The sequence below is a fragment of the Phyllobates terribilis genome, unplaced genomic scaffold (genome assembly GCF_046119375.1).
Source record: "Phyllobates terribilis strain yellow unplaced genomic scaffold, ASM4611937v1 Scaffold_3__8_contigs__length_932513732, whole genome shotgun sequence".
Lineage (NCBI taxonomy): Eukaryota > Metazoa > Chordata > Amphibia > Anura > Dendrobatidae > Phyllobates > Phyllobates terribilis.
Genome location: NW_027362763.1, coordinates 806,560,271 through 806,632,359, shown reverse-complemented (window position 1 = coordinate 806,632,359; position 72,089 = coordinate 806,560,271).

Below are 72,089 nucleotides of genomic sequence, written 5' to 3'. Positions count from 1 at the left end.
ATAGATGGACTAATAGAACAAGTCCCACACACTGCTACAAGCCGAAATATTTTTTCAGAACTAGATGCAGAAAAAAATTATATTGAATTTGCAACCTGGTGGAGGTTAGTATAGATGGACTAATAGAACAAATCTCACACATTGCTACAAGCCGAAAAAATTTTTCAGAACTTGATGCAGAAAAAAATTATATTGAATTTGCAACCTGGTGGAGGTTAGTATAGATGGACTAATAGAACAAGTCCCACACACTGCTACAAGCCGAAATATTTTTTCAGAGCCAGATGCAGAAAAAAATTATATTGAATTTGCAACCTGTTGGAGGTTAGTATAGATGGACTAATAGAACAAGTCCCACACACTGCTACAAGCCGAAATAGTTCTTCAGAGCTTGATGCAGAAAAAAATTATATTGAATTTGCAACCTGGTGGAGGTTAGTATAGATGGACTAATAGAACAAGTCCCACACACTGCTACAAGCCGAAATATTTTTTCAGAACTAGATGCAGAAAAAAATTATATTGAATTTGCAACCTGGTGGAGGTTAGTATAGATGGACTAATAGAACAAATCCCACACACTGCTATAAGCCGAAAAAAATTTTCAGAGCTTGATGCAGAAAAAAATTATATTGAATTTGCAACCTGGTGGAGGTTAGTATAGATGGACTAATAGAACAAGTCCCACACACTGCTACAAGCCGAAATATTTTTTCAGAGCTAGATGCAGATAAAAATTATATTGAATTTGCAACCTGGTGGAGGTTAGTATAGATGGACTAATAGAACAAGTCCCACACACTGCTACAAGGCGAAAAAAAATTTCGGAGCTAGATGCAGATAAAAATTATATTGAATTTGCAACCTGGTGGAGGTTAGTATATATGGACTAATAGAACAAGTCCCACACACTGCTACAAGCCGAAATATTTTTTCAGAGCTAGATGCAGATAAAAATTATATTGAATTTGCAACCAGGTGGAGGTTATTATAGATGGACTAATAGAACAGGTCCCACACACTGCTACAAGCCGAAATATTTTTTCAGAGCTAGATGCAGCAAAAAATTATATTGAATTTGCAACCTGGTGGAGGTTAGTATAGATGGACTAATAGAACAAGTCCCACACACTGTTACACGCCGAAATATTTTTTCAGAGCTAGATGCAGTAAAAAATTATATTGAATTTGCAACCTGGTGGAGGTTAGTATAGATGGACTAATAGAACAAGTCCCACACACTGCTACAAGCCGAAATATTTTTTCAGAGCTAGATGCAGATACAAATTATATTGAATTTGCAACCTGTTGGAGTTTAGTATAGATGGACTAATAGAACAAGTCTGTAAAGCACACGCCCTGACTGACTGGCGTGTGTGTGATTAGTGATTCCACTGTGCCATGAACCGGAGAGTGCCTGGAGGGGCGTAACTAAGAATCTGCCCGATCCGACCAAGGTCGCTCGAGGGCATACGACGCCAGTGCACCAGGGAGGAACCGGTCAGAGGGACCAGGTTCTACTCCAGGTGAGACCCCGGACACGGCTGTTGACCCACACCAGGGAATACAGAAACAGGCAGGCTAGAGCGCAGGCTGGGTAGGGTCCAGTACAGACTGGGAGACGGGTTCAGAGCCGCAGATGCGGTAATCAAGCAGAGCAAAGCGAAACCGCAGGTGCAGTAGACAAGGCCGAGCAAAGCAAAACCGCAGACGCGGTAGACAAGGCTGAGCAGAGCGAAACCGCAGACGCGGTAGACAAGGCTGAGCAGATCAAAACCGCAGACGTGGTAGACAAGGCTGAGCACAGCGAAACCGCAGACACGGTAGACAAGGCTGAGCAGATCGAAACTGCAGACGCGGTAGACAAGGCTGAGCAGAGCGAAACCGCAGACGCGGTAGACAAGGCTGAGCAGAGCAAAATCGCAGACTCGGTGGACAAGGCTGAGCATAGCAAAACCGCAGACGCGGTGGACAGGGCTGAGCAGAGCAAAACCGCAGACGCGGTAGACAAGGCTGAACAGAGCAAAACCGCAGACGCGGTGGACAGGGCTGAGCAGAGCAAAACCGCAGACGCGGTAGAGAAGGCTGAGCAGAGCGAAACCGCAAGTGCGGTAGACAAAGCTGAGTGGGCAGGAACCGCCAGAGCGGTAAGTAAGACAGGACAGAGATAAATCGCCGAAGCGGTAAACAAAGACAAAGCAAAGGGGAAAGGGCTCTGTTCACACGGAACAGACTGGAAAAGAAAGTCAGAACCAGATACACACAAGGTACTTGCAAAGAAGTAGCGAAAGGACTCCAACTCACAAACGGAAATAAAAAGACAATGAGTAGAAGTTAGATGCAGGTTCAGACTCTACAGAAAAAGGGAGCAAATGGACATAAAGAGAAAACAGGTAAGAAGCTAGGAGACAGTTCAGACAAGAACAGTTACTGCAACAAAATGCAGAAACGAGCCTAGTTAAAGCCAAGTGCTGGTTCAGACACTGCAGAAAAAGGGAGCAAATGGACATAAAGACAAAACAGATAAGAAGCTAGAAGACAGTTCAGATCAGAACAGTTACTGAAGCGAGATACAGGAGCGAGTCTGGGTGAGCGGCCCCCAGAGGCAGAAACGAACAGGCAAGGAGCGTGTTCACACGGGCATGGAAATACAGCCTCCAGGAAAGGAAGAAAGACAGCTGGCTAGAGTGCACAGACAGGACACAGTTCAGACACGGGAACTGATACCGCAAGGCAGGAAACATAAACAGGACCTGGCACATCAGTGACAAGAAGCCAACTGACAGAACGAGATGCTCAGGCATGGATTCCAAGGAGGAGCTGGTTTAAATACCAGGTGACAGACAGCAATAGGCTGAGGATGCATTAGGGGTGTGTCTGCAGCAGCTACAAGAAACAGGAAGTTTGGCGGGCGTCGCCCTAATCAGCTAAAGCAGAGCAAAGCAGACAGAATGGAAAGAAGCCGGAGTGGCAGTCTGGACTGGAAATCAATTGAGCGCTCTTACACAGTGGGATATGGACCTGTAGCACCCCGAGGGCTCGGCTGCTACAGGGTTATTGCACCTCAAACCAGAGGTGTGATATTCCACTTCCGGGTAAGGATGGAATGTGGACTAGGGCTCAGTAAGCTGCATGCACCACACACACCCCATTTCCGAGGGACAGCTCAACGGTGCTCCCACTAGACAGAAGTGCAGGCACGACAGCATCTGTCCTTGGCTGGAGTGGGGCGGGGGGAGGAAAACCCAGTGGTGTAGGAGCAGATAGGGGTGGGTCTCTGGGCATAGGTAGGAGCCCATTGGTTGCTAGTCACCTGGGCTCGGGTGTTAGAAGGAGGTATAAAAGGTGGGCACCATCTTAGAGTCAGTGTTAAGAGTCAGAGGAGAAGACAGGAAGCAGAGCCTCTGCATGGGCTCTGCTCCGCAGGCAGGCCTTGTCAGAAGGCTGGAGCCTGGGAGAGAGAGAAAAGAGAAGGAACAGAAAGGACAGTAGGAAAGGAAGCAAGTAACAGGAACACAGAGAAAGGCCCAGAGACACGAGTGAAGAAGGAACCCTTAGAACCCACGAGATAACAGGTGAAGGGTTGACAGAGCAGGGTACCTGAACCCAAATTGGTGGAGGCGACTAATCCTCAGCCAAAACCGGAGGTTGTGACCACATCTTGGTGCGACCCCTCACTACATCCACCAGGAAAGCATACCGCATAGGGTCAGGGAAACCGGAGATAGGTTTCGCCAACAGAAGGCCCGAGGAAGCTGGACAAAGGTGGGTCACTGGTGGGGACGGCCAGAGAAAGGAAAGGAAGGGAGTCCTGTGCCACGCTCTGGAATTGCCTGAGAGTTGGTCAAGCCCCTTGCCTGGAGGACGCAGCACGGCTTGGGCAGTCACCGCCGGTACCGAGGTGACTAGGACCAGTAAAGAACTGTGAGTAAAGCATTGGAAACTGCAACCACATGTCTCTGTGTTTCATCGCCGCACCAGCACCATTAGTACTGGGACGCTCACACCATCACTCCCATCATCTACTCTAGCTGCCCTGAGGCAATACTTCTCCCGTGGGGAGTTATCCCATTCTTGGCTGCGCATATAACATCAGCCTCAGCGGTCTGCAGTGCAGCGGCGGTCCCCACTGACCGCAATCCACGGGTGGCGTAGTCGGATAATTACAATACAAATAGACTGCCACTGAATTGACCACCCTGGGCACGGACCGGGTCAGCGCCACGGAGACTACAACCCCCAGCATCCCACAAGAGGCCCGGTTCCGGGTTCCCAGCACAGGCTCAGGGGGCGAGTCAGACCTCTATGCAAGGACGCCGCCAGGTATGTTACAAAGTCCCACACACTGCTACAAGCCGAAATATTTTTTCAGAGCTAGATGCAAAAAAAATTATTTTGAATTTGCAACCTGGTGGAGGTTAGTATAGATGGACTAATAGAATGATGCTATGCCCAAAAGGTTTTACTTCACTAGGTGCAGTAAAAAAAATTGTATTCTATACACAGCTGGAGTAGCTTGCAACACAGATAGGCTACTCCACTGACTAACACACACTGCAAGAGGCCAAAAAGGATTTGCTTTGCTAGATTTAGCCAAATGCTGTGAAAAAAACTTGCACAGCACTGGCACAGACCTGCCTGGCAAAAAGTGATAGGAACTGCTGCAACCTAGCCCTCAAAAGGACTGCAATTACAATTAGTTTTTACTCCGAACCTATCTATTTAAGAGCACAGACCTGCCTGATAAAAGTCATAGGAAATGATGTAACCTAGTCCTCAAAAGGACTGCAATCACAACTATTCCCTACTCCCAAGCTATCTGTAGATTTGTGCGAAAATTGGCTTGAAATTAACAAAGTATAGCGCACACAGTAACAGCGGTGCCGTCTAACATGCAGCTGCAGCAGTGAGAAAATGGTGGCGACGGGGAAAATGGCTGGGTCTTATAGGGCAAGGACATGTGACATACACTGCCAATGACACATGCCCTTGCTTGTGTGAAAAAAAGCAGTTTGCTCCGTGTGTGCGCTGCTGATAGGCTGACAGATTGCACCTACCCACTGGGAAAGAGAAAAAAAAATGGAGATCTTCATTATTTCTGCAGAGATCCATCCCCTGCCCCGCCGTACACTCAAACTGCGTATTAACATTAATTTTCAGCATTACTGAGAAAAAATCCAGCTATGATTTTGGTGCACGAACATTTATCGAACATAACCTCGAACAGCCGAATTTTTTTCAAATTGTTCGTGTTCGCCGAACGGCTCGAACACCGCCCAAAACAGCTCGAATTTGAAATTGGCAAACAGATCGAGTCGAACACCGCTCATCTCTAGTCATGGGTACAAATCCACAAGGTGATGTTTTACATTTTCTCACAATAAAGTTTTCTATCCAGCCAATGGAAATTTCCATTAACTTCGGGCTTGAGATAGTGCAATTGTGAGATACAGAATCTGTATTAAATGTTCATAAAGAACAAAATATCATCATACGCTGTATAGATTGGCATTAGGAGTAACATAGTAAAACCAATGGTTTTCTTTTTGAACTTAGCTATTAGCGATTCATCATTCACTACCTTTCTTGGCAATCATTTACACCTGTGATGGTACAGTGGCCTTCTATGTCAATGCACCTGTCTTATAAACAGGAGGTCATCATGAGCTTGAATCCACACAGTAATTTTTTCCATTTTCTCGCAATAAAGTTTTCTATCCAGCCAATGGGAATTTCCATTAACTTCGATATTTAGATAGTGTAATTGTTAGATATAGAATCGGTATTAAATATTCATGAAGAACAAAATGTCATCATACACTGTATAGATTGGCATTAAGAGTGACATAGTAAAACCAATGGATTTATTTTTTAACTTACCTATTAGCGATTCAATGTTCACTGCCTTTCTTGGCAACCATTTTCACCTGTGATGATCCAGTGGCTTGCTAAGTTTATGCACCTGTTTTGTAAACAGGAGGTCATGAGTACGAATCCACAACGTGATGTTTTCTATTTTCTCACAATAAAGCTTACTATCCAGCCAAAGGGAATTTTCATTTTCTTTGGTCTTGAGCTAGTGCAATTGTGAGATATAGAATCTGTAATAAATGTTCAAAAAGAACAAAATGTCAGCATACGCTGTATAGATTGGCATTAATAGTGACATAGTAAAACCAATGGATTTATTTTTGAACTTACCTATTAGCGATTAGAGATGAGCGGTGTTCGACTCGAACTGTTCGCCAATCTCAAATTCGAGCTGTTTTGGGCGGTGTTTGAGCCGTGTGACGAACCCGAACGATTTGCAAAAAATCCGGCTGTTCGAGGTTATGTTCGATAACTGTTCGTGCAGAAAAATCGTAACTGGATTTTTTCGCAGTAATACTGTTAATCAATGTTAATACACTTTTTCAGTGGACAGTGGGTGGGGGGAGGGGCAGGGGATGGATCTCTGCAGAAATAATGCCGATCTCCATTTTTTTTTTCTTTCCCGCATTTACAGTGCAGCGGTGCAGTCTGTCAGCCTATCAGCAGCGCACACACGCAGCTAAGTGCTTTTTTTCACACAAGCAAGGGCATGTGTCATTGGCCGTGTATGTCACATGTAGTTGCCCTATAAGACCCAGCCATTTTCCCCGTCGCCATCATTTTCTCACTGCTGCAGCTGAGTGTTAGACGGCACCTCTGCTGCTGTTAGCGCTATATTGTGTAACTGTGAGTTGCAAGCGAATTTTCTCTTAAATAGACAGATAGGTTTAGGGAATAGGGACTAGTTTGTAATTGCTGCCTTTTTAAGGGCTAGGTTACAGCAGTTCCTAGCACTTTTTGCCAGGCAGGTCTGTGCCAGTGCTGTGCAAGTGTTTTTCACAGCATTTATCTAAATCTAGCTAAGCCAATCCTTTTGGGCCTCTAGCAGTGTGTGTTAGTCAGTCGAGTAGCCTATCTGTGTTGCATGCTACACCACCTGTGTATCTAATACCATTTCTTTACTGCACCTAGACAAGTAAAACCTTTTGGGCATAGTAGCAGTGTCTGTTACTCATAGTAGTAGCCCATCTGTACCAAGCTCCACCACCTTTGAATTTAATAACAATTTTTTACTGCATCTAGCCCAGTAAATAATTTTGGGCATAGTAGCAGTGTCTGTTACTCATTGTAGTAGCCCATTTGTACACCACCTTTGAATTTAATAACAATTTTTTACTGCATCTAGCCCAGTAAATAATTTTGGGCCTGTAGCAGTGTCTGTTACTCATTGTAGTAGCCCATCTGTACCAAGCTCCACCACCTTTGAATTTAATAACATTTTTTTAATGCATCTACCCCAGTAAATAATTTTCGGCCTGTAGCAGTGTCTGTTACTCATTGTAGTAGCCCATCAGTACCAAGCTCCACCACCTTTGAATTTAATAACAATTTTTTACTGCATCTAGCCCAGTAAATAATTTTGGGCATAGTAGCAGTGTCTGTTACTCATTGTAGTAGCCCATCTGTACCAAGCTCCACCACCTTTGAATTTAATAACATTTTTTTACTGCAACTAGCCCAGTAAATAATATTGGGCTTGTAGCAGTGTCTGTTACTCATTGTAGTAGCCCATCTGTACCAAGCTACACCACCTTTGAATTTAATAACAATTTTTTACTGCATCTAGCCCAGTAAATAATTTTGGGCCTGTAGCAGTTTCTGTTACTCATTGTAGTAGGCCATCTGTACCAAGCTACACCACCTGTGTATCTAATAAAATTGTTTACTGCATCTAACCCGCCAATCCTTTTGGGCTAGTACCACAGTTTGGCCACTCAGCTCTGCTCGGTTTCCATCCATCGTTTTTGGTGCAAACAACTACAGAGTTGTCAATTAGTTAACCATGAAAATGAGTGGCAAAAGGCCTGCTGCTGGTGGAAAGGGGAATAGGCGTGTTGTAAAGGGAAAAAAAGGTTGTGTCCGTGGGGTAGGTGTTAAAGCAACAGTAACATCTGCAGAAGAAAGACCATCTTCCAGCCAAACTAAGATGTCTAGTTCTTTTCGTGGACAATGTGATATGATCCCTTTCTTACGAACACGCCCATCGCTACAAATTCCAGATGATGCACAAAAACAGCAGTTGCTTCAACGGATATCAAGTGCTCCTTCAAGTGGGCTCTTCTCCACCTCAACTTCAACATCACAAATACTCCAGTCCTCAGAGGTGTCACCCCAATTGCACTTGCTTCCTCACAGCTCCCAAGTCTCCAGCTGCCCGTCTGATTATGGGGTAACACAAATGGTTGAGTCTGCAGAGCTGTTTACTCATACTATAGCCTGGGAATCGGAGGTCTGCTCCAGAGCTTCTGTGAATCCAGATGAGGAAATGATTTGCACTGATGCCCAGAATCTTTATGAGTCGGATCCAGGACCAGATGAAGAAGGTTCTGACCATAATGTAGACCCTCATTCCCAAACTGTAACTCCTGTTGGTGGAGACAATGATGAAGACGATGATGAGACTCAAATACCTGATTGGAGCGACAACTTGACTTTTCGGTCAGGACAGGAAGAGGTTGGCTCTGAGGACGACGGTGTGAGAACACACAGGGTGATGATGACGAGGTTGGAGATACCACTTATTATCAACCCACAGTCAGCCAGTCGATGAGGTCAGCAGAGGAGGTGGAGGAGGATGCTATTGACGACGAGGTTAGGTTGCGCCTTCCTGGACAGAGACAGAGTACTGGAAGCACGTCAACAACTGCATCCTCAACCACAACTCTGCCTCTGACCACAAGTCGTGGTGGCTCTTCAGGTCGCATGGGCTCAAAGCCTTGCATAGTCTGGGCATTTTTTCAGATTGATAAGGATGACCCAACTCGTGTTATCTGTAATATTTGTCACCAAAAACTAAGTAGAGGCCAAAAAATCCATAGTTTGAGTACTTCATGCATGAACCGTCACATGGATATGAAGCATAAGTTGCAGTGGGAAGCTCACTGTGCTAGAATGCGGCCTAGCGGGCCGGGTCAACCACCGTCTGCCCCATCTTGTGCATCCGCGACCTCTTCATCCTCTGTGACTGGGGGGACAGCAGTCACACATGTTTTTGGATGCAGACCTGCCACCTCTTTACCCGCAACAGCCAGTGTGATTGGCAGGTCATCATTTCATTTGGAAGTGGAAACATCAGCTGGTGTTGAGCGCTCTACGACATCGAGAGCACCACCTTTGGATCAAGGCAACCTAACATGTCCACCTGCATCTTCCTCACAGACCGGCAGTTTGCCGGGGACACCCTACTCAACCCCGTCTAAGCACAACAGCCAGCCCTCGGTCCCTCAGATGTGGACAAGTAAAAGACCATTTCCTCCTTGCCATGACAAAGCTAAGAGGTTGAATTTCACCATCTGCAAGCTGTTGGCTACAGAAATGCTGCCTTTCCGCCTGGTGGACACAGAGGATTTTTGATACCTTATGTCCGTCGCAGTGCCCCAGTACCAGATGCCCAGTCGGCACTACTGCTCAAAGAAAGGTATGACTGCGCTACACCACTATCTCGCACATAACATCACCGCTTCTTTGAGAAACTCTGTGTGTGACAGGGTGCATTTCACCACAGACAGTTGGACGAGTAGGCATGGACAGGGGCGTTACATGTTGCTGACTGGGCACTGGATAACTATGGTGACAGCAGGACAAGGGGCTGCTGTCCAAGTCTTGCGGTCCCCACGAGTTGTGCGTCAATCCTCTTTATCTAGAAGTTCCTCCACTGCTTCTGCCTCCTCAACCTCCTCTTGGTCCTCCACCTGCACCCAAAGCCTGTCTGGTCATGCCACCCACTTTCTATCTGCGCAGAAGGAATCCTGCACACCTCCTTACTATGCTGGCAGCATGGCTCAACAGCATCAGGCAGTTTTTACTTTGAAATGTCTGGGAAATGTGAGTCACACAGCTGAGGAGTTGTCAGCTCTGGAGACCCAGTTTCATAAATGGTTGACTCCACTGGACCTTCAACCAGGGAAGGCCGTGTGCGACAATGCTGCAAACCTGGGTGCGGCCCTTCGCCGGGGCAATGTCACACACGTGCCTTGTATGGCTCACGTGTTGAACCTTGTTGTCCCGCAATTTTTAGCCAACTATCCCAGACTAGATGGCCTTCTGCAGAGGGCACGGTCGCTGTGTGCTCACATCCACCATTCGCATCCCGCAGCTCAACGACTTACATCTCTACAGAAGTCGTTGGGCCTGCCAGTTCACCGGCTGAAATGCGATGTGCCGACACGGTGGAATTCAACTCTGCACATGTTGCAGCGGCTATGGCAGCACCAACAAGCCCTGGTGCAATACGTTCTGATGTATAGCCTGGGCCAACGAGATCCATAGGTGGGGCAAATTACGCTGCAGGAGTGGTCTCAGATCAGGGACCTATGCACCCTTCTGCACAGTTTTGAAATGGCAACGAAGATGTTTAGTGCTGACGATGCCATTATCAGCACAACTATTCCAGTGATTTACTTGCTGGAGCACACGTTAAACAGAATTCGGAGTCAGGTGGTGGAACAAGAGGAGGTGGAGGAAGTAGAGGAGGAGTCATATGAAGGGAAAACATCTCCAAGGTCCAGACGGTGGGCAGCACCAAGGTGGCAGGCATGGGATGGTGGGGGAGAGGGTTAACCAGGGCGCATGGTAGCAGCCAAACTGTTGAGGAAGGTGCAGGAGCCCAGGAAGAACTGGAGGACTAACTGGCAATAGGCATGGAAGACTCATCAGATGAGGGAGACCTTGATAACATTTCTGTTGTGCGAGGTTGGGGGGAGATGCGCAAAACACATGAGTGCCTTCTTGCTGCACTACCTGCAACATGACCCTCGGATTGTCAGAATTCGAAGTAATCCCGACTACTGAGTTGCCACACTCTTAGATCCCCATACAAAAGTAAATTTGCCAAAATAATTCCTGCCATAGAAAGGGATTCACGCATGCAGGAGTATCAGCAGAGGCTGTTGCAGAATCTTACATGTGCTTTTCCACAAAACACCAGTGGTGCACATAGTGAATCTCACAGATCTAACTTGCCAACCATGGAACTGTCGAGTCTTCACTCAAACCGTAACAGTAACACAGTATCTGCTATTAACAACAATTTTTTGGAATCCTTTCACCACTTTTTTAGCCCATCCTTTGCAAGGCCACAGGAGACAAGAAGTCTGACACATAGTCAACACCTAGAGAGGATGGTACAGGAGTATATCCAAGTGAACATCGAATCCATGACTGTGTCACTGGACCCTTGCTAATTTTGGGCTTCCAATCTGGAAAATGGCCTGAGCTCGCCACTCACGCCTTGGAGATCTTGTCATGCCCCGCAGCCAGCATTCTATCTGAACGTGTGCTCAGCGCTGCTGGTGGTGTGCTGACAGATATGCGCACATGGCTGTCCACTGAGAATGTAGACAGACTCACATTCATAAAGTTGAACAAATCATGGATCCGCAAGGACTTTTCGACCCCTGTGTCATCCTGGGGAGAGTAAAAGCTTGAGGATTTGGTAAAATCACTTCACCAACCGTTTTAAGCAACTCTGGGGCAATTGATGCCACTTAAGTGTTGTCTGTGCCACAATTTTTGGAAGAAATGGAGACTCTTTTTGGAGTCCCCTTGCTGTGTTTTACGTAACGTTGGCATCGTCAATTCCAAGTGGGTTGGGTCACTCCCCCCCCTTTTAACCGTAAGAAAATACATACACTATGGCTTGGGGTAACACAGATGGTTGAGTCTCAAGAGTTGTTTACTCAGAGGTCTGCTCCAAAGCTTCAGTGTCTGCTAGTCAGCGTAGTAGCCCAGCTGTGAAGCAAGCTGCACCGCCTGTGTCTCTAATAAGAATTTTTAACTGCATCTAGCCCAGTCAATACTTTGGGCATAGTAGCCCAGCTGCCAAGCAAGCTGCACCGCCTGTTTATCTAATAAGAATTTTTGACTGCATCTAGCCCAGGCAATACTTTGGGCGCAGTAGCCCAGCTGCCAAGCAAGCTGCACCGCCTGTATATCTAATAAGAATTTTTAACTGCATTTAACCCAGGCAATACTTTGGGCATAGTAGCCCAGCTGTGAAGCAAGCTGCACCACCTGTGTATCTAATAAGAATTTTTAACTGCATCTAGCCTAGGCAGACTGTGGGGACAACCAAGCAAACCCAAAAGCTCATCCCCCCTACCGCCCCCCTTTCCTTGACAATACAATAATGTAACTCTTACAACTGGATGGGTGAGGAGCGGTCACAGCTTTATTAACTCTTTATACTCATTCCATTAGAAAGGCATTTTATTTCTAAAATAATTAAGCTTGTTGTAGCATGCCCTGTGTCTCCACACCGGCAAGTTGGCCAACAAGTGTAACTCTCCAACATGTCCTTTCTATTTTCAGGCCACGGAGGATCCTGCGTACTCGTATGCAGGACTCTGACCCCCATCCATCACTCTTAACGCTTGTTCCACTCCGTCCTGGAGTCCTGACAGGAATATGTCCAGTCCAATATGCATTAAGTGAACACCGTCGGGCCGTATGAGGCCTGCTTTATCTCCTTCCAGTTGTCGGTGTCGTATCACTACTGTCTCTTATACATTTTGCCATCCGAATATTTATTACCCGCCTTGTCCGTTCGATGGCCGTGATGTCTCGCGCACCTTGCCATACCGCTATTGGCACAATCTATGACCATACTATAGTTAGTTTTGAGAAAAATTATCTGAAGCGCTCAGTGTCTAGTGTCATTATTGCCATTAGTTCTGCGCTCTTGTGATGACCTAGGTCGTTTCCCAAGGCCTGCATAACTAAGATGACCGGACCTCTTGCTTCTCTCCCTACCTTGATTACCTCCATTAGTACCTGTTGCCATTGCAGGCCTCTAATACCTCTCCAGTTGAAATATGTGTTATAAAACTCTAATTTCCTCCCGCCTGGGCGGACGTTCGCCCTTTTTTCTGCCCAATATATATACGAGTGGCCTATCACCCACACTATTGGCTTAGCGTAACCTGTAAAAGAAACAAACCATGTTAGGATAACAAGTCCGGTCTTATGTATCTCGCCAAACACGTGAATTGCCATCTCCCTATGCTCTGAACTTCTGTTTCTGACAGTCCTGCTCTTGCTGCTTCCGTGGCCGTGCCTATAAGGAATGAGTGTGTCCCATAATCTTTGGGGTGGTTCCCTGCCGATGTTAGGCATTTATTAAATATAGCTTGGAACTGGTATCTTGATGATGACGTTCTATCAATGCGTGATAGGAAGAAATTACTTTGTGATCTGATGGTTATATATGTTTTTACTATTGTTACCCGACTCAGTGTACCATTTGTGGGTTGTAGAAGTACTCAAGTGCCCGTGCCCGCTGGAACCGTTTTCGATTTGCGTATGCGTAGACGTATTGCATTATTGGCTATGACTACGTCCTTGTGTAATAAGACTCCACTGGTGGTAATTTTGGATTGAGGGACTAATTCGCTTATGCATAGCGCCCCGTAGAAGGCAATCGGAAATGCAGTAGACAGTAGTGTTGCTTCAAATTGTGAGTTTCATGTTAATGGTGTTGGGGATATGATGTGAGAAATCAGTTTTAGTGACACGAGACGTCTACACTCCTGACTTGGCTGACCCCTTTTCCACCTTTTTATGTATTGTCTGATGATGAATCTCTTTGTCACATCTCCCTAATTCAGTAGTTGGAAGTGAAATGCTACTCCGGTCAGCCACCGCTGCGCTGACGCCCCTGATATGCCCCTCATCATTAGCTGGTGGAGAAATTCTATGGTGACTTGTAATCTGGCTTGTTAACATTGGTCAACCCGTCTGCCTGCTACTAGTCGTGTCCACTGTTCCCATGCCTTACCGTATGCTTGCCACATCGACGGCGCAACTGACGCTCTGATTAATGGCATCAACTATTCGCCACTAGATCCCATAGGGAGGGTAAGCGCGGACCCATATATTGTGTTTTTGGCACAGGAATGCTAGCTGGCGTAGTAGGCAATGATGCCATCTTATTAATGCAGTGCTCTAGGCTGGTGTTTTTTGTTATGAAGCGTATATTTTTGTTAGCCAGGCACACGCCCCATATTTCTATTGCTACCACTATTGGGAATAGTTCCTGGAGCGTCTGTTTTTTTGTCAGCACTTGTTCTGCCCAATACAGAGGCCATAAGCTTGTGCACCATTGGATATTTAGTATTGCTGCATATCCGCCTGATTCTGCGCCCCGGTGAATAATCTTAGTTCAATGTTGGACTGTTCTGCTGACATAAATAACGTGCGACCGTTGAATGATTATAAGAAGGTTTTCCACACCTCTAAGTCCGCCCGTAGCTGCCTGCTGATTCTGATTCTATGACTCGGTTTTGATGCCCCTTTTGTTGCGGTCGATAAATGACGAGAAAAAACCCTTCTGACTGGCATCACCCGGCTCGCAAACACGAGGAGACCTAGTAATACTTGCATCTGCTGTAGTGTTACTTTCCATACTGTGCAAAAACCCTCGATCAGGTGTAATGTTTTGGTATTTTTTCCCATGGGAGGCGGAACAACCTTGCTGTGGTGTCGATTTCGATGCCTTAGAATGATAGCTTTGTTGTGGGGCCTATGGTTTTTGTTGGGCATAATGGGACTCCAAACCGATGGGAGATGTTTGTGAATTCGTTGAGTAAGGGGCAACAAAAGGGGATGACCAATCGCCACAGCCCGCGGAGGGGCCACCACAGTCAGTGACTCTTTCCTTATTTAGTATAGAGTCTACCAATACTTTGGGCGTAGTAGCCCAGCTGTGAAGCAAGCTACACCGCCTGTGTATCTAATAACTATTTTTTACTGCATCTAATCCAGCCAATCATTTGCTAGTATTGCTAGTAGCAGAGTCGCATGGGCTCTAAACCTTGCATAGCATGGGCATTTTTTGAGATCGCTAAGGATGACCCAACTCATGTTATCTGTAACATTTGTCACCAAAAACTAAGTAGAGGCCCAAAAAACAATAGTTTGAGTACTTTATGCTTGAACCGTCACATGGATATGAAGCATAAGTTGCAGTGCGAAGCTTACTGTGCTACAATGTGGCCTAGCAGGCCAGACCAACCACCATCTGCCCCACCTGTGTCATCCTGTGGAGACTAAAAGCTTAAGGATTTTGGAAAATCACCTCACCAACCATTTTAAACAACAATTGATGCCACTATTTTTGGAAAAAATGGAGACTATTTTTGGAGTCCCCTTGCTGTGTTTTACATGACGTTGACATCATCAATTCGAGGTGGGTCGGGTCTCTCCCCCCCTTTTAACCGTAAGAAACTACATACACTATGGCTTGGGGTAACACAGATGGTTGAGTCTGAAGAGCTGTTTACTCATACTATAGCCTGGGAATCAGAGGTCTGCTTCAAAGTTTCAGTGTCTGCTAGTCAGTGGAGTAGCCATCGCCTGTACATCTAATAACAAATTTTTAACTGCATCTAGCCCAGGCAATACTTTGGGCCTAGTAGCAGTGTCTGCTAGTCAGCGGAGTAGCCCAGCTGTTAAGCATCCTACACCACCTTTGGTTTGGACACTTAATTTTTTCAAAGGAAATGCTTCGGGCCCCCGGGACACTCAGTGAAGAGCATCGGGGAGGCGCCCCAAGGCAAAGGGGCTGGGACTGACGGTAGCACGCCTTGCGGTGTTCCGCCAAGCTCAATCCTTATGAAAGCTTTTTAACTGCAGCAGCTTTAGTGGACGCTACTGGAGCTGAAATTACCGCAGCTGCTGGCATCAGACTTGCCCTCCAATAGATCCTTGTAAAAGGATTTAATGTGTACTCAATCAAATTACAGAGCCAATTTAAATTACAGAGATTAGACCTGCCTCCACCGCGGGGGGTCTCGACCCACCAGCGGACAGGCACCAGTTTTGGGAGAGGGGGGCTGGCCGTCAGGGTCCACCTCGGCTCTGGCACAAACCCGGCGACACGGAGGTTGCACGGGCAGGAACGGACTGGCCGTGTCGGCTTTGCACTCCAGGGTAGTCCCTCTGCCCACTCGTGCCTGTAACCTCTAAGGAATGCGCAAGCAGCTTTTCCTCCAAGGGCTGTTCCCCGTCCAGCAGGAATGTGGGGGAGCTCAGGTCAGCAATCCACCATACTCACTTACCTCCCTCGCCCTCTTTCCTTCTTCCGTTCTCCAGCTAACCCTTCGGCTCTGTGGTGTCCGCTCTCCCTCCAGCTCTCTCCTTCTCACAGGTGGACTACTGCATGTTTTCACACTGTGACGAATCTTTTGGGCCCAGGCATAAGAAGTTGTCGAGGTAATGGATAATCTGTGGCCCCTTAGAAACGTCCATGACAACCCATTCGAGGGAGCAACTAAACGCCTCAAATAATGAGCAGAATCTGGAGCACCCCATGGGCAAACAGCGATCTATATAGCATGCTCCTTCCCAGAAGCAGCCCAATAGGTGCCCCCTCAATATCTGTTTTGGCCATTAGGGTGCCCCTTCCCAACTTCTTGACCCGCCTGATTGCCTTGTCAAAGGATGTACAGTATATACTACTGTACTTGGTTCCACGTCGATGTTGTCGTTTACTGACCTGCCCCTTGGATATGACAAATGGTGGATTAGTCCAAATGTATTGGGTTCCGTTTTTGACACGACTCCCAACGTGGATACCACTACGTCTTGTAAGGAAAGTGTTCTGAGTGGAACCACCATTCTACCTAAAGATATTTCTTTTTTTAATTTTCTTGTCACGACGTCTGGATGTTGGTAGGCTGATTTTAGATTTTTACTCCAGCCTTTCTAGGTTTTAGAAGAGCATGACATGCCTATATCTGTAAAGAAATAAGGTTCCGGCACTCAAGAATAATGTAGATAATCAGATAGTTGCATTTTCAAACATAATTTCCTTTAACGGTTCTTCAGTGAATAATTGCCCAAAGTTTCAACCCCATCGGGGTTATCATCGGGGGCCTGGGTTTGTGTAATTTAGACCATGAAGGATAAATAATCCTCAGGAACAGTATACGGCAGCAAAATCACGTGTTATATGAGTTCCCAAGGAGTAGGGAGATTGTTCCAGGTGTTGTAGCCAAGGAATCTGGAGGAAGAGGAATGTCTGCCAATCTGTGTCCTGTACGAGGTGACCGTACCTGACTATATCTGTGTCTCCCCCTCCTTTTACTCCTCCACCTCATTTTTTTTTTCACATGACTATATGTACTTGTCACTTTTCCATGTGTTAGTTGTGTCTTCTGAGCAGTTTGTCAGCTTTTGGACACCTTTGAAGGTGTTTTCTATGTGTTTCTATGTGTTTTTGTTTGCCTGCCACTGGTTTTAACAATGTTCAATGGTGCTCGACGAACAGTTCGACAAACAGTTCGGCGAATATAAACCCGAACAATACTCTATTAGTGATTCAATGTTCACTGCCTTTCTTGGCAACCTTTGTCACCTGTGATGATCCAGTGGCTTGCTGAGTTTATGTACCTGTCTTGTAAACAGGAGGTCATGAGTACGTATCCACAAGGTTATGTTTTACATTTTCTCACAATAAAGCTTTCTATCCAGCCAATGGAAATTTCCATTAACTTGGGGCTTGAGATAGTGCAATTGTGAGATATAGAATCTGTATTAAATGTTTATAAAGAATAAATGTCATCATACGCTGTATAGATTGCCATTAGGAGTAACATAATAAAACCAATGGATTTATTTTTGTACTTTCCTATTAGTGATTTAATGCTCACTGCCTTTCTTGGCAATCATTTGCACCTGTGATGGTCCTGTGGCTTGCTGTGTTAATGTACCTGTCTTGTAAACAGGAGGTCATGTATACGAATCCACAAGGTGATGTTTTAAATTTTCTCACAATAAAGTTTTCTATCCAGCCAATGGGAATTTCCATTAACTTCGATCTTGAGATAGTTCAATTGTGAGATATACAGTCATGGCCAAAAGTATTGAGAATGAGACAAATAGTAATTTTTCCAAAGTTTACTGCTTCATTTTTTGTAATGGCAATTTGCATCTACTCCTGAATGTCAAAGACTGATCAGCTTAACAGCAATTACTGTACTTGCAAAGTCAATATTTGCCCAGAAAATGAACTTTAACCCCCAAAACACATTTCAACATCATTGCAGTCCTGCCTTAAAAGGAGCAGCTAACATCGTTTTAGTGATTGATCCATTAACACAGGTGTGGGTGTTGATGAGGACAGGGCTGGCGATCAATCAGTCATGATTAAGTAAGAATGACATCACTGGACACTTTAAAAGGAGGCTGGTTCTTGGTATCATTGTTTCTCTTCAGTTAACCATGGTTATCTCTAAAGAAACATGTGCAGCCATCATTGCACTGCACAAAAATGGCCTAACAGGGAAGAGTATCGCAGCTACAAAGATTGCACCTCAGTCAACAATCTATCGCATCATCAAGAACTTCAAGGAGAGAGCTTCCATTGTTGTCAAAAAGGCTCCAGGGCGCCCAAGAAAGACCAGCAAGCGCCAGGACCGTATCTTAAAACTGTTTCAGCTACGGAATCGGACTACCTGCAGTGCCGAGCTTGCTCAGGAATGGCAGCAGGCTGGTGTGAGTGCTTCTGCACGCACTGTGAGGCGGAGACTCTTTGAGCAAGGGCTGGTTTCAAGGAGGGCAGCAAAGAAGCCACTTCTCTCCAGAAAAAACATCAGGGACCGACTGATATTCTGCAAAAGGTACAGGGAGTGGACTGCTGAGGACTGGGGCAAAGTCATTTTCTCTGATGAATCCCCTTTTTGATTGTTTGGGACATCTGGAAAACAGCTTATTCGGAGAAGAAGAGGTGAGCGCTACCACCAGTCTTGTCTCATGCCAACTGTAAAGCATCCTGAAACAATTCATGTATGGGGTTGCTTCTCAGCCAAGGGAATCGGCTCACTCACAGTCTTGCCTAAAAACACAGCCATGAATAAAGAATGGTGCCAGAATGTCCTCCAAGAGCAACTTCTCCCAACCGTCCAAGATCAGTTTGGCGCCCAACAATGCCTTTTCCAGCATGATGGAGCACCTTGCCATAAAGCAAAGGTGATAACTAAATGGCTCATGGAACAAAACCTAGAGATTTTGGGTCCATGGCCTGGAAACTCCCCAGATCTTAATCCCATTGAGAACTTGTGGTCAATCATCAAGAGACGGGTGGACAAACAAAAACCAACAAATTCTGGCAAAATGCAAGCATTGATTATGCAAGAATGGACTGCTATCAGTCAGGATTTGGTCCAAAAGTTGATTGAGAGCATGCCAGGGAGAATTACAGAGGTCTTGAAGAAGAAGGGGCAACACTGCAAATATTGACTTGCTGCATTAACTCATTCTAACTGTCAATATAACCTATTGGTACTCATAATATGATTGCAGTTATATTTCTGTATGTGATATATACATCAGACAAACACTAATAAAAACCAGAGGCCAGCAGATCATGTGAAAATATAATTTTGGTGTCATTCTCAAAACTTTTGGCCATGACTGTAGAATCTGTATTAAATGTTCATAAAGAACAAAATATCATCATACGATGTAGAGATTGGCATTAAGAATGACATAGTAAGACCAATGGATTTATTTTTTAACTTACCTATTAGCGATTCAATGTTCACTGCCTTTCTTGGCAACCATTTTCACCTGTGATGATCCAGTGGCTTGCTGAGTTTATGCAACTGTCTTGTAAACAGGAAGTCTTGAATCCACAAGGTGAAGCTTTACATTTTCTCACAATAAATCTTTATATCCAGCCAATGGAAATTTCCATTAACTTCGGGCTTGAGATAGTACAATTGTGAGTTATAGAATCTGTATTAAATGTTTATAAAGAACAAAATGTCATCATACGCTGTATAGATTGGCATTAAGAGTGACACAGTAAAACCAATGGATTTATTTTTTAACTTACCTATTAGCAATTCAATGTTCACTGCTTTTCTTTGCAATCATTTGCACCTGTGATGGTCCATTGGCTTGCTGTGTTAATGCACCTGTCTTGTAAACAGGAGGTAATGAGTTCGAATCCACACAGTAACTGTTTACATTTTCTCACAATAACGTTTTCTATCCAGCCAAGGGGAATTTCCATTTTCTTCGGTCTTGAGATAGTGCAATTGTGAGATAAAGAATCTGTATTAAATGTTCATAAAGAACAAAATGTCATCATACGCTGTATAGATTGGCATTAAGAGTGACATAGTAAAACCAATGGATTTATTTTTTAACTTGCCCATTAGCGATTCAATGTTCACTGCCTTTCTTGGCAAACATTTTCACATGTGATGATCCAGTGGCTTGCTGAGTTTATGCACCTGTTTTGTAAACAGGAGGTCATGAGTACGAATCCACAAGGTGATGTTTTCCATTTTCTCACAATAAAGCTTTCTATCCAGCCAATGGGAATTTCCATTATCTTCGGTCTTGAGCTAGTGAACTTAACTATTAGTGATTCAATATTCACTGCCTTTGTTGGCAACCAATTGCACCTGTGATAGTCCAGTGGCTTGCTGTGTTAATGCACCTGTCTTGTAAGCAGGAGGTCATGAGCTTGAATCCACACTGTAACTTTTTCCATTTTCTCACAATAAAGTTTTCTATCCAGCCAATGGGAATTTCCATTAACTTCAGTCTTGAGATAGTGCAATTGTGAGATATAGAATCTGTATTAAATGTTCTTAAAGAACAAAATGTCATCATACGCTGTATAGATTGGCATTAAGAATGACTTAGTAAGACCAAGGGATTTATTTTTGAACTTACCTATTAGCGATTCAATGTTCACTGCCTTTCTTGGTAATCTTTTGCACCTCTGATGGTCCTGTGGCTTGTTGTGTTAATGCACCTGTCTACTAAACAGAAGGTCCTGAGTATGAATCCACACTGTAACTTTTTCCATTTTCTTGCAATAAAGTTTTCTGTCCAGCCAATGGGAATTTCCACTAACTTTGATCTTTAGAAGGTGCAATTGTGAGATATAGAATTTGTATTAAATGTTTATAAAGAACAAAATGTCATCATACGCTGTATAGATTGGCATTAAGAGTGACATAGTAAAACCAATGGATTTATTTTTTAACTTAGCTATTAGCGATTCAATGTTCACTGCCTTTCTTGGCAACCATTTTCACCTGTGATGATCTAGTGGCTTGCTGAGTTTATGTACCTATTTTGTAAACAGGAGGTCATGAGTAAAAATCCACAAGGTGATGTTTTACATTTTCTCATAATAAAGCTTTCTATCCAGCAGTGGAAATTTCCATTAACTTCGGGCTTGAGATAGTGCAATTGTGAGATATAGAATCTGTATTAAATGTTTTTAAAGAATAAAATGTCATCATATGCTGTATAGATTAGCATTAAGAGTGACATAGTAAAACCAATGGATTTCTTTTTGAACTTACCTTTTAGCAATTCAATGGTCACTGCTTTTCTTGGCAATTATTTGCACCTGTGATGGTACAGTGGCTTTCTTTGTTAATGCACCTGTCTAATAAACAAGAAGTCATGAGCTCGAATCCATACAGTAACTTTTTCCATTTTCTCACAATAAAGTTTTCTATCCAGCCAATGGGAATTTCCATTAACTTCGGTCTTGCGGTAGTGCAATTGTGAAATATAGAATCTGTATTAAATGTTCATAAAGAACAAAATGTCATCATGCGCTGTATAGATTGGCATTAATAATGACATAGTAAAACCAATGGATTTCTTTTTGAACTTACCTTTTAGCGATTCAATGCTCACTGCCTTTCTTGGCAACCACTTTCACCTGTGATGATCCCTTGGCTTGCTGAGTTTATGCATCTGTTTTGTAAACAGGAGGTCATGAGTGTGAATCCACAAGGTGATGCTTTCCATTTTCTCACAATAAAGCTTTCGATCTAGCCAACGAGAATTTCCATTAACTTCGGTCTTGAGCTAGTGCAATTGTGAGATATAGAATCTGTATTAAATGTTCATAAAGAACACAATGTCATCATACACTGTATAGATTGGCATTAAGAGTGATATAGTAAAACCAATGGATTTATTTTTTAACTTACCTATTAGCGATTCAATGGTCACTGCCTTTCTTAACAGCAATTTTCACCTGTGATGATTAGTGTTGAGTGAGCACTAAAATGCTCGGGTGCTTGAAGCTCGGGCCGAGCTCGCCGTGATACTCAGTTGCTTGACCCGAGCATGGAGCCCAATGTTAGTTTATGGGAGACCCGAGCATTTTTGCAGCGGCACTCCCGGCAGTCTTTTAAAAGCCTAACAAGTGCCTAAAACGATAGTGACAGTGCTCAAATGACATGGGCACAGCATGGGGATCGCCCCAGGAAGCATTTCAGATCCCCAGGTCACTGCTGTCAACAAGGTGGTCAGAGGTATTAAGCCACTTTTGCGGGCTCACAATAAAACGTTCAAAAACGAAACTGAAACTGCTTTCCTGTGAAATATGTTAAGGAAGTTCCTTTCCAGGGAAAAGACTTGTGTATAAGGTAAAATAAATAACCCCCCCAAAAAATACTCCTCCACTCCTTGGCCTATGTTCACAGATAGCATTTCTTATGTGTTTTTGCACTTTTGTATTGCTTTCAACCGTGACAAATGCATTCACCGGGAAATGTCATTTTAACATTTTACAACCTTATCTGGCCATGTGCTGTGTGACACATGCATACGGTGCTGAAAAGACATGGGAACAGCATGGGGAAGACCCCTGGAAGCATCTCTGACACCCAGGTCACTGCCTAAAAGTGTGCCCATCAGAAGTCATCCTTGCCCCATCAGAAGATGCAGACTTGCAACTATCCCCGTGCAAGTTCTTGTCCCAGGGCACTGTTCAATTGTACCTCCCCCATTCCTTGCAATGCAAGCACAAATATGCAGCCAACCACCCACCCCCAGGCTGTAATACCATACTGCTAGCTTGCTTGCACTTGAAATTGGGCCTTTTAGGCATGTGGAGGCGGAATCTGGCCACCACGTCATGGCTGTGTTGGCGGCCTGGAATCCATACTCAGTCCCCTGCCACCCGGCAGCCGCATGTCCACACTGGATCCCCAGCCACCAGGGGGTGGCCGGGTGTCCATACTCGGTCCCCAGCCGCCCCGCGGCTGGGTGTCCACACACGTTCCCCAGCCACCTGGGGGCAGCCGGGTGTCCATAAACGGTCCCCAGCCCACTCTATTTCTCCTGTCAACTTCCCCCCACACACTTTTCTTAGCCCGGCCTGCTTTAGGGCAGCATTGGACGAGTCCACCAGAGAACCAGACTCCTCTGGTGAGCCCTGGCTTCTCCATCAGGGGAGTTGAGAGTGCCAAGGTGAGGACCATGATGATAATGATACAAGTTAGCATCTGCTTTGTTTTCTTGGAATGCAAGCGTAAGTGTGCAGCCTGCCACCCACCCACCCCCAGGCTGCAATGCCATACTGCTAGGTTGCACTTGAAATGGGGCCTTTTAGTTTGGAGGAGGCCGAAGCTGGCCAATACCTCATGGCTGCTTCGGCAGCGAGGTATCCATACTCAGTCCCCACCCGCCCCTTATACATAAGATTAAGCGCGCATACCAAAACATTACCTGTACCCTCCCCAGTGCATTTAGTGGGAAGGACAGCCTATTCCGCTGTAGTGTGTGCATGCCAAACCCCTGTTCATGGTACATGTGAAGATGCCTCCCACCCTGCACCTGTTGTTGCAGACTTGCAACTATCCCCGTTCAAGTCCTTGTCCCAGGGTAGTGTTCAATTGTACCTCTCCCATTCCTTGCAATGCAAGTGCAAATATGCAGCTAACCACCCACCCACCCCCAGGCTGCAATACCATACTGCTTGCTTGCACTTGAAATTGGGCCTTTTAGGCATGTGGAGGCGGAATTTGGCCACCACGTCATGGCTTGGTTGGCGGCGTGGAATCCATACTCAGTCCCCAGCCGTCCGGTGGCCATGTGTCCACACTCGGTCCCCAGCTGCCCCGCGGCCGGGTGTCCACACACGGTCCCCAGCCGCCTGGGGGCAGCAGGGTGTCCATAAACGGTCCCCAACTGCCCCTATTTCTCCTTGGAACATCCCCCCACACACTTTTCTTAGCCTGGCCTGCTTTAGGGCAGCATTGAATGAGCCCACCAGAGAACCAGACTCCTCCGGTGGGCCCTGGCTTCTCCATCAGGGGAGTTGAGAGTGCCAAGGTGAGGAGCATGAAGATGATGATAGAAGCTAGCATCTGCTTTGTTTTCTTGGAATGCAAGCACATTAATGTAGTAACGGCTAGGCCTGAGGTGGTCAGCGTTTTGGCGCATATCCTATCTCCTCCGAGGATTGCTGGATGTTTTCCTGCTACTATCCCAGTTCTATGACTCCCGTTAAAACAAAGCTTCAGGTGATAAATGATGGAAGAGGCAGTTGCAAAGGAGAAAGAGCAGGAGGAACAGGGACCATTCACATCAATATCAGGCCAGTCAACCACATATGTCTTGTAGGATATGTTTCTGTAACAAAAGGAGCGGTTCGGCTACACAGTTATAGGGCATACAGTGAGTGCAATGCCTACCAAAAATTGTGAGGCACTCCAATGCCCCTTGGAAATGACATGGAGGTCAAAGGGCCTTAGCTAAACCGTTTTTTTCCATTTATAGCAACTGGGTCTCCTGTACACTGTTGGCCTAAGCAGTGAATGGAAGACTTTCCAAAAATTATGAGGAAATGCAATGCCCCTTGAAACAGACGTGGATTACAGCGTACTAAAAACCTTCTACCCATTATTGGGGAGTGGGTTTCCCTTAGCTTTCGCCTTTGCATTGAAAAGCAAAAGCTGACTAAAATTAGGAGGAAATGCAATGCCCGTTGGAAGAGTCGTGGAGGTTAGAGGTAATTAAAAACAACATTCCAATACCCCTTGGAAGAGCTGTGGAGTTCAAAGTGGATTAAGAAGACGCTTTTAATGCCCCTTTGAAGAGACGTGGAGGTCACAGTAGCTTAACAAGATGATTTTAATGCCCCTTGGAAAAGTGGAGGGGGTCACAGTAGCTTAACAAGATGGTGTTAATGCCTCTTACAAGAGCCATACAGTACAGCATCTTAAAAACATTATTCCCATTATTGGGGAGTGTGTCTCCCATAGACTTTGCTTAGGCCTTCCAAGCAAAAGCTGCCAAAAATTAGGACGGAGGAATTTGCAATGCCCCTTACAAGAGCCATGCAGCACAGCATATTACAAACATTATTCCCATTATTGGGGAGTGGGTCTCCCATATTATTTGCTTATGCCTTCCAAGCAAAAGCTGCCAAAAATTAGGAAGGAGTAACTTGCAATGCCCCTTACAAGACCCATGCAGTACAGCATATTACAAACATTATTCCCATTATTGGGGAGTGGGTCTCCCATAGTCTTTGCTTATGCCTTCCAAGCAAAAGCTGCCAAAAATTAGGATGGAGGAACTTGCAATGCCCCTTACAAGAGCCATGCAGTACAGCATATTACAAACATTATTCCCATTATTGGGGAGTGTGCCTCCCATAGTCTTTGCTTATGCCTTCCAAGCAAAAGCTGCCAAAAATTAGGACGGTGGAACTTGCAATGCCCCTTACAAGAGCCATGCATTACAGCATATTACAAACATTATTCCCATTATTGGGGAGTGGGTCTCCCATAGTATTTGCTTATGCCTTCCAAGCAAAAGCTGCTAAAAATTAGGAGGAAATGCAATGCCCATTCGAAGAGTCGTGGAGGTTAGAGTTAATTAAAAACAACACTTCAATGGCCCTTGGAAGAGCTGTGCAGTTCAGAGTGGTTTGACAAGACACTTTTAATGCCCCTCGGAAAAGTGGTGGAGGTCCCAGTAGCTTAACAAGATGCTTTTAATGCCCCTCGGAAAAGAGGTGGAGGTCACAGTAGCTTAACAAGACGCTTTTAATGCCCCTCAGAAGAGACATGGAGGTCCCAGTAGCTTAACAAGATGGTTTTAATGCCCCTCGGAAAAGTGGTGGAGGTCCCAGTAGCTTAACAAGATGCTTTTAATGCCCCTCGGAAAAGTGGTGGAAGTCACAATAGCTTAACAAGACGCTTTTAATGCCCCTCTGAAAAGTTGTGGAGGTCGCAGTAGCTTAACGAGATGCTTTTAATGCCCCTTTGAAGAGACGTGGAGTTCAGACTGGTTTAACAAGATGATTTTAATGCCCCTTGGAAGAGACGTGGAGGTCACAGTAGCTTAACAAGACACTTTTAATGCCCCTCAGAAGAGACGTGGAGGTCCCAGTAGCTTAACAAGACACTTTTTATGCCCCTCAGAAAAGTGGTGGAGGTCACAGTAGCTTAACAAGACACTTTTTATGCCCCTCAGAAAAGTGGTGGAGGTCACAGTAGCTTAGCAAGACGCTTTTAATGCCCCTCAGAAAAGTGGTTGAGGTCCCAGTAGCTTAACAAGACGCTTTAATGCCCCACAGAAGAGATGTGGAGGTCCCAGAAGCTTAACAAGACGCTTTTAATGCCCCTCGGAAAAGTGGTGGAGGTCACAGTAGCTTAACAAGACACTTTAAATGCCCCTCGGAAAAGTGGTTGAGGTCGCAGTAGCTTAACAAGATGCTTTTAATGCCCCTTGGAAGAGACGTGGAGTTCAGAGTGGTTTAACAAGACAGTTTTAATGCCCCTTGGAAGAGACGTGGCGGTCACAGTAGCTTAACAAGACACTTTTAATGCCCCTCAGAAGAGACATGGATGTAAATAGCTATCTTGAATTTGACAGTGGCCATCTACCCAGCTGGATTAGAAATATTCCGTACGGTCAATATTGGCGTGTCAGAAAAAATTGTACACATGATTTGGATTTTTTTCTGGAATCTAAGGTTTTACAAAAACGTTTTAGAGCTAATGGATTCCCCCAGAAATTATTAAAGGATGCTTTTTCAAAACTAGATCCCTATCACAGAACTTGTGTATCAACAAATCCAAGAATACCAGCCAAGAGCCAAACAACGATTTCAGTTTAAATCTGATTACTACTTATGGTAAACCTATGCAAGTGTTATCCAGTTTATTAAAAAAATACTGGTTCATTTTAAGTAACGATTCAATATTAACTGGTCATTTACCGGAATTTCCTCATGTCATATATCGGAGGAGTAAAAATCTAGGAAACTATATAGCCCCTAGCAATACAACAATTGGTAGAAGACCGAACCATTTAAATTCAGCTCCTATTAGCAATAATGGATGTTATAAATGTAACATCCCTAAATGCTTATGCTGTCAATCCATTGATAACGGAGCTAAAACATTCGTCTCTGTGGTCACTGGAGAGATATATCCCATTCGTTTTAGACTTACATGTCAGTCCTCATATGTGATATATTTGCTCCAGTGCACCTGTGGCCTGCAATACATTGGCCGCACTATCCAGGAAATGCACTCCAGATTAAATAAACATCGCCAAAATATTAGAAACGGCTTTCCCTTACATAGTGTTTCTAATCATTTCTTAAAAGAACATCAAAAAAATCCTAATAACCTAAAACTATCATTGATCATATAGTTGATACACATCATGATAGACTAAATCGTCTTATTACACGTGAAAATTATTGGATTTTCAAAATGGGAACCTTGTCTCCTGAAGGTTTGAACCTTAATATAGAGAAGACAACTTTTTAAATAATTGTTTTTATATTTTAGCAAATTTATTATATATATCTTCTATATGGGGGAGGAGGGGGGAGGAGAAAGAGAAGGAGGGAAGAGGGGAAAGGAGAGAGGGAAGTGAGGAGGGAGGAGAGAAAGAAAAGAGAAAAATTTATAAATTTTTTTTTGTATTTTTTTTTTTTTTTTTTGGAATTTTTTTTGGGGAATTTTTTTTGGAATTTTTTTTTTCTTCTCTTTCCTTTCTTCGTCTACTATATTTCCCTAATTATAATGATAGAAACTGATTGCAATTTTATAACTTTATATTTATACATTGTTTTATGTTGTATGTAAATTTTTTTTTTTTTATAATATAAAATATAGGGTGGTAGATAACAATATATCCTATTAAGTATTATGATTATAGGATTCGCAAGTTTTTATACTGCGAATCCTTTTTATAAAAACCCTATATGCTTCATTAGGTATTAATTTATAGCAATCCTTTTTACTCTATTGAGCATATATGAACTCAAGGGGTTAATATAGAGGTATTACTCTGTATCTGGCCCCGCCCCTTTTAAGTAATTGTATACCTAGTCAAATGTATATAAGGATCAATTGTTTGCTGCTTGTCACACCTGATGAAGGTGGCTGTGTCCACCGAAACGCATTGTGTGTATTAATAAACCAGTCCTTTTAATATTTTTGCCCTGTTATTGGCGCTCTGGTACCGCTATTCATATTCACTGATTGTCCCTTTCCCCCTGTTGGGGTGCGGTAGAGCTGCCTTTAATTTATTGTTCTTTCACCTGTGGGAGGAATTTAATTAGAATTACTACCCTGGTTTTCCAAGCTGCGTTGCCCTAACCCCTCCGGAACGCTGCCAGGGGTTTGTTGGTGAAGCTGGGCGTCCATCTCGGCGTTACATGCTACTAACCTGACCACGTGATCCACAACCGAGAGATCAGGATCTGTGAACGCCGCTGGAAATAGATGACAGCCACCAACAGAGCGGAGCTTGTGGAGCTTTACACTGGGGTTGTGCAGAGGTGCACAACTTCATAAGGTTAGTAGTCATCCCCACACCCCTCTAACAATTGCAATACTGAGTCACCCATTGCGCCTTGTTCTCTCCTCTCTTTACATATCCAGTAGATTAACAAGACGCTTTTAATGCCCCTCGGAAAAGTGGAGGTCACAGTAGCTTAACAAGACGCTTTTAATTCCCCTCAGAAGAGACGAGGAGGTCCCAGTACCTTAACAAGATGCTTTTAATGCCCCTCAGAAGAGACGTGGAATCCCAGTAGCTTAACAAGGCGGTTTTAATGCCCCTCGGAAAATTGGTGGAGGTCCCAGTAGCTTAACAAGACGCTTTTAATGCCCCTCGGATAAGTGGTGGAGGTCACAGTAGCTTAACAAGACGCTTTTAATGCCCCTCGGAATAGTGGTGGAGGTCCCAGTAGCTTAGCAAGACGCTTTTAATGCCCCTCAGAAGAGACATGGAGGTCCCAGTAGCTTAACAAGATGCATTTAATGCCCCTCGGAAAAGTGGAGGTCACAGTAGCTTAACAAGACGCTTTTAATGCCCCTCAGAAGAGACGTGGAGGTCCCAGTAGCTTAACAAGATGCTTTTAATGCCCCTCAGAAGAGACGTGGAGGTCCCAGTAGCTTAACAAGACGGTTTTAATGCCCCTCGGAAAAGTGGTGGATGTCCCAGTAGCTTTGCAGGACGCTTTTAATGCCCCTGAGAAGAGACGTGGAGGTCCCAGTAGCTTAATAACATGGTTTGAATGCCCCTTGGAAGAGACATGGAGGTCCCAGTAGCTTAACAAGACGGCTTTAATGCCCCTCGGAAAAGTTGGGGAGGTCCAGTAGCTTAACAAGACGCTTTTAATGCCCCTCAGAAGAGACGTGGAGGTCCCAGTAGCTTAACAAGATGCTTTAAATGCCTTTCGGAAAAGTGGTGGAGGTCACAGTAGCTTAGCAAGATGCTTTTAATGCCCCTCAGAAGAGACGTGGAGGTATTAGTAGCTTAACAAGACGGTTTGAATGCTTTTTGAAAGAGACGTGGAGGTCCCAGTAGCTTAGCAAGACAGTTTTAATGCCCCTTGGAAAAGTGGTGGAGGTCCCAGTAGCTTAACAAGATGCTTTTAATGCCCCTCAGAAGAGACGTGGAGGTCTCAGTAGCTGAACAAGACGCTTTTAATGCCCCTTGGAAAAGTGGTGGAGGTCGTAGTAGCTTAACAAGACGCTTTTAATGCCCCTTACAAGAGCCATACAGTACAGCATCTTAAAAACATTATTCCCATTATTGGGGAGTGTGTCTCCCATAGTATTTGCTTATGCCTTCCAAGATAAAGCTGCTAAAAATTAGGACGGAGGAACTTGCAATGCCCCTTACAAGAGCCATGCAGTACAGCATATTACAAACATTATTCCCATGATTGGGGAGTGGGTCTCCCAAAGTATTTGCTTTTGCCTTCCAAGCAAAAGCTGCCAAAAATTAGGATGGAGGAACTTGCAATGCCCCTTACAAGAGCCATACAGTACAGCATCTTAAAAATATTCCCATTATTAGGGAGTGGGTCTCCCACAGTCTTTGCTTATGCCTTCCAAGCAAAAGCTGACAAAAATAAGGACGGAGGAACTTTCAATAATGGCAACATGGACCACGGTCACCCTGGTGGTATAGTGGTGGTGGAGGCTGAGGATAAGGAGAAGAACATAAAACAGCGGAAATGAGGAAGGGTATGTGGGGTGTGAAGAGGTGCATGTGAATACACCTCCCGAAAAAACACAGTGGATTTGACTTTATGTTACTCTGCTGTCATTTGGTGGTGTTGAGAAGTCTGGCCCAATCCAGTCCTTGTTCATTTTGATAAGGGTCAGCTTGTCAGCATTGTCAGTTGACAGACGAGTGCGCTTATCAGTTATAATTCCCTCAGCGGCACTAAAAACATGCTCCGATAACACGCTAGGACCTCCAAGGCGTACAGAGCGAGTTTATTCCAAGTGTCCAGCTTGGATACCCAATAACTAAAAAGCACAGAGGAATCATGGAGGATGCTGGTACGGTTGGCAAGGTACTCCCTCACCATCTTTTGAATCTTTCCACTCCTTGTGAGAGTACCCCGCACCTCAGGGCCTGTAAGCTTGGCAGGTCTCAGAAAACTGTCCCAGAACATTGACAGTGTTCCCCTGCCTCTGCTGGATTGGAGTTGCCTCTCTCTTGCTTGCACGCCTTGGTTGGTCAACAAACTGTGACCTCTGCCGCTAGCGTGTTCAGATGGTAAATTTTTTAACAATTCTGCAGCAAGGGCCTTCTGGTACTGCCCCATTTTTGTAGACCTCTCCACCTCAGAAATAAGAGAGTGAAAGTTCTCCTTGTATCGGGGGTCTAAAAGTGTCACCAACCAGTAATGACTGTCACCCAACATTTTGACAATGCGAGGGTCACGGTTAAGGCAGCGTAACATAAAGTCAGCCATGCGTGCCAGACTGGTAATGGGCAAAACTTCCGTGTCCTCACCAAGATGATAACTGACCATGCTCTCCTCCTCCTCCTCCTCCTCCTCCCCCCTGTCCTCAGGCCACCCATGCTGAACCGATGGTATGACAGTTGTACAGGTACTACCGTCTACAGCGCATGATACCAGCTCCTGTTCTTCCTCCTCTTCCTCTCCCTCATTGTCCCACAATGCACGTTGGGATGAGATGAGGCTGGGCTGTGTGTAATCAACCGCTTTGGCTTCTTGATCGATCTCATCATACTCTGGCTGCAATACCTCCTCTTTAATTCTCTGCAGAGAGCATTGCAAAATACAGACAAGTGGAATGCTGATGCTAATGATGGCGTCATAGCCACTCACCATCTGGGTGGACTCCTCAAAGTTTGTCAAGATGGTACAGATGTCAGACATCCAGGTCCACTCCTGAGGTCTTATGTGTGGAGTCTGACCTGAATATCGATGGCCTTGTTGCAGCTGGTACTCCACAACTGCTCTCTTCTGCTCACAAATCCTTAGCAACATGTGGAGGGTAGAGTTCCAACGTGTGGGGACATCACACACCAGTCGGTGTGATGGAAGCTGCAAATGCTGCTGCAACACAGCAAGGGAGGCGGAAGCTGTAGCCGACTTGCAAAAATGAGCTGACAGGCAGCGTACTTTCACGAGCAGATCTGGCAACTCGGGGTATGAATTAAGAAACCGCTGAACCACGAGGTTAAGCACATGAGCCAGGCATGGTTCGTGTGTGATCTCGCCTCGCCTCAGAGCCGCCACCAGGTTACAGCCATTGTCACACACGACCATACCTGGATGTAGGTTCAGCGGTCTCAGCCACAGGTCTGCCTGCTCTTTCACAGCTGTCCACAACTCACAAGCAGTGTGAGGTTTATCACCTAAGCTTATGAGTTTCAGCTCAGCCTGTTGCTGCTTGGCGGAGGCAGTACTGCAGTGCTTCCAGCTTGTAACTGATGTGGTGATATCTGAGATGGAGGCTGAACATGAGGAGGATGATGCGCAGGAGCTGTACATTGTGGGGGCAACTCTGACTGACATAGGGCCCACAATCCTCGGTGTGGGGAGGATGTGTTCCGTCCCAAGGTCCGACTGGGTCCCGGCTTCCACTATGTTTACCCAGTGTGCCGTCAGGGAGATGTACCGTCCCTGGCCAAAAGCACTTGTCCATGTGTCTGTTGTCAGGTGGACTCTTCCAGTAACTGTGTTGTTAAGGGCACGGCAGATGTTTTGGGACACGTACTTGTGTAGTGCGGGGATGGCACACCAGGCAAAATAGTGTCGGCTGGGGACCGAGTACCGAGAAATGGCTACGGCCATAAGGTTGCAGAGGGATTCCGTCTCCACCAGCCTAAAAGGCAGCATTTCCAACGCAAGCAGTCGTGAATTTAGGACTGTGGCCTGTAGGGGGTTAGCTGCGAATTTCCGCTTTCGTTCAAATGTCTGGGATATGGACAATTGAACACTGCGGTGGGACGTGGACGTTGATGCTGTTTCTTGAGAAACTGCCATAACAAATGAAGACTGAGAGGAGGGGGCATCTTTGCATGCAGTATGGACACGGGATTGCCTTGCACACACAGCAGGGGGTTCTATTGCATGCACAACAGTGGAAGAAGCAGTGGTGACACCCGCTGACACTGGTCGTGGACCCTGGGGTTCGCCCCACAATTCGGGTGCTTTGCTGCCATGTGCCTGAGCATGCTGGTGGTGGTCAGGCTGGTAGTTTTGTCACCCCTGATGATGCTGGCATGGCAGGTGGTACAAATGGCCTTTTTGGGGTTATCAGCAGAGTCTTTAAAAAAATTCCAGACTCTGGAAGACCTAACGGTTGTACTTCCAACGTCCCTCGTGTTGGTGTTGCGGGGAATGGTTGCCCGCCTTCTGTCTGCAGCCACCACACTGCTTCTTCCTGCCTGTTGGGGTACTCTGCCTCCCTCCCCCTGTGTTCTGCTGGCCTCACTCTGCATGTCCTCCTGCCACGTTAGGTCAGTTACTAGATCATCCACCACCTCCTCCTCTTCCACTTGCACACCACGATCCTCCTCCTCCTCACTTCCTGGCAATTGTGTCTCGTCATCGTCCACCTCTTGAGACAAATTGCCAGCGTCGACTTCCTGTGGCCGTGGCTGTTCAAATATTTGGGCATCGCTTCATGGGCTCTCCTCTTCCACCACTTCAAGCGGAGCAGGCGAGGGGCACAAATCTGGAAATGGACCAGTGAACAGCTCTTCAGAGTGTCCAACTGTGGGATCAGTTGCTGTCTGACGACACTCAGCATGGTGGGAGGAAGGAGCATCAGGGTGAGGAGGAGTATGCGGTCGAGACTCACGGCTACTAAGAGTCGACCGTGTGGAAGACAGGCCAGAGGTTGTGGTGCCCAGGTAACTGGAAGTATTATCTGCTCTCCAATTAATAACCTGTTCACACTGATCAGTTCGCAATACTGGTGTTGTTCTGTGCTTCTCTAGTAATTCGGTCAAGAAGTGGGAGCGAGAAGATGTGGCTGTTGGTTGTGGCACATTTTCACCTTGGCCACGGCCCATCCTCTGCACGTACCATCACCAGAACGTCCACTTCCATGTCCCTTGCCACTAGAGATGAACTGTTCGCCTATCTCAAATTCGAGCTGTTTTGGGCGGTGTTCGAGCCGTTCGGCGAACCCGAACGATTTGAAAAAAATTCGCCTGTTCGAGGTTATGTTCGATAACTGTTCGTGCACCAAAATCATAACTGGATTTTTTCTCAGTAATGCTGAAAATTAATGTTAATACGCAGTTTGAGTGTACAGAGAGGCGGGGGGAGGGGCAGAGGATGGATCTCTGCAGAAATAATCAAAATCTCCATTTTTTTTTCTCTTTCCCGCATTTACAGTGGAGAGGTGCAATCTGTCAGCCTATCAGCAGCGCACACACAGAGCGAACTGCTTTTTTTCACACAAGAAAGGGCATGTGTCATTGGCAGTGTATGTCACATGACCTTGCCCTATAAGACCCAGCCATTTTCCCCGTCGCCACCAGTTTCTCACTGCTGCAGCTGCATGTCAGACGGCACCGCTGTTGCTGTGTGCGCTATACTTTGTTAATTTCAAGCCAATTTTCGCACAAATCTACAGATAGCTCGGGAGTAGGGAATAGTTGTGATTGCAGTCCTTTTAAGGACTAGGATAAATCATTTCCTATGACTTTTATAAGGCAGGTCTGTGCTCTTAAATAGATAGGTTGAGAGTAAAGACTAATTGTAATTGCAGTCCTTTTCAGGACTAAGTTACATCAGTTCCTATCACTTTTATCAGGCAGGTCTGTGCTCTTAAATAGATAGGTTGGGAGTAAAGACTAATTGTAATTGCAGTCCTTTTCAGGACTAAGTTACATCATTTCCTATCACGTTTGCCAGGCAGGTCTGTGCCAGTGCTGTGCAAGTTTTTTTCACAGCATTTGGCTAAATCTAAGAAAGCAAATCCTTTTTGGCCTATTGCACAGTGTGTTAGTCAGTGGAGTAGCCTATCTGTGTTGCAAGCTACACAACCTGTGCATAGAATACAATTTTTTTTACTGCACCTAGTGAAGTACAATCTTTTGGGCATAGCATCATTCTATTAGTCCATTTATACTAACCTCCATCAGGTTGCAAATTCAATATAATTTTTTTCTGCATCTAGCTCTGAAAAAATATTTCAGCTTCTAGCAGTGTGTGGGACTTGTTCTATTAGTCCATCTATACTAACCTCCTTCAGGTTGCAAATTCAATATAATTTTTTTCTGCATCTAGCTCTGAAAAAATAGTTTGGCCTTCTAGCAGTGTGTGGGACTTGTTCTATTAGTCCATCTATACTAATCTCCACCAGGTTGCAAATTCAATCTAATTATTTTCTGCATCTAGCTCTGAAAAAATAGTTCGGCTTGTAGCAGTGTGTGGGGCTTGTTCTATTAGTCCATCTATACTAACCTCCACCAGGTTGGAAATTCAATCTAATTTTTTTCTGCATCTAGCTCTGAAAAAATAGTTCAGCTTGTAGCAGTGTGTGGGACTTTTTCTATTAGTCCATCTATACTAACGTCCACCAGGTTGCAAATTCAATCTAATTTTTTTCTACATCTAGCTCTGAAAAAATAGTTCAGCTTGTAGCAATGTGTGGGACTTGTTCTATTAGTACAACTATACTAACCTCCACCAGGTTGCAAATTCAATCTATTTTTTTTCTGCATCTAACCCAGCCAATACTTTTGGGCTAATACCACAGGTTGGCCACTCAGCTCTGCTCGGTTCCCATCCATTGTTTTTTGTGCAAACAACTCCAGAGTTGTCAATTAGTTAACCACCAAAATGAGTGGAAAAAGACCTGCTGCTGGTGGAAAGGGGAATAGGCGTGTTGGGAAGGGAAAAAAAGGTTGTGTACGTGGGGTAGGTGTTAAAGCAACAGTAACATCTGCAAAAGAAAGACCATCTTGCAGCCAAACTAAGATGTGTACTTCTTTTAGCGGACAATGTGATAATATCCCTTTCTTACGGCCAAGCCTATCACTACAAATTCCAGATGAGGCACAAAAACAGCAGGTGCTTCATCGGATATCAAGTGCTCCTTTAAGTGGGCTCTCCTCCACCTCAACTTCAACATCACAAATACTCCAGTCCTCAGAGGTGTCACCTCAATCGCACTTGCTTCCTCACAGCTCCCAAGTCTCTAGCTGCCCGTCTGAGTATGGGGTAGAACAGATGGTTGAGTCTGCCGAGCTGTTTACTCATACTATAGCCTGGGAATCAGAGGTCGGCTCCAGAGCTTCTGTGAATCCAGACGAGGAAATGATCTGCACTGGTGCCCAGAATCTTTATGAGTCGGATCCAGGACCAGACGCAGAAGGTTCTGAACATAATGTAGACCCTCGTTCCCAAACTGTAACTCCTGTTGGTGGAGACAATGAGGAAGACGATGATGAGACTCAAATACCTGATTGGAGCGACAACTTTAGTTTTTTGTCAGGGCAGGAAGAGGTTGGCTCTGAGGACGACGGGTGTGATAACACACAGGGTGATGATGACGATGTTGGAGATCCTACTTACTGTCAACCCACAGTCAGCCAGTCGATGAGGTCAGCAGAGGAGGTGGAGGAGGATGCTAGTGACAACGAGGTCAGGTTGCGCCTTCCTGGACAGAGACGTAGTACTGGAAGCACGTCAACAACTGCATCCTCAAAAACAACTCTGCCTCTGACCACAAGTCGTGGTGGCTCTTCAGGTCGCATGGGTGCTAAGCCTTGCATAGCCTGGGCATTTTTTCAGTTCGATAAGGATGACCCAACTCGTGTTATCTGTAATATTTGTCAGCAAAAGCTAAGTAGAGGCCAAAAAATACATAGTTTGAGTACTTCATGCATGAACCGGCACATGGATATGAAGCATAAGCTGCAGTGGGAAGCTCACTGTGCTACAATGCGGCCTAGCCGGCCGGGCCAACCACTGTCTGCCACATCTTGTGCATCTGTGGCCTCTTCATCCTCTGTGACTGGGGGGACAGCAGTCACACCTGTTTTGGGACGCAGACCTGCCACCTCTTTACCCGCAACAGCCAGCGTGATTGGCAGGTCATCATTTTCTTTGGAGGTGGAAACACCAGCTGGTGTTCAGCGCTGTCCGACATCGATAGCCCCACCTTTGGATCAAGGCAACCTAACATGTCCTCCTGCATGTTCCTCACAGACTGGCAGTTTGCCAGGGACACCCTTCTCAACCCCGTCTAAGCACAACAGCCAGCCCTTGGTCCCTCAGATGTGGACAAGTAAAAGACCATTTTCTCCTAGCCATGAAAAAGCTAAGAGGTTGAATTTCACCATCTGCAAGCTCTTGGCTACAGAAATGCTGCCTTTCTGCCTGGTGGACGCAGAGGATTTTTGAGACCTTATGTCCATCGCAGTGCCCCAGTACCAGATGCGCAGTCGTCACTACTTCTCAAAGAAAGGTGTGCCTGCGCTCCACCAGCATGTCGCACACAACATCACCGCTTCTTTGAGAAACTCTGTGTGTGACAGGGTGCATTTCACCACAGACACTTGGACAAGTAGGCATGGACAGGGGCATTACATGTCGCTGACTGAGCACTGGGTAACTATGGTGACAGCAGGACAAAGGGCTGCTGTCCAAGTCTTGCTGTCCCCACGAGTTGTGCGTCAATCCTCTTTATCTCAAAGTTCCTCCACTGCTTCTGCCTCCTCAACCTCCTCTCAGTCCTCCACCTGCACCTAAAGCCTTTCTGGTCATGCCACAAGCTTTCTAACTGCACAGAAGAGATCCTGCACACCTCCTTACTATGCTGGCAACAGGGCTCAACGTCATCAGGCGTTTTTTACTTTGAAATGTCTGGGAAATGTGAGTGACACAGCTGAGGACTTGTGGTCAGCTCTGGAGAACCAGTTTCATGAATGGTTGTCTCCACTGGACCAGAAACCATGGAAGGCCGTGTGCGACAATGCTGCAAACCTGGGTGCGGCCCTTCGCCGGGGCAATGTCACACACGTGCCTTGTATGGCTCACGTGTTGAACCTGGTTGTCCAGCAATTTTTAGCCCACTATCCCAGACTAGATGGCCTTCTGCAGAGGGCACGGTTGCAGTGTGCTCACTACCGCCATTTTCATCCCGCAGCTCAGCGACTTACATCTCTACAGAAGTCGTTGGTCCTGCCAGTTCACCGGCTAAAATGCGATGTGCCTACCTGGTGGAATTCAACTCTGCACATGTTGCAGCGACTGTGGCAGCACTGACAAGCCCTGGTGCAAAACGTTGTGAAGTTTAGCCTGGGCCAACGAGATCCAGAGGTGGGGCAAATCACGCTGGAGAAGTGGTCTCAGATCAGGGACCTATGCACCCTTCTGCACAGTTTTAAAATGGCGACAAGATGTTTAGTGCTGACGATGCCATTATCAGCATGACTATTCTGGTGATTTACATACTAGAGCACATGTTAAACAGAATTCGGAGTCAGGTGGTGGCACAAGAGGAGGTGGAGGAAGTAGAGGAGGAGGAGTTGTATGCGGAAGGGTTAACATCTGCAAGATCCAGACGGTCGGCAGCACCAAGGCGGCAGGCATGTGAGGGTGGGGGAGATGGTTTTACCAGGGCGCATGGTAGCAGCCAATCTAGTGAGGAAGGTGCAGGAGCCCAGGAAGAAGTGGAGGACGTACTGATGGAAGACTCATCAGATGAGGGAGACCTTGATGACATTTCTGTTGTGCGAGGTTGGGGGGATAGTGCAGAGGAAGGAAGCATGATTGTTACCTCGCCACCAACACAACAGGGACTTGGTGCTCCTGGATGCGCAACACACATGAGTGCCTTCTTGCTGCACTACCTGCAAGATGACTCTCGAATTGTGAGAATTAGAAATAATCCTGACTACTGGGTTGCCACAAAGTAAATTTGCAGAAATTATTCCTGCCATGGAAAGAGATGCACGCATGCAGGAGTATCAGCAAATATTGTTGAAGAATCTTACATATGCTTTTCCCCAAAACACTAGTGGTGCACCTAGTGAATCTCACAGTTCCAACTTGCCAACCGTGGGACCGTCGAGTGTTCAGCACTCAAAACATAACAGAAACACAGTATCTGCTGGTAACATCAATTTTGCGGAATCATTTCACCACTTTTTTAGCCCATCCTTTACAAGGCCACAGGAGACAAGAAGTCTGACACACAGTCAACTCCTAGAGACGATGGTACAGGAGTATCTCCAAGTACACATTGAAGCCATGACTGTCTCACTGGACCCTTGCTCTTTTTGGGCTTCCAATCTGGATAAATGGCCGGAGCTCGCCACTTACGCCTTGGAGATCTTGTCATGCCCCGCAGCCCGCGTTCTGTCTGAACGTGTGTTCAGCCCTGCTGGTGGTGTGCTGACAGATAAGCGCACGCGGCTCTCCACTGTTAATGTAGACAGACTCACGTTCACAAAGATGAACAAATCATGAATCTGAAACGACTTTTCTACCCCTGTGTCATCCTTGGGAGAGTAAAAGCTTCAAGACTTGTTAAAATCACCTCACCAACCATTTTAAGCTTTCAAATTACTAAACATGTTTATCTGTATCTTGGCTGGAAAATAATTTGGGCCTTGTAGCAGTTTGCAGTACTGATTCTATTAGGCCATCTATACTAAGCTCCACCAGATTTAAAATTACTAATCATGTTTATCTGTATCTTGGCTGGAAAATAATTTGGGCCTTGTAGCAGAGTGCAGTACTGATTCTATTAGGCCATCTATACTAAGCTCCACCAGATTTAAAATTACTAATCATGTTTATCTGTATCTTGGCTGGAAAATAATTTGGCCCTTGTAGCAGTGTGCAGTACTGATTCTATTAGGCCATCTATACTAAACTCCACCAGATTTAAAATTACTAATCATGTTTATCTGTATCTTGGCTGGAAAATAATTTGGGCCTTGTAGCAGTTTGCAGTACTGGTTCTATTAGGCCATCTATACTAAGCTACACCAGCTTTCAAATTAATAATAATTTTTAGCTGCATCTAGCCCGGAAAATAATTTTGGGGCTCCTAGATGCGCAAGACACATGAGTGCCTTCTTGCTGCACTACCTGCAACATGACACTCAGATTGTCAGAATTCGAAGTAATCCTGACTACTGGGTTGCCACACTCTTAGATCCCCCACACTCTTCGATCAACCTTTTGATTTTAATATAGAAATAAAAAATGGTCATTTTTGAAATTATAAGCATTAGCAGGTTATTAGAAACTTAAATCAAACAGTTTTCAACTCAAAACTTTATTCTAGGTGATGTTACATTTGCACATAGGACCCCTTGTTCGAAAGGAGCTTCTGAACTCTCTCGTCCATCGAATTTGTCAGGTTTTGGATGGTTTCTGCTTCCAATTGTTTTGCATGAGGACAGAATACCCTCCCAGAGCTGTTGCTTAGATGTGAACTGCCTCCCGCCATCATAGACACTCCTTTTGATGATGCTCCAGAGGTTCTCAATAGGGTTGAGGTCAGGCGAGCATGGGGGTCACACCATAAGTTTGTCTCCTTTTATGCCCATATCAGCCAGAGATGCAGATGTGTTATGTGCAGCATGAGACGGTGCATTATCATGCATGAAAATGATCTTGCTGCAGAATACACGGTTCTTCTTCTTGAACCATGGCAGGAAGTGCTGTTTGAGAAACTCCACATACATTATGGAGTTCATCTTTACCCCTTCAGGGATCCTAAAGGGGCCGACAATCTCTCTCCCCATGATTCCAGCCCAAAACATTACTCCACCTCCTCCTTGTTGGCTCTGTAGCCGTGTTTGCGTGGGGTGTCCATCAACCAGCCATCCTCCACTCCATCCATCTGGACCATCGAGCGTTGCACGGCACTCATCGGTGAACAAAACGGTTTTAAAGTCAGTCTTCATGTATTGTTTGGCCCACTGGAGCCATTTCTGCTTATGTGCAGTGGATAGAGGAGGTCGACAGGATGGCTTACGCACAGCTGCAAACCTCTGAAGGACTCTGCATCTTGTTGTTCGGGGGACGTTGGACGCACCAGCAGCTTCAAAAACTTGTCTGCTGCTATGACAAGGCTTTTTTGCCGCTGCTCTTTTAACCTGACGTAATTTCCTGTAGGAAAGAGTCCTCAATTTTCCCTTATCAGCACGCACACGTGTGTACTGTGAATCAGCTGCATACTTCTTGATTGTGCGATGATCAGGATGAAGTGTGTTGGCAATGTTCATTGTAGTCATGCCTTGACCTAAACACTCCACAATTTGTTACTTCTCAGCAGCCGACACATCCTTTTTCTTTTCCATTTTGGCAGAAAATGTAGGCTGCTTAATAATGTGGGACAGTCTTCTTAAGTAGTCTTGCCTTTCATTGGACACACCTGCCAAACTAATTAGCACAGGTGTCTGCAATTGCTTACAGTGATATAAAGAGCCTTGACACACATCACCATCAATGAGTTTAACTGACAAACAAAAAAATTCTTACCTTATCACTCCTAAATAGAGATGAGCGGTGTTCGACTAGAACTGTTCGCCAATCTTAAATTCGAGCTGTTTTGGGCGGTGTTCGAGTTGTTCGACGAACCCGAACGATTTGCAAAAAATTCGGCTGTTCGAGGTTATGTTCGATAACTGTTCGTGCACCAGAAGCGTGTCCTGCATGTCTGGCGCTATTTAGAGCACCAATCATGCAGGTATTGTCTGCCACTCACTGTAATGCCACAGCCATGGTGGTTGTGGCATTACAGTGATTGCCCAAATCGATGGGAACAGTGCCAGCAGTGAAACATGAAAAGCCGGCAATTCATCAGCGGCATACACCGGTACCCGACAATTTAGAACCGAAAGAATAGAGCTTCACACATAGATTAGATAGATAGAAACATGTCAGTCACATATATATGAAGTACAGTGACAGTGTTGCTTACTGTACTTGTCATTTAGTGTAAAGGATTTATCAAAAAAAATAATAGTGTTTTCATGCACCGTCTCTTTAAAAAAGCCGCCGGCAATTCAGCAGCGGTACCCGACAATTTATAACAGACAGAATAGAGCTTCACACATAGATTAGATAGATAGAAACATGTCAGTCACATATATATGAAGTACAGTGACAGTGTTGATTACTGTACTTGTCATTTAGTGTAAAGCAGGGTTCCCCAACTCCAGTCCTCAAGGCCCACCAACAGGTCATGTTTTCAGGATTTCCTTAGTATTGCACAGGTGATGGAATTATTGCCTGTGCAGGTGATGCAATTATCACCTGTGTAATACTAAGGAAATCCTGAAAACATGACCTGTTGGTGGGCCTTGAGGACTGGAGTTGGGGAACCCTGGTGTAAAGGATTTATTAAAAAAAATAATAGTGTTTTCATGCACCGTCTCTTTAAAAAAGCCGGCCGGCAATTCAGCATCTGTACCCGACAATTTAGAATAGAAAGAATAGAGCTTCACACATAGATTAGATAGATAGAAACATGTCAGTCACATATATATGAAGTACAGTGACAGTGTTGATTACTGTACTTGTCATTAAGTATAAAGGTTTTATTAAAAAAAATAATAGTGTTTTCATGCACTGTCTCTTTAAAAAAGCCGGCCGGCAAATCAGCATCTGTACCCGACAATTTAGAATAGAAGGAATAGAGAATCACACATAGATTAGATAGATAGAAACAGGTCAGTCACATATATATGAAGTACTGTGACAGTGTTGGTTACTGCACTTGTCATTTAGTGTAAAGGATTTATTAAAAAAAAATAATAGTGTTTTCATGCACCGTCTCTTTAAAAAAGCCGGCAGGCAATTCAGCATCTGTACCCGACAATTTAGAATAGAAGGAATAGAGAATCACACATAGATTAGATAGATAGAAACATGTCAGTCACATATATATGAAGTACAGTGACAGTGTTGCTTACTGTACTTGTCATTTAGTGTAAAGGATTTATTTAAAAAAATAATAGTGTTTTCATGCACCGTCTCTTTAAAAAAGCCGGCCGGCAATTCAGCATCTGTACCTGACAATTTAGAATAGAAGGAATAGAGAATCACACATAGATTAGATAGATAGAAACATGTCAGTCACATGTATATGAAGTACAGTGACAGTGTTGATTACTGTACTTGTCATTTAGTGTTAAAATAAAGGATTTATTTTAAAAAAAATTGGCGTGGGGATCCCCATAATTTTAGGCTCTAGCGGAGGTTAACCAGACGGCTGGGGCAGATGTTTGAAGCCTGGGAAGGGGGTAATACCCACGGAGCTTCCCAGGCTACTAATATCAGCCCCCAGCAGAATACCTAGCCTTTACTAGCTATTAAAATGGGGGACCCCCCAAAAAAATGACGTGGGGTCCCCCCTATTTTAATAGCTAGCAAAGGCTAGGCAGACAGCTGGGGGCTGATATTAATAGCCCAGGAAGGGTTCCATGAATATTGGCCCCCTCCCAGGCTAGAAACACCAGCCGTCAGCCGCCCCAGAAATGGCGCATCCTTAGGATGCGCCAATTCTGGCACTTAGCCTCGCTCTTCCCACTGCCCTGTAGCGGTGGCAGTGGGGTAATAGGGTTGGGGTTGATGTCAGCTTATAATGCCAGCTGACATCAAGCCCAGGTTAGTAATGGAGAGGCGTCTATAAGACACCCCCATTACTAACCCCATAGTCAAAGTTAAAAGAAAACACAAACACCCAGAATAAAGTCCTTTAATTGAAATAAAGACACATTCCTTTATTGTTCTAAATTAAACCATACTTACCATCACGCCCATTCCAGCTGAAACCAATGATCTCCTGCAATAAAAGAAAAATAATAAAGCAACCTCATCCTTACCTTTCCATGGTTCCCACGACAGCTTCAGCTCTGCTACATCGAGATGACTGGCTGGACCGCAGCAGAACGCTGCCATCCAGCCTGTCATCCCGCAGACACTGAGAAGCGCAGGCATGCTTGCGCTCTGCAGTGTCTGGCTGTGACGGCATCCAGATGAGCCGAGGTCATGTCCAATGAACTCGGCGCACCTCATGCACGTCACTGACAGCGTGGGAAAATTCTCCTGCACTCAGCGCTTCAGCGTGAGAATTCTCCCACGCTGTCAGTGACATACATGAGGTCAGCTGAGTTCATTGGACATGAATGAGCTCACCTCATGCACGTCACTGACAGCGTGGGAGAATTCTCACGCTGTAGCGCTGAGTGCAGGAGAATTTTCCCACGCTGTCAGTGACGTGCATGAGGTGAGCTGAGATCATTGGACATGAATGAGCTCACCTCATGCACGTCACTGACAGCGTGGGAAAATTCTCCTGCACTCAGCGCTACAGCGTGAGAATTTTCCCACGCTGTCAGTGACGTGCATGAGGTGAGCTCATTCATGTCCAATGAACTCAGCTGACCTCATGTACGTCACTGACAGCGTGGGAGAATTTTCACGCTGAAGTGCTGAGTGCAGGAGAATTCTCCCACGCTGTCAGTGACGTGCATGAGGTGCGCCGAGTTCATTGGACATGAACTTGTCTCATCTTTATGCCGTCACAGAGAGACGCTGAGGAGCGCAAGCATGCCTGCGCTTCTCAGTGTCTGCGGGATGACAGGCTGGATGGCAGCGTTCTGCTGCGGTCCAGCCTGTCATCTCGATGTAGCAGAGCTGAAGCTGTCTTGGGAACCATGGAAAGGTAAGGATGAGGTTGCTTAATTATTTTACTTTTATTGCAGAAGACATTGGCTTCAGCTGGAATGGGCGTGACGGTAAGTATGGTTTAATTTAGAACAATATAGAATTGTGTGTTTATTTCAATTAAAGGACTTTATTCTGGGTGTTGTGTTTTTTTAAATACTTTACTAGAAATTCATGGTGGTCATGTCTAATATTGGCGTGACCCCATGAATTTCGGGCTTAGGGCCAGCTGATAATGCCAAGCTGGCCTTAACCCCTTTATTACCCAGTGAGCCACCGCACCAGGGCCCTGGATGAGTTGGGTACAGCGCCAGAAGATGGCGCTTCTATGAACGCGCCATTTTCTGGGGCGGCTGCGGACTGCAATTTGCAGCGGGTGGGGCCCAGAAAGCTTGGGCCTCCCTGCGCTGCGGATTCCAGCTCCCAGCTGCCTAGTTGTACCTGGCTGGGTACAAAAATAGGGCGAAGCCCCACGCATTTTTTTTTTTAATTATTTCATGAAATTCATGGAATAATTAAGAAAAAAAGGGCTTCCCTATATTGTTGTGTCCAACCAGATACAAATAGGCAGCTGGTGGTTGGGGGCAGCCCGTCAATGCCTGCTGTACCTGGCTGGACACAAATATAGTGCGAAGCCCCACGTCAATTTTTTTTTAATTATTTCATGAAATAATTTTTTTAAAAAAGGGCTTCCCTATATTGTTGTGTCTGGCCAGGTACAAATAGGCAGCTGGTGGTTGGGGGCAGCCCGTTCCTGCCTGCTGTACCTGACTGGACACAAATATAGGGCGAAGCCCCACGTCAATTTTTTTTAAATTATTTCAGGAAATTCATGAAATAATGAAAAAAAAATTGATGTGGGGCTTCGCCCTATATTTGAGTCCAGTCAGGTACAGCAGGCAGGAACGGGCTGCTCCCAACCACCAGCTGCCTATTTGTACCTAGCCGGACACAACAATATAGGGAAGCCCTTTTTTTCTTAATTATTCCATGAATTTCATGAATTTAAAAAAAAAATACGTGGAGCTTCGCCCTATTTTTGTGTCCAGCCAGGTACAACTAGGCAGCTGGGGGCTGAAATCTGCAGCGCAGGGAGGCTCAAGCTTTCTGGGCCCCACCCGCTGCAAATTGCAGTCCGCAGCCGCCCCGGAAAATGGCGCGTTCATAGAAGCGCCATCTTCTGGCGCTGTACCCAACTCATCCAGGGCCCTGGTGCGGTGGCTCACTGGGTAATAAAGGGGTTAAGGCCAGCTTGGCATTATCAGCTGGCCCTAAGCCCGAAATTCATGGGGTCACGCCAATATTAGACATGACCACCATGAATTTCTAGTAAAGTATTTAAAAAAAACACAACACCCAGAAAAAGTCCTTTAATTGAAATAAACACACAATTCTTTATTGTTCTAAATTAAACCATACTTACCATCACGCCCATTCCAGCTGAAGCCAATGATCTCCTGCAATAAAAGTAAAATAATAAAGCAACATCATCCTTACCTTTCCATGGCTCCCACGACAGCTTCAGCTCTGCTACATCGAGATGACAGGCTGGACCGCAGCAGAACGCTGCCATCCAGCCTGTCATCCCACAGACACTGAGAAGCGCAGGCTTGCTTGCGCTACTCAGTGTCTGGCTGTGACGGCATCCAGATGAGCCGAGGTCATGTCCAATGAACTCGGCGCACCTCATGCACGTCACTGACAGCGTGGGAAAATTCTCACGCTGAAGCGCTGAGTGCAGGAGAATTTTCCCACGCTGTCAGTGACGTACATGAGGTGAGCCGAGTTCATTGTCGGCTCATCTGGATGCCGTCACAGTCAGACACTGAGGAGCGCAAGCAAGCCTGCGCTTCTCAGTGTCTGCGGGATGACAGGCTGGATGGCAGCGTTCTGCAGGTCCAGCCTGTCATCTCGATGTAGCAGAGCTGAAGCTGTCCTGGGAACCATGGAAAGGTAAGGATGAGGTTGCTTTATTATTTTTCTTTTATTGCAGGAGATCGTTGGCTTCAGCTGGAATGGGCGTGATGGTAAGTATGGTTTAATTTAGAACAATAAAGAATTGTGTCTTTATTTCAATTAAAGGACTTTATTCTGGGTGTTTGTGTTTTTTTTTTAACTTTGACTATGGGGTTAGTAATGGGGGTGTCTTATAGACGCCTCTCCATTACTAACCTGGGCTTGATGTCAGCTGGCATTATAAGCTGACATCAACCCCAACCCTATTACCCCCTGCCACCGCACCAGGGCAGCGTGGAAGAGCGAGGCTAAGTGCCAGAATTGGCGCATCCTATGGATGCGCCATTTCTGGGGCGGCTGACGGCTGGTGTTTCTAGCCTGGGAGGGGGCCAATATTCATGGCTCCCTTCCTGGGCTATTAATATCAGCCCCCAGCTGTCTGCCTAGCCTTTGCTAGCTATTAAATTAGGGGGGACCCCACGTAATTTTTTTTGGGGGGGTCCTCCATTTTAATAGCTAGTAAAGGCTAGGTATTCAGTTGGGGGCTGATATTAGTAGCCTGGGAAGCTCTGTGGGTATTACCCCCTTCCCAGGCTTCAAACATCTGCCCCAGCCGTCTGCTTAACCTCCGCTAGAGACTAAAATTACGGGGAACCCCACGCCAATTTTTTTTAATAATAAATCCTTTATTTTAATACTAAATGACAAGTACAGTAACCAACACTATCACTGTACTTATTATATATGTGACTGACATGTTTCTATCTATCTAATCTATGTGTGAAGCTCTATTCTGTCTGTTATAAATTGTCGGGTACAGATGCTGAATTGCCGGCCGGCTTTTTTAAAGAGACGGTGCATGAAAACACTATTATTTTTTTTGATAAATCCTTTACACTAAATGACAATTACAGTAAGCAACACTGTCACTGTACTTCATATATATGTGACTGACATGTTTCTATCTATCTAATCTATGTGTGATTCTCTATTCCTTCTATTCTAAATTGTCGGGTACAGATGCTGAATTGCCAGCCGGCTTTTTTAAAGAGACGGTGCATGAAAACACTATTATTTTTTTTAATAAATCCTTTGCAGTAAATGACAAGTACAGTAAGCAACACTGTCACAGTACTTCATATATATGTGACTGACATGTTTCTATCTATCTAATCTATGTGTGAAGCTCTATTCTGTCTGTTATAAATTGTCGGGTACCGCTGCTGAATTGCCGGCCGGCTTTTTTAAAGAGACGGTGCACGAAAACACTATTATATTTTTTAATAAATCCTTTACACTAAATGACAAGTACAGTAAGCAACACTGTCACTGTACTTCATATATATGTGACTGACATGTTTCTATCTATCTAATCTATGTGTGATGCTCTATTCCTTCATGTCTAAATTGTCGGGTACCGGTGTATGCCGCTGCTGAATTGCCGGCCGGCTTTTTTAAAGAAAGCGTCTTCTGAGCAGTTTGTCAGCTTTTGGACACCTTTGAAGGTGTTTTCTATGTGTTCCTATGTGTTTTTGTTTGCCTGCCATTGGTTTTAACGGTGTTCGACGGTGTTCTAAGGTGTTCGACGAACAGTTCGACGAACAGTTCCTCGAACATCCCGGTGTTCGACGAACCGAACCGAACCCGAACACTACGGGGGTGGCTCAACACTACTCCTAAACCCTTTTTGCATAATAATTTGGAATACAGTGTACATGTGCTTTTCCACAAAACACCAGTGGTTCACGTAGTGAATCTTACAGTTCTAACTTGCCAACCGTGGTCTGTATGGAGTTGTTCAATAAAGGGCCAAAAATTAAGATAACATAGACGGGAGAGGTCTCTATGAATACGAATTCCTAAGTATTTGATACATTGTGAGGGCCAGGCAAAGGGAAAGTTGGACTGAATGGAATCCTGTATGGATTTGGGGAGGGAGACATCGAGGGCCTCAGACTTCGCTGCATTGATTTTAAAATTTGACCATGTAACAAAGTGATCTATTTCAGCCATAACAGCAGGGATGGATATATGTGATTGAGTAATATATACTAGGACATCATCAGCAAATGCAGAGCACTTGTACTCGGTGCCTCCCACCTCAATCTAAATAATATTGGGGTTATGGCGAATTGATGAGAGCAGGTGCTCCGTCACTAGGATGTATAAGAGAGGGGACAGAGGACATCCCTGCCTTGTCCCATTGGTGATTATGAAAGGTGATGAAAATGTTCCATTTATCTTCAGCCTTGGTGACGTATTGCGATACAGGGCCGTGATTTTGGCTATAAAAGGGTCCCTTAGACCCCTACCCCAAGCTTTTTAAGAGAATAATATGTGGCGTGCCAGGAGACTCTATGGAATGCTTTCTCAGCATCCAACGAGAGTATATAATTACAAATTTTTAACTGCATCTAGCCCAGGAAATACTTTGTGCCTAGTAGCAGTGTCTGCTAGTTAGCAGATTATCCCAGCTGTTAAGCAAGCTACACCACCTGAGACACTCAGTGAATAGCATTGGGGAGGCACCCCAAGGCATAGGGGCTGGGACTGGCGGTTGGACGCTTTGCGGTGGACCGCCAAGCTCGATCCTTATAAAAGCTTTTTAACTGCAACAGTTTAGTGGACGCTACTGGAGCTGGAATTACCGCGGCTGCTGCCATGAGACTTGCCCTTCAATATATCCTTGTAAAAGGATTTAAAGAGTAATCATTCAAATTAGAGAGACAATTTAAATTAAAAAGATTCGATCTACCTCCACCGCAGGTGGCTCGCTCGACCCAACAGCGGACAGGCACCAGTATTGGGAGAAGGTGGCTGGCCGTCAGGGTCCACCGCGGCTCTGGCACAAACGTGGCGACACGGAGGTCGCACGGGCAGGAATGGACTGGCCGTGTTGGCTTCGCACTTTTTTGCTTTTAGAAGGGCATGATATGCCTATATCCGTGTCTCCCCCTCCTTTTACTCCTCCACCTCTTTTCTTTTCGTATGACTATATGTACTTGTCACTTTTCCATGTGTTAGTTGTGTCTTCTGTGCAGTTTGTCAGCTTTTGGACACCTTTGAAGGTGTTTTCTATGTGTTTCTATGTGTTTTTGTTTGCCTGCCATTGGTTTTAACGGTGTTCGAAGGTGTTTGATGAACAGTTCAACGAACATACGGGTGTTTGACGAACCGAACCGAACTCCAACACTGCGGGGGTGGCTCAACACTACTTGCCACGCGCCTTGCCCATTGTAAAGGAAGTGAAATAGCTTACACTCGCACTATCAATGGAAAAAGTGTAATAAAAAGTAGATTAGAACCGTGGATGAGGAAAACCACAATTTTATTTCTCTGACCTACACCCGACTCTTTTAAACAATCTGAACAATCTCTGAGAAAATATTACTGTTTTTATTTACGGAAAAAAAACCAAAAGCTGAATAATAGAGATTTCTTACCATGGAACAGCAAAACCACAGTTATAATTTACTGGTGTATGTAGACCAGACTTTTTAAATATATATATTTGTTGTTGAACAGTGAGCGACACACTCAAACTGGTTTTTTTAAGATACAAATGGCCCAAAAGTGGATAATACAGAGGTTTGAACCGTGGAACTGCAAAACCACACTTGTATTTCTCGGGCCTACACCTGACTATTTTCAACAGATATATTTGTGTCTGAACAATCAGGAGACAATACTATTTATTTTTTACGGCCAAAAATTGCGAAAAGCAGGATAATACAGAGATTTGACCCGTGGAACTGCAAAACCACACTTGTATTTCTCGGGCCTACACCAGACTATTTTCAACAGATATATTTGTGTCTGAACAATCAGGAGACACTATTTATTTTTATGGCAAAAAATGCTAAAAGCAGGATAATAGAGATTTTTTACCGTGGAACAGCAAAACCACAGTTATAATTTACTGGTGTATACCAGACTTTTTAAAATATATATATATTTGCGGCTGAACAGTGAGCAGCACACTCAAACTGTTTTTTTTAGATACAAATGGCCCAAAAGTGGATAATACAGAGGTTTGAACCGTGGAACTGCAAAACCACACTTGTATTTCTCGGGCTTACACCAGACTATTTTCAACAGATATATTTGTGTCTGAACAATCAGGAGACACTATTATTTATTTTTTGCGGCCAAAAATTGCGAAAAGCAGGATAATACAGAGATTTGACCGGTGGAACTGCAAAACCACAGTTGTATTTCTCGGGCCTACACCAGACTATTTTCAACAGATATTTATGTGTCTAAAAAATCAGGGAGACACTGTTATTTTTTTTTTACGGCAAAAAATGCAAAAAGCAGTATTATAGAGATTTTTTTACCATGGAACAGCAAAAGCACACTTCTGTCTCTCTGGCCTACACCAGACTATTTTCAACAGATATATTTGTGTCTGAAAAATCAGGGAGACACTATTATCTTTTTTTTTTACGGCAAAAAATGCCAAGGGCAGGATAATAGAGATTTTTTACTGTGGAACAGCAAAAGCACACTTCTGTCTCTCTGGCCTACACCAGACTATTTTCAACAGATATATTTGTGTCTGAAAAATCAGGGAGACACAATTTTTTTTTTTTACAGCAAGAAATGCCAAGAGCAGGATAATAGAGATTTTTTACCATGGAACAGCAAAACCACAGTTATAATTTACTGGTGTATACCAGACGTTTTTAAATATATATATTTGCGGCTGAACAGTGAGCGACACACTCAAACTGTTTTTTTTTTAGATACAAATGGCCCATGGAACTGCAAAACCACACTTCTGTTTCTCTGGCCTACACCAAATTATTTTCAACAGATATATTTGTGTCTGAAAAATCAGAGACACACTTCTTTTTTTTTTGGGGCGGGGGGGACACCAAAAGGTTAATAAGATCGGTATTTGTACAGTATGAAGGAGGAAAAAAAAAGAGGATTTAGATGAAAAAAAAGGATTTTTCCTGGCCCCCGAGACCTGGAGCTAAGTCCAGAAATTTCAGCAACAGGAGCACACAGGACTGTAATGCAGCGCTTGCTGGTATAACCACTGCGTCTCCTATACAGCCTGCCTGCCTGCCTGATATCTGGGATGGATATAAGTCCTGAGAAAGACTGTTTGTTTGATATGGCAGCCTTTACAGACCCTACACTAACTATTTCGCAGGATATACAGTACAGACCAAAAGTTTGGACACACCTTCTCATTTAATGATTTTTCTGTTTATTCATGACTATGAAAATTGTACATTCACACTGAAGGCATCAAAACTATGAATTAACACATGTGGAATTATATACTTAACAAAGAAGTGTGAAACAACTGAAAATATGTCTTATAATCTAGGCTCTTCAAAGTAGCCACCTTTTGCTTTGATGACTGCTTTGCACACTCTTGGCATTCTCTTGATGAGCTTAACTTGTGTTAATTCATAGTTTTGATGCCTTCAGTGTGAATGTACAATTTTCAAAGTCATGAAAATACAGAAAAATCTTTAAATGAGAAGGTGTGTCCAAACTTGTGGTCTGTACTGTATCTCTCCCTAAATCAGCAGCGCTGTCCCTACACTGTCTGATCCAGAGCGACTGTGTCCAAGATGGCGGCGTCCGGTTTTAAATACTTGAGGTGACGCTGTACGGCCAGCCAATCACTGTAATGCCCACAAACTACAAGTCTGCGGCATTACAGTGACTGTCTGGCAATCCCTGCATGTTCATTGGCTCTGTAAAGAGTGCCAAACATGCAGGGCGGAGACCCAAGCTACCGCCCGAGTTACCCGGAAATGCTCGGTGCTCGCCGAACATCCCGAGTAGCGTGATGCTCGGGCGAGTACCGAGCAGTGTCGAGCATGCTCGCTCAATGCTAGTGATGATCCAGTGGCTTGCTGACTTTATGCACTTGTCTTGTAAACAGGAGGTCATGAGTACAAATCCACAAGCTGATGTTTTACATTTTCTCACAATAAAGCTTTGTATCCAGCCAATTGAAATTTTCATTTACTTCGGGCTTGAGATAGTGCAATTGTGAGATATAGAATCTGTATTAAATGTTCATAAAGAATAAAATGTCATCATACGCTGAATAGATTGGCAATAAGAGTGACATAGTAAAACCAATGAATTTATTTTTGAATTTACCTATTAGCTATTCAATGTTCACTGCCTTTCTTGGCAAGCATTAACATCTGTGATGGTCCAGTGGCTTGCTGTGTTAATGCACCTGGCATGTACACACAAAGTCATGAGCTCAGATATGCACAGTACATTTCTCCATTTTCTCAAAATAAAGTTTTCTATCCAGCCAATGGTAATTTCCATTAACTTTCGTCTTGAGATAGTGCAATTGTGAGATATAGAAGCTGTATTAAATGTTCATAAAGAAAAAATGTCATCATACGCTGTATAGAATGGCATTAAGAATGACATAGTAAAACCAATGGATTTATTTTTTAACTTACCTTTTAGCAATTCAATGTTCACTGCCTTTCTTGGCAACCATTTTCACCTGTGATGATCTAGTGGCTTACTGAGTTTATGCACCTTTCTTGTAAACAGAAAGTCATGAGTACAAATCCACAATGTGATGTTTTACATTTTCTCACAATAAAGCCTGTCTTGCAAACAGAAGGTCTTGAGTTCAAATCCACACAGTAACTTAATCCATTTCCTCATAATAAAGTTTTCTATCCAGCCAATGGGAATTTCCATTAACTTCGATCTTTGGATAGTGCAATTGTGAGATTAGAATCTGTATTAAATGTTCAAAAAGAACAAAATGTCATCACACGCTGTATAGATTGGCATTAGGAATGACATAGTAAGACCAATGGATTTATTTTTGAGCTTACCTATTAGTGATTCAATGTTCACTGCCTTTCTTGGCAGCTGTTTTCACCTGTGATGATCCAGTGGCTTGCTGAGCTTATGCACCTGCCTAGTAAACAGAAACTCATGAGTACAAATCCACAAGGTGATGTTTTACATTTTCTCACAATAAAGCTTTCTATCCAGCCAATGGAAATTTCCATTAACTTCGGGCTTGAGATAGTACAATTGTGAGATATACTGTAGAATCTGTATTAAATGTTCATAAAGAACAAAATGTCATCATACACTGTATAGATTGGCATTAAGAGTAGTGTTGAGCCACCCCCGTAGTGTTCGAGTTCGGTTTGGTTCGTCGAACACACGTATGTTCGCCGAACTGTTCGTCGAACACCTTCGAACACCGTTAAAACCAATGGCAGGCAAACAAAAACACATAGCAACACATAGAAAACACCTTCAAAGGTGTCCAAAAGCTGACAAACTGCTCAGAAGACACAACTAACACATGGAAAAGTGACAAGTACATATAGTCATGCGAAAAGAAAAGAGGTGGAGGAGTAAAAGGAGAGGGAGACACAGATATAGGCATGTCATGCCCTTCTAAAACCAAAAAAGTGCGAAGCCGACATGGCCAGTCCTTTCCTGCCCATGTGACCTCCGTGTCGCCGGGTTTGTGCCAGAGCCGTGGTGGACCCAGACGGCCAGCCCCCCTCTCCCAATACTGGTGCCTGTCTGCTGGTGGGTCGAGCGAGCCCCCCTGCGGTGGAGGCAGGTCTAAATCTTTTAATTTAAATTGTCTCTCTAATTTGAATGAGTACACTTTAAATCCTTTTACAAGGATCTATTGGAGGGCAAGTCTCATGCCAGCAGCCGCGTAATTCCAGCTCCACTAGCGTCCACTAAACTACTGCAGTTAAAAAGCTTTTATAAGGATCGAGCTTGGCGGTCCACCGCAAGGAGTCCTACCACCAGTCCCAGCCCCTGTGCCTTGGGGTGCCTCCCCGATGCTCTTCACTGAGTGTCCCGGGGGCCCGAAGCATTTCCTTTGATTAAATTAAGTGTCCAAGCTACAGGTGGTGTAGCTTGCTTAACAGCTGGGATAATCCGCTGACTAGCAGACACTGCTGCTAGGCACAAAGTATTTCCTGGGCTAGATGCAGTTAAAAATTTGTAGTTAGATACTGTCGTTGGATGCTGAGAAAGCATTCCATAGAGTCTCCTGGCACGCCATATATTATTGTCTTAAAAAGCTTGGGGTAGGGGTCTAGGAGACCCTTTTATAGGCAAAATCACGACCCTGTATCGCAATACGTCACCTAGGCTGAAGATAAATGGAACATTTTCATCACGGAGCACCTGCTCTCATCAATTCGCTATAACCCCAATATTAGGTGGATTGAGTTGGGAGGCACCGAGTACAAGTGCTCTGCATTTGCTGATGATGTCCTAGTATATATCACTCAATCACATATATACATATGCTGTTATGGCTGAAATAGATCACTTTGTTACATGGTCAAATTTTAAAATCAATGCAGCGAAGTCTGAGGCCCTCGATGTCTCCTTCCCCAAATCCATACAGGATTCCATCCAGCCCAACTTTCCCTTTGCCTGGCCCTCACAGGGTATCAAATACTTAGGAATTTGTATTCATAGAGACCTCTCCCGTCTATGTTATCTTAATTTTGGGCCCTTTATTGAACAACTCCATACAGACCGCTGTTGGCAAGTTAGAACTGTAAGATTCACTACGTGAACCACTGGTGTTTTGTGGAAAAGCACATGTACACTGTGTTCCAGTGCAAAAAGTGTTTAGGAGTGATAAGGTAAGAATTTTTTTGTTTGTCAGTTAAACTCATTGATGGTGATGTTTGTCAGGGCTCTTTATATCACTGTAAGCAATTGCAGACACCTGTGCTAATTAGTTTGGCAGGTGTGTCCAATGAAAGGCAAGACTACTTAAGAAGGCTGTCCCACATTATTAAGCAGCCTACATTTTCTGCCAAAATGGGAAAGAAAAAGGATGTGTCGGCTGCTGAGAAGTAACAAATTGTGGAGTGTTTAGGTCAAGGCATGACTGCAAACAACATTGCCAAGACACTTCATCCTGATCATCGCACAAAAAGTATGCAGCTGATTCACAGTACACACGTGTGCGTGCTGATAAGGGAAAATTGAGGACTCTTTCTTACAGGCAATTACGTCAGGTTAAATGAGCAGCGGCAAAAAAGCCTTGTCATAGCGGCAGACAAGTTTTTGAAGCTGCTGGTGCCTCCAAAGTCTCCCGAACAACAAGATGCAGGGTCCTTCAGAGGTCCTTCAGAGGTTTGCAGCTGTGCGTAAGCCATGCTGTCGACCTCCTCTATCCACTGTACACAAGCAGAAATGGCTCCAGTGGGCCAAACAATACATGAAGACTGACTTCAAAACTGTTTTGTTCACCGATGAGTGCCGTGCAACGCTCAATGGTCCAGATGGATGGAGTGGTGGATGGCTGGTGGATGGACACCCCATGCAAACATGGCTATGGCGCCAACAAGTAGGAGGTGGAGTAATGTTTTGGGCTGGAATCATGGGGAGAGAGATTGTCGGCCCCTTTAGGATCCCTGAAGGGGTAGAGATGAACTCCATAATGTATGTGGAGTTTCTCAAACAGCACTTCCTGCCATGGTTCAAGAAGAAGAACCGTGTATTCCGCAGCAAGATCATTTTCATGCATAATAATGCACCGTCTCATGCTGCACATAACACATCTGCATCTCTGGCTGATATGGGCATAAAAGGGGACAAACTTATGGTGTGACCCCCATGCTCCCCTGACCTCAACCCCATTGAGAACCTCTGGAGCATCATCAAAAGGAGTGTCTATGATGGCGGGAGGCAGTTCACATCTAAGCAACAGCTCTAGGAGGGTATTCTGTCCTCATGCAAAACAATTGAAGCAGAAACCATCCAAAACCTGACAAATTCAATGAACAAGAGAGTTCAGAACCTCCTTTCGAACAAGGGGTCCTATGTGCAAATGTAACATCACCTAGAATAAAGTTTTGAGTTGAAAACTGTTTGATTTCAGCTTCTAATAATCTGCTAATGCTTATAATTTCAAAAATGACCATTTTTTTGTTCTTTATTAAATTTAAAAGGTTGATCGAAGAGTGTGGGGGATCTAAGAGTGTGGCAACCCAGTTGTCAGGATTATTTTGAATTCTGACAATCTGAGGGTCATGTTTCAGGTAGTGCAGCAAGAAGTCACTCATTTGTCTTGCACATCTAGGAGCCCCAAAATTATTTTCCGGACTAGGTGCAGCTAAAAATTATTATTAATTTGAAAGCTGGTGGAGCTTAGTATAGATGGTCTAATAGAATCAGTACTGCAAACTGCTACAAGGCCCAAATTATTTTCCAGCCAAGATACAGATAAACATGATTTGTAATTTTAAATCTGGTGGAGTTTAGTATAGATGGCCTAATAGAATCAGTACTGCACACTGCTACAAGGCCCAAATTATTTTCCAGCCAAGATACAGATAAACATGATTAGTAATTTTAAATCTGGTGAAGCTTAGTATAGATGGCCTAATAGAATCAGTACTGCACACTGCTACAAGGCCCAAATTATTTTCCAGCCAAGATACAGATAAACATGATTAGTAATTTTAAATCTGGTGGAGCTTAGTATAGATGGCCTAATAGAATCAGTACTGCACACTGCTACAAGGCCCAAATTATTTTCCAGCCAAGATACAGGTAAATATGATTAGTAATTTGAAAGCTTAAAACGGTTGGTGAGGTGATTTTAACAAATCATCAAGCTTTTAATCTCCCCAGGATGACACAGGGGTAGAAAAGTCATTTTGGATCCATGATTTGTTCATCTTTATGAACGTGAGTCTGTCTACAGTATCAGTGGAGAGCCACGTGCACTTATCTGTCAGCACACCACCAGTAGCGCTGAACACACGTTCAGACAGAAAGCGGGCTGCGGGGCATGACAAGATCTCCAAGGCGTAAGTGGCGAGCTTCGGCCATTTATCCAGATTGGAAGCCCAAAAAGAGCAAGGGTCTAGTGACACAGTCATGGCTTCAATGTTTACTTGGAGATACTCCTGTACCATCGTCTCTAGGTGTTGACTATGTGTCAGACTTCTTGTCTCCTGTGGCCTTGCAAAGGATGGGCTAAAAAAGTGGTGAAATGATTCTGCAAAATTGATGTTACCAGCAGATACTGTGTTTCTGTTACGGTTAGAGTGCTGAACACTCGACGGTCCCACGGTTGGCAAGTTGGAACTGTGAGATTCACTACGTGCACCACTAGTGTTTTGTGGAAAAGCACATGTAAGATTCTGCAACAGTCTCTGCTGATACTCCAGCATGCGTGCATCCCGTTCTATGGCAGGAATAATTTCTGCAAATTTACTTTTGTACCGGGGATCTAACAGTGTGGCAATCCAGTTGTCAGGATTATTTCTAATTCTCACAATTCGAGGGTCATGTTGCAGGTAGTGCAGCAAGAAGGCACTCATGTGTGTTGCGCATCCAGGAGCACCAAGTCCTTGTTGTGTTGGTGGCGAGGTAACAATCATGCTTCCTTCCTCTGTCCTTTCCCCCCAACCTCGCACAACAGAAATGTGATCAAGGTCTCCCTCATCTGATGAGTCTTCCATCAGTTCGTCCTCCACTTCTTCCTGGGCTCCTGCATCTTCCTCACTAGATTGGCTGCTACCATGCGCCCTGGTAAAACCATCTCCCCCACCCTCACATGCCTGCCACCTTGGTGCTGCGGACCGTCTGGACCTTGCAGATGTTAGCCCTTCCGCATACAACTCCTCCTCCTCTACTTCCTCCACCTCCTCTTGTGCCACCACCTGACTCCGAATTCTGTTTAACATGTGCTCCAGCATGTAAATCACCGGAATAGTCATGCTGATAATGGCATCATCAGCACTAAACATCTTCGTCGCCATTTCAAAACTGTGCAGAAGGGTGCATAGGTCCCTGATCTGAGACCACTCCTTCAGCATGATTTGCCCCACCTCTGGATCTCGTTGGCCCAGGCTATACGTCAGAACGTATTGCACCAGGGCTTGTCGGTGCTGCCACAGTCGCTGCAACATGTGCAGAGTTGAATTCCACCGGGTAGGCACATCGCATTTTAACCGGTGAAGTGGCAGGCCCAATGACTTCTGTAGAGATGTCACACGCTGAGCTGCGGGATGCGAACGGCGGAAGTGAGCACACAGCGACCGTGCCCTCTGCAGAAGGCCATCTAGTCTGGGATAGGGGGCTAAAAATTGCTGGACAACCAGGTTCAACACGTGAGCCATACAAGGCACGTGTGTGACATTGCCCCGGTGAAGGGCCGCACCCAGGTTTGCAGCATTGTCGCACACGGCCTTACCTGGTTTCAGGTCCAGTGGAGACAACCATTCATGAAACTGTTTCTCCAGAGCTGACCACAACTCCTCAGCTGACTCACATTTCCCAGACATTTCTAAGTACAAACTGCCTGATGATGTTGAGCCCTGCTGCCAGCATAGTAAGGAGCTGTAAAGGATCCCTTCTGCGCAGTTAGAAAGCCTGTGGCATGACCAGACAGGCTTTGGGTGCAGGTGGAGGACCGAGAGGAGGTTGAGGAGGCAGAAGCAGTGGAGGAACTTTGAGATAAAGAGGATTGATGTACAACTCGTGGGGACGGCAAGACTTGGACAGCAGCCCCTTGTCCTGCTGTCACCATAGTTACCCAGTGCCCAGTCAGCGACATGTAACGCCCCTGTCCATGCCTACTCGTCCAAGTGTCTGTGGTGAAATGCACACTGTATCTGGTACTGGGGCACTGCGACGGACATAAGGTCTCAAAAATCCTCTGTGTCCACCAGTCGGAAAGGAAGCATTTCTGTAGCCAAGAGCTTGCAGATGGTGAAATTCAACCTCTTAGCTTTCTCATGGCTAGGAGGAAATGGTCTTTTACTTGTCCACATCTGAGGGACCGAGGGCTGGCTGTTGTGCTTAGACGGGGTAGAGAAGTGTGTCCCCGGCAAACTGCCGGTCTGTGAGGAAGATGTAGGCGGACATGTTAGGTTGCCTTGATCCAAAGGTGGTGCTATCGATGTCGGACAGCGCTCAACACCAGCTGGTGTTAATACCTCCAAAGAAAATGATGACCTGTCAATCACGCTGGCTGTTGCTTGTAAAGAGGTGGCAGGTTTGCATCCCAAAACAGGTGTGACTGTTGTCCCCTCAGTCACAGAGGATGAATAGGCCACGGATGCACAAGATGTGGCAGACGATGGTTGGCCGCATTGTAGCACAGTGAGCTTCCCACTGCAACTTATGCTTCATGTCCATGTGCCAGTTCATGCATGAAGTACTCAAACGATGTATTTTTTGGCCTCTACTTAGCTTTTGCTGACAAATGTTATAGATAACACGAGTTGAGTCATCTTTATCGATCTGAAAAAATGCCCAGGCTATGCAAGGCTTAGCACCCATGCGACCTGAAGCGCCATCACAACTTGTGGTCAGAGGCAGAGTTGTGTTTGAGGATTCAGTTGTTGACATGCTTCCAGTACTACGTCTCTGTCCAGGAAGGCGCAACCTGACCTCGTCATCTCTAGCATCCTCCTCCACCTCCTCTGCTGACCTCTTCTCTTGGCTGACTGTGGGTTGACAGTAAGTGGGATCTCCAACCTCATCATCATCTCCCTGTGTGTTATCACACCCGTCGTGCTCAGAGCCAACCTGTTCCTGCCCTGACAAAAAACTAAAGTTGTCGCTAAAATCAGGTGTTTGAGTCTCATCATTAGAGATGAGTGTTGTTCTACTCGAACTGTTCGCCAATCTCAAATTCGAGCTGTTTTGGGCGGTGTTCGAGCCGTTCGGCGAACACGAACAATTTGAGAAAAATTCGGCTGTTCGAGGTTATGTTCGATAACTGTTCGTGCACCAAAATCATAACTGGATTTTTTCTCAGTAATGATGAAAATTAATGTTAATACGCAGTTTGAGTGTACAGCGGGGTGGGGGGAGGGGCAGGGGATGGATCTCTGCAGGAACAATGAAGATCTCCATTTTTTTTTCTCTTTCCCGCATTTGCAGTGGGGAGGTGCAATCTGTCAGCCTATCAGCAGCGCACACACGGAGCGAAGTGCTTTTTTTCACACAAGCAAGGGCATGTGTCATTGGCAGTGTATGTCACATGTCCTTGCCCTATAAGACCAAGCCATTTTCCCCGTCGCCACCATTTTCTCACTGCTGCAGCTGCGTGTTAGACGGCACCGCTGTTGCTGTGTGCGCTATACCTTGTTAATTTCAAGCCAATTTTCGCACAAATATACAGATAGCTTGGGAGTAGGGAATAGTTGTGATTGCAGTCCTGTTAAGGACTAGGTTACAGCATTTCCTACGACTTTTATCAGGGAGGTCTGTGCTCTTAAATAGATAGGTTGTGGGAGTAAAGACTAATTGTAATTGGAGTCCTTTTCAGGACTAGGTTACATGAGTTCCTATCAGTTTTTGCCAGGCAGGTCTGTGCCAGTGCTGTGCAAGTTTTTTTCACAGCATTTGGCTGAATCTAGCAAAGCTAATCCTTTTTGGCCTATTGCAGAGTGTGTTAGTCAGTGGAGTAGCCTATCTGTGTTGCAAGATATAACACCTGTGTATAGAATACCAATTTTTTTACTGCACCTAGTGAAGTAAAATCTTTTGGGCATAGCATCATTCTATTAGTCCATCTATACTGACCTCCATCAGGTTGCAAACTGAATATAATTTTTTTCTGCATCTAGCTCTGAAAAAATATTTGGGCTTCTAGCAGTGTGTGGGACTTGGTCTATTAGTCCATCTATACTGACTTCCATCAGGTTGCAAATTAAAAATAATTTTTTTCTTCATTTAGCTCTGAAAAAATATTTGGGCTTCTATCAGTGTGTGGGACTTGTTCTATTAGTCCTTCTATACTGACCTCCACCAGGTTGCAAATTGAATATAATTTTTTTCTGCATCTAGCTCTGAAAAAATAGTTGGGCTTCTAGCGGTGTGTGGGACTTGGTCTATTAGTCCATCTATACTGACCTCCATCAGGTTGCAAATTAAAAATAATTTTTTTCTGCATCTAGCTCTGAAAAAATATTTGGGCTTCTAGCAGTGTGTGGGACTTGGTCTATTAGTCCATCTATACTGACCTCCATCAGGTTGCAAATTAAAAAAATTTTTTTTCTGCATATAGCTCTGAAAAAATATTTGGGCTTCTAGCAGTGTGTGGGACTTGGTCTATTAGTCCATCTATACTGACCTCCATCAGGTTGCAAATTAAAAATAATTTTTTTCTGCATCTAGCTCTGAAGAAATATTTGGGCTTCTAGCAGTGTGTGGGACTTGGTCTATTAGTCCATCTATACTGACCTCCATCAGGTTGCAAATTAAAAATAATTTTTTTCTTCATTTAGCTCTGAAAAAATATTTGGGCTTCTAGCAGTGTGTGGGACTTGTTCTATTAGTCCTTCTATACTGACCTCCAGCAGGTTGCAAATTGAATATAATTTTTTTCTGCATCTAGCTCTGAAAAAATAGTTGGGCTTCTAGCGGTGTGTGGGACTTGGTCTATTAGTCCATCTATACTGACCTCCATCAGGTTGCAAATTAAAAATAATTTTTTTCTGCATCTAGCTCTGAAAAAATATTTGGGTTTCTAGCAGTGTGTGGGACTTGGTCTATTAGTCCATCTATATTGACCTCCATCAGGTTGCAAATTAAAAATAATTTTTTTCTGCATCTAGCTCTGAAAAAATATTTGGGCTTCTAGCGGTGTGTGGGACTTGTTCTATTAGTCCATCTATACTGACCTCCATCAGGTTGCAAATTAAAAATAATTTTTTTCTGCATCTAGCTCTGAAAAAATATTTGGGCTTCTAGCAGTGTGTGGGACTTGGTCTATTAGTCCATCTATACTGACCTCCATCAGGTTGCAAATTAAAAATAATTTTTTTCTGCATCTAGCTCTGAAAAAATATTTGGGCTTCTAGCGGTGTGTGGGACTTGGTCTATTAGTCCATCTATACTGACCTCCATCAGGTTGCAAATTAAAAATATTTTTTTTCTGCATCTAGCTCTGAAAAAATATTTGGGCTTCTAGCAGTGTGTGGGACTTGGTCTATTAGTCCATCTATACTGACCTCCATCAGGTTGCAAATTAAAAATAATTTTTTTCTTCATTTAGCTCTGAAAAAATATTTGGGCTTCTAGCAGTGTGTGGGACTTGTTCTATTAGTCCTTCTATACTGACCTCCAGCAGGTTGCAAATTGAATATAATTTTTTTCTGCATCTAGCTCTGAAAAAATAGTTGGGCTTCTAGCGGTGTGTTGGACTTGGTCTATTAGTCCATCTATACTGACCTCCATCAGGTTGCAAATTCAAAATAATTTTTTTCTGCATCTAGCTCTGAAAAAATATTTGGGCTTCTAGCAGTGTGTGGGACTTGGTCTATTAGTCCATCTATACTGACCTCCATCAGGTTGCAAATTAAAAATAATTTTTATCTGCATCTACAGTACCTCTGAAAAAATATTTGGGCTTCTAGCAGTGTGTGGGACTATTTGTATTAGTCCATCTATACTGACCTCCATCAGGTTGCAAATTCAAAATAATTTTTTTCTGCATCTAACCCAGCCAATAGTTTTGGCCTAATACCACAGTTTGGCCACTCAGCTCTGCTCGGTTACCATCCATTGTTTTTTTGTGCAAACAACTCCAGAGTTGTGAATTAGTTAACCACCAAAATGAGTGGAAAAAGGCCTGCTGCTGGTGGAAAGGGGAATAGGCGTGTTGGGAAGGGGAAAAAAGGTTGTGTCCGTGGGGTAGGTGTTAAAGCAACAGTAACATCTGCAGAAGAAAGACCATCTTCCAGCCAAACTAAAATGTCTACTTCTTTTAGCGGACAATGTGATAAGATCCCTTTCTTACGGCCACGCCAATCGCTACAAATTCCAGATGAGGCACAAAAACAGCAGGTGCTTCAACGGATATCAAGTGCTCCTTTAAGTGGGCTCTCCTCCACATCAACTTCAACATCACAAATACTCCAGTCCTCAAAGGTGTCACCCAAATCGCACTTGCTTCCTCACAGCTCCCAAATCTCCAGCTGCCCGTCTGAGTATGAGGTAGAACAGATGGTTGAGTCTGCAGAGCTGTTTACTCATACTATAGCCTGGGAATCAGAGGTCGACTCCAGCGCTTCTGTGAATCCAGACGAGGAAATGATCTGCACTGATGCCCAGAATCTTTATGAGTCGGATCCAGGACCAGACGCAGAAGGTTCTGACCATAATGTAGACCCTCATTCCCAAACTGTAACTCCTGTTGGTGGAGACAATGAGGAAGACGATGATACGACTCAAATACCTGATTGGAGCGACAACTTTAGTTTTTTGTCAGGGCAGGAACAGGTTGGCTCTGAGGACGACGGGTGCGATAATGCACAGGGTGATGATGATGAGGTCGGAGATCCCACTTACTGTCAACCCACAGTCAGCCAAGAGATGAGGTCAGCAGAGGAGGTGGAGGAAGATGCTAGTGACGACAAGGTCAGGTTGCGCCTTCCTGGACAGAGACGTAGTACTGGAAGCACGTCAACAACTGCATCCTCAAACACAACTCTGCCTCTCACCACAAGTCGTGGTGACTCTTCAGGTCGCATGGGTGCTAAGCCTTGCATAGCCTGGGCATTTTTTCAGATCGATAAAGATGACCCAACTCGTGTTATCTGTAACATTTGTCAGCAAAAGCTAAGTAGAGGCCAAAAAATACATAGTTTGAGTACTTCATGCATGAATCGGCACATGGACATGAAGCATAAGTTGCAGTGGAAAGCTCAGTGTGCTACAATGCGGCCTAGCCGGCCGGGCCAATCACCGTCTGCCATATCTTGTGCATCCGCGGCCTCTTCATCCTCTGTGACTGGGGGGACAGCAGTCACACCTGTTTTGGGGCGCAGACCTGCCACCTCTTCACCCGCAACAGCCAGCGTGATTGGCAGGTCATCATTTTCTTTGGAGGTGGTAACACCAGCTGGTGTTGAGCGCTGTCCGACATCGATAGCACCACCTTTGGATCAAGGCAACCTAACATGTCCGCCTGCATCTTCCTCACAGACCGGCAGTTTGCCGGGGACACCCTTATCAACCCCGTCTAAGCACAATAGCCAGCCCTCGGTCCCTCAGATGTGGACAAGTAAAAGACCATTTCCTCCTAGCCATGAGAGAGCTAAGAGGTTGAATTTCACCATCTGCAAGCTCTTGCCTACAGAAATGCTGCCTTTCCGCCTGGTGGACACAGAGGATTTTCGAGACCTTATGTCCGTCGCAGTGCCCCAGTACCAGATGCCCAGTCGGCACTACTTCTCAAAGAAAGGTGTGCCTGCGCTCCACCAGCATGTCGCACACAACATCACCGCTTCTTTGAGAAACTCTGTGTGTGACAGGGTGCATTTCACCACAGACACTTGGACGAGTAGGCATGGACAGGGGCGTTACATGTCGCTGACTGGGCACTGGGTAACTATGGTGACAGCAGGACAAGAGGCTGCTGTCCAAGTCTTGCCGTCCCCACGAGTTGTGCGTCAATCCTCTTTATGTCAAAGTTCCTCCACTGCTTCTGCCTCCTCAACCTCCTCTCGGTCTTCCACCTGCACCCAAAGCCTGTCTGGTCATGCCACAAGCTTTCTAACTGCGCAGAAGGGATCCTGCACACCTACTTACTATGCTGGCAGTAGGGCTCAACGTCATCAGGCGGTTTTTACATTGAAATGTCTGGGAAATGTGAGTCACACAGCTGAGGAGTTGTGTTCAGCTCTGGAGAACCAATTTCATGAATGGTTGTCTCCACTGGACCTGAAACCAGGGAAGGCCGTGTGCGACAATGCTGAAAACTTGGGTGCGGCCCTTCGCCGGGACAATGTCACACACGTGCCTTGTATGGCTCACGTGTTGAACCTGGTTGTCCAGCAATTTTTAGCCCACTATCCCAGACTAGATGGCCTTCTGCAGAGGGCACGGTCGCTGTGTGCTCACTTCCGCCGTTCGCATCCCGCAGCTCAGCGACTTACATCTCTACAGAAGTCGTTGGGCCTGCCACTTCACCGGCTAAACTGCGATGTGCCTACCCGGTGGAATTCAACTCTGCACATGTTGCAGCGACTGTGGCAGCACCGACAAGCCCTGGTGCAATACGTTCTGACGTATAGCCTGGGCCAACGAGATTCAGAGGTGGGGCAAATCACGCTGGAGGAGTGGTCTCAGATCAGGGACCTATGCACCCTTCTGCACAGTTTTGAAATGGCGACGAAGATGTTTAGTGCTGACGATGCCATTATCAGCATGACTATTCCGGTGATTTACATGCTGGAGCACATGTTAAACAGAATTCGGAGTCAGGTGGTGGCACAAGAGGAGGTGGAGGAAGTAGAGGAGGAGGAGTTGTATGCGGAAGGGCTAACATCTGCAAGGTCCAGACGGTCGGCAGCACCAAGGCGGCAGGCATGTGAGGGTGGGGGAGATGGTTTTACCAGGGCACATGGTAGCAGCCAAACTAGTGAGGAAGGTGCAGGAGCCCAGGAAGAAGTGGAGGACGAACTGATGGAAGACTCATCAGATGAGGGAGACCTTGATCACATTTCTGTTGTGCGAGGTTGGGGGGAGAGGACAGAGGAAGGAAGCATGATTGTTACCTCGCCACCAACACTACAGGGACTTGGTGCTCCTGGATGCGCAACACACATGAGTGCCTTCTTGCTGCACTACCTGCAACATGACCCTCGAATTGTGAGAATTAGAAATAATCCTGACTACTGGGTTGCCACACTGTTAGATCCCCGGTACAAAAGTAAATTTGCAGAAATTATTCCTGCCATAGAAAGGGATGCACGCATGCAGGAGTATCAGCAGAGACTGTTGCAGAATCTTACATGTGCTTTTCCACAAAATACCAGTGGTGCACGTAGTGAATCTCACAGTTCCAACTTGCCAACCGTGGGACCGTCGAGTGTTCAGCACTCAAACCGTAACAGAACCACAGTATCTGCTGGTAACATCAATTTTGCGGAATCATTTCACCACTTTTTTAGCCCATCCTTTGCAAGGCCACAGGAGACAAGAAGTCTGACACATAGTCAACGCCTAGAGACGATGGTACAGGAGTATCTCCAAGTAAACATTGAAGCCACGACTGTGTCACTGGACCCTTGCTCTTTTTGGGCTTCCAATCTGGATAAATGGCCGGAGCTAGCCACTTACGCCTTGGAGATCTTGTCATGCCCCGCAGCCAGCGTTCTGTCTGAACGTGTGTTCAGCGCTGCTGGTGGTGTGCTGACAGATAAGCGCACGCGGCTCTCCACTGATAATGTAGACAGACTCACGTTCATAAAGATGAACAAATCATGGATCCGAAACGACTTTTCTACCCCTGTGTCATCCTGGGGAGAGTAAAAGCTTGATGATTGGTTAAAATCACCCTACCAACCGTTTTAAGCTTTCAAATTACTAATCATGTTTATCTGTATCTTGACTGGAAAATAATTTGGGCTTTGTAGCAGTGTGCAGCACTGATCCTATTAGGCCATCTATACTAAAGCTTCACCAGATTTAAAATTAAAAATAATTTTTAGCTGCATCTAGCCCGGAAAATAATTTTGGGGCTCCGAGATGCGCAAGGCACATAAGTGCCTTCTTGCTGCACTACCTGCAGCATGACCCTCATATTGTCAGAATTCGAAGTAATCATGACTACTGGGTTGCCACACTCTTAGATCCCCCAAACTTTTCGATCAACCTTTTCATTTTAATAAAGACCAAAAAAATGGTCATTTTTGAAATTATAAACATTAGCAGGTTGTTAGAAACTGAAATCAAACAGTTTTCAACTCAAAACTTTATTCTAGGTGATGTTACATTTTCACATAGGACCCCTTGTTCGAAAGGAGCTTCTGAACTCTCTCGTCCATTGAATTTGTCAGGTTTTGGATGGTTTCTGCTTCAATTGTTTTGCATGAGGACAGAATACCCTCCCAGAGCTGTTGCTTAGATGTGAACTGCCTCCCGCCATCATAGACACTCCTTTTAATGATGCTCCAAAGGTTCTGAATGGGGTAGAGGTCAGGGGAGCATGGGGGTCACACCATAAGTTTGTCCCCTTTTATGCCCATATCAGCCAGAGATGCAGATGTTTTATGTGCAGCATGAGATGGTGCATTATCATGCAGAAAAACGATCTTGCTGTGAAATACATGGTTCTTCTTCTTGAACCATGGCAGGAAGTGCTGTTTGAGAAAATCCACATACATTATGGAGTTCATCTTTAGCGCCTTCAGGGATCCTAAAGGGGCCGACAATCTCTCTCCCCATGATTCCAGCCCAAAACATTACTCCACCTCCTCCTTGTTGGCGCTGTAGCCGTGTTTGCGTGGGGTGTCCATCAACCAGCCATCCTCCACTCCATCCATCTGGACCATCGAGCGCTGCACGGCACTCATCCGTGAACAAAACAGTTTTGAAATCAGTCTTCATGTAATGTTTGGCCCACTGGAGCCGTTTCTGCTTGTGTGAAGTGGATAGAGGAGGTTGACAGGATGGCGCATGCACAGCTGCAAACCTCTGAAGGACCCTGCATCTTGTTGTTCGGGGGACGTTGGAGGCACAAGCAGCTTCAAAAACTTGTCTGCTGCTATGACAAGGCTTTTTTGCCGCTGCTCTTTCAACCTGACGTAATTGCCTGTAGGAAAGAGTCCTCAATTTGCCCTTATCAGCACGCACACGTGTGTACTGTGAATCAGCTACATACTTCTTGATTGCCAAGACACTTCATCCTGATCATCGCACAATGTTGATTGTAGTCATGCCTTGACCTAAACACTCCACAATTTGTTGCTTCTCAGCAGCCGACACATCCTTTTTCTTTCCCATTTTGGCAGAAAATGTAGGCTGCTTAATAATGTGAGAGAGCCTTCTTAAGTAGTCTTGCCTTTCATTGGACACACCTGCCAAACTAATTAGCACAGGTGTCTGCAATTGCTTACAGTGATATAAAGAGCCCTGACACACATCACCATCAATGAGTTTAACTGACAAACAAACAAATTCTTCCCTTATCACTCCTAAACACTTTTTGTATAATAATTTGGAACGCAGTGTACATGTGCTTTTCCACAAAACACCAGTGGTTCACGTAGTGAATCTTACAGTTCTAACTTGCCAACCGTGGTCTGTATGGAGTTGTTCAATAAAGGGCCCAAAATTAAGATAACATAGATGGGAGAGGTCTCTATGAATAGGAATTCCTAAGTATTTGATACCCTGTGAGGGCCAGGCAAAGGGAAAGTTGGACTGGATGGAATCCTATATGGATTTGGGGAGGGAGACATCGAGGGCCTCAGACTTCGCTGCATTGATTTTAAAATTTTACCATGTAACAAAGTGATCTATTTCAGCCATAACAGCATGGATGGATATATGTGATTGAGTGATATATACTAGGACATCATCAGCAAATAGAGAGCACTTGTACTCGGTGCCTCCCACCTCAATCCACCTAATATTGGGGTTATGGCGAATTGATGAGAGCAGGTGCTCCGTCACTAGGATGTATAAGAGAGGGGACAGAGGACATCACTGCCTTGTCCCATTGGTGATTGTGAAAGGTGATGAAAATGTTCTGACGCACCCCCTGGGCCTTGGGACACCCGGAGCCGGACCCTTTTTGGTGGATGCTGGTGGTTGTAGTCTTCGTGGCGGCGACCCAGTTCCGTGGCTCAGGGCGGTCAAACCAGTGGCGGAACTATTTATGTGGTTTTCATGTTTAAATGTCCGACTACGCCACCCGTGGATTGCGGTCAGAGTGAACCGCCGCTACAGGGCAGACCACTGAGGCTGGTGTTGTGGGTGCAGCAGAGCGTAGCATAACTCCCCACGGGAGGAGTATAGCCTCAGGGCAGTGTATGCGGAGGATGGGGGTGATGGTGCAGGGCAGCAGCAGTAACGACACGGAGTCAGTGATGCAGTTCAGGGCCTTTACTCACAGTTCTTATTATCCAGACCACGTCTGCAGGTAACGGCTGCCCACGTCGTACTGTGCTCACCAGGTGAGGGGCTCAGACAACTCCCAGATAACTTTGGAGCACTTCACAGGACCCCCTTTGTGTGTCCTTTGTCTGGCCTTTCTTACCAACACTTCTGTCCGGCTGCCTCGGGCCTCCTCTTGGTAAACTTGGCGCCAGTTTCCCTGACCCTATGTGGTGCCTTCCTAGCGGGTGTAGCGAGGGGCTGCGCCACATAAAATGTCAGAGCCTCCGGTTTCTAGCTGAGGGTCGTTTCCTGCCTCCACTAGTTCGGGGACCGGTCTCCCCCTTTGGCCTGACCCCTCCACTCAGGTGGATTCGGGCGTGCGGTGGCGACTCGCCCGTCCGCACCCCTGGGATCCCTTCATTCCTCGTTCCTGGAGCCTTCTCCGCTCCTCTTCCTTCCTTCTCCCTCTTCCAGGCCTGGGCCTCTGTTACTAGGCCCGCCTCCAGAGCAGAGCTCATGCAGAGCCCCTGCTCCCTGCCACTTCTGCTCAGACTTCTCTGCACTGAACTAAGATGGTGCCCACCTTTTATACTCCTTTCTCAATGCACCCAGGAACTGCTTCCTCCCTGCTCCTGCACTACAGGGTTCCCCTTCCTCAGTGTTCCCTCCCCCCACTCCAGCCAGGGACAGGGACTGTCGTGCCCATCTCAGGGGCATATTGGTCGCCCTGCCCCACGGCAATGTGGTGTAATGCATGCAGGTGTCGGGTCCTGATCCACACTCCATCCTTACCTGAGAGTGAGATATAACACCTCTGGGTGAGGTGCAATACGTCTGTAGCAACCGAGCCCTCAGGGTGCTACAGTTCCATTTATCTTCAGCCTAGGTGACGTATTGCGATACAGGGCCGTGATTTTGGCTATAAAAGGGTCCCCTAGACCCTTACCCCAAGCTTTTTAAGAGAATCATATATGGCGTGCCAGGAGACTCTATGGAATGCTTTCTCAGCATCCAACGAGAGTATCTAATCACAAATTTTTAACTGCATCTAGCCCAGGAAATACTTTGTGCCTAGTAGCAGTGTCTGCTAGTGAGCGGATTATCCCGGCTGTTAAGCAAGCTGCACCACCTGTAGTTTAGACACTTAATTTTTTCAAAGGAAATGCTTCGGGACTATGGGATACTTAGTGAAGAGCATCAGGAGGCACCCCAAGGCATAGGGGCTGGGACTGGCAGTAGGATACCTTGCGGTGGACAGCCGAGCTCGATCCTTATAAAAGCTTTTTAACTGCAGCAGCTTTAGTGGACGCTACTGGAGCTGGAATTACCGCGGCTGCTGGCATGAGACTTGCCCTCCAATAGATCCTTGTAAATGGATTTAAAGTGTATTCATTCAAATTAGAGAGACAATTTAAATTAAAAAGCTTAGAGCTGCCTCCACCACAGGGGGGCTCGCTCGACCCACCAGCGGACAGGCACCAGTATTGGGAGAGGGGGGCTGGCCGTCAGGGTTCACCGCGGCTCTGGCACAAACCCGGCGACACGGAGGTGGCACGGGCAGGAGCGGACTGGCCGTGTCGGCTTCTCACTTTTTGGATTTTAGAAGGGCATGACATGCCTATATCTGTGTCTCCCCCTCCTTTTACTCCTCCACCTCTTTTATTTTCGCATGACTATATGTACTTGTCACTTTTCCATGTGTTAGTTATGTCTTCTGAGCAGTTTGTCAGCTTTTGGACACCTTTGAAGGTGTTTTCTATGTGTTTCTATGTGTTTTTGTTTGCCTGCCATTGGTTTTAACGGTGTTCGAAGGTGTTCGACGAACAGTTCGACGAACAGTTCGGCGAACACACGGGTGTTCGACGAACCGAACCGAACTCGAACACTACGGGGGTGGCTCAACACTACTCATCATCGTCTTCCTCATTGTCTCCACCAACAGGAGTTACAGTTTGGGAACGAGGGTCTACATTATTGTCAGAACCTTCTGCGTCTGGTCCTGGATCCGACTCATAAAGATTCTGGGCATCAGTGCAGATCATTTCCTCGTCTGAATTCACAGAAGCTCTGGAGCCGACCCCTGATTCCCAGGCTATAGTATTAGTAAACAGCTCTGCAGACTCAACCATCTGTTCTACCCCATACTCAGACGGGCAGCTGGAGACTTGGGAGCTGTGAGGAAGCAAGTGTGATTGGGGTGACACCTCTGAGGACTGGAGTATTTGTGATGTTGAAGTTGAGGTGAAGGAGAGCCCATATAAAGGAGCACTTGATATCCGTTGAAGCACCTGCTGTTTTTGTGCCTCATTTGGAATTTGTAGCGATTGACGTGGCCGTAAGAAAGGGATCTTATCACATTGTCAGCTAAAAGAAGTAGACATTTTAGTTTGGCTGGAAGATGGTCTTTCTTCTGCAGATGTTACTGATGTTACTGTTGCTTTAACACCTACCCCACGGACACAACCTTTTTTCCCCTTCCCAACACGCCTATTCCCCTTTCCACCAGCAGCAGGCCTTTTTCCACTCATTTTGGTGGTTAACTAATTCACAACTCTGGAGTTGTTTGCACAAAAAAACAATGGATGGGAACCGAGCAGAGCTGAGTGGCCAAACTGGGTTAGAAGCAGATAAAAATTATATTGAATTTGCAACCTGATGGAGGTTAGTATAGATGGACTAATAGAACAAGTCCCACACACTGCTACAAGCTGAAATAGTTTTTCAGAGCTAGATTCAGAAAAAAATTAGATTGAATTTGCAACCTGATGGAGGTTAGTATAGATGGACAAATAGAACAAGTCCCACACACTGCTAGAAGCTAAAATATTTTTTCAGAGCTAGATGCAAAAAAAAATTAGATTGAATTTGCAACCTGATGGAGGTCAGTATAGATGGACTAATAGAACAAGTCCCACACACTGCTAGGAGCCTAAATATTTTTTCA